This window comes from Thamnophis elegans, chromosome 2 (assembly GCF_009769535.1).
Source record: "Thamnophis elegans isolate rThaEle1 chromosome 2, rThaEle1.pri, whole genome shotgun sequence".
NCBI lineage: Eukaryota > Metazoa > Chordata > Lepidosauria > Squamata > Colubridae > Thamnophis > Thamnophis elegans.
Window position 1 is genome coordinate 163,266,008 of NC_045542.1, and position 72,089 is coordinate 163,338,096.

At 39.6% G+C, this 72,089-nt stretch overlaps 1 protein-coding gene across 1 annotated transcript; it reads left to right on the forward strand.

Annotated features, from left to right (window-relative positions):
- The first annotated feature begins 11,559 nt into the window (after positions 1 to 11,559).
- Positions 11,560 to 27,437, forward strand: LOC116502527 (vomeronasal type-2 receptor 26-like). Its single transcript, XM_032208407.1, has 3 exons — positions 11,560 to 11,634; positions 19,277 to 19,334; positions 26,533 to 27,437. The coding sequence occupies exons 1-3, from the start codon at positions 11,560 to 11,562 to the stop codon at positions 27,435 to 27,437; spliced, it is 1,038 nt and encodes a 345-aa protein (XP_032064298.1).
- The last annotated feature ends 44,652 nt before the right edge of the window (positions 27,438 to 72,089 follow it).

Consider the following 72,089-nt stretch of genomic DNA (forward strand, 5'->3'; position numbering starts at 1 on the left):
TGTCCTGGCTGAGGACACTGTTCCCTAAAATGGAAAATCCATGGTCTATGATGTTTTTAAGCAGCCCAGCTCAGGTCACAGCTGAACATGCCTCTCTTTAACCTCACTGGAATAAGACAATTTAGGAAGGCGGTCCAATACTTTCAGCTCACTTAAAATCATTATGACTAGCCTCATGTGAGCTTATTTACATCTATTTAATTTTATTCATTTATTAAATACATTTGCTACCCATTTTGCTATGATAGTGGGTTGAAAACTGAAGTTCTGAAGCGTGACTTTGATGCAAAGAAAATCAATCCCCAATATCAGAATCAATAAGGGACAATTTTGAGGGAAATATTACTTAGATTTGAGGATTGCCTTGCAAGAGTGGACTTCTGAAAATCCTTTGAATGGAATTATATATCTTGATTATTAGCTACCTTAAAACACACTGGGAGGTTCCAAAACAAAGTAATAATGAATATAGGTGTGTATTTCCCTGTGAGTTTGAATGTATGTTCATTGCAATGTGAGGTTACCAATGAGTTTGGGTCTCCTTGTCTTTCCACTCACTTCTGTTCTGGCAGTCTGGTAGTTAGCTTGGTGCAAAATGCAGCAGGTTTTCTGCAGACCCAGATGTGCTCATCTATCACCTCCCCTGCGGGAGCTACATTGGCTGCCGATCTGCTTCCAGGTGCAATTCAAGGTGCTGGTTGTCATCTTGAAAGCCCTTCATCGCTTGGGACCAGGTTATTTGAAGGACCATCTCTTGCCACTCATATCTACCCAACCATCATAACAGGGAGGCAGTGAATGCTGTGGGTTCCATCCCCAAGGGAGTTACACGTAGTGGGAGGCAGAAGAAGGGCCTTCTCCATGGTGGCTTCCTCTCTCTGGAACAACATTCCTCTGAAGATTAGAATGGCCCTCACTCTAGTACTCTTCCAGAAGGTGCTAAAAACCCAGTTCTGCCAGTGGGCCTGGAGAACCTAGAGTGGGATGGAGTCCATTAAATGGTTCATGTGATCTGCTGTCCCTGGGGCAGAGGGTGATTTTATTTTATTATGTTAATTTATTTGATTCTTTTAATTAGTTTTATTGTTTTAAATGAGATTTTATAGTCTGTAAGCCACCTGCAAATAGGCAGCAATCTAAATTAAACAAACAAACAAATCACATATTCCAACAGAGAGAAGTTCCCTGAAGAAATATTTTTCCCCCTTTGTATCATAACTGGGAGGTAGTTTTGGACTATTTTCAAAGGGAAGCAACTTTGCAATGTTTAAGTTCTCCAGAAGAAATCTTTCTAGATTCTACTGATCTGAAATTTCTTTTTTCATCACAATTTTATTCTATTTTAATAAATATAGTGGAATGAAAATTTGAACTTTTACAATAAAGTTTACTCAAAAAATTAATATGAATGGATATCGTGTTTTAAAACACCTATATGAAGAATGGAGGAATTTAATGTATGTTAATTCGGCTATGAGGAGGAACTCACTAGTTGTCACTTAGTGCTTAAAACTTTTCTCAGTTTCATCCTTCCAGACTTTATTAAGTAGAAGGTGTTTTGTTTTGTTTTTTTGCAATCTGATATGTCAGAAGAAAAAAGGGAAGAACTAAATGAGGCATCTGCCTGCAATTGTATCTCCTGCAACCATTTGGAAGTAGTCAGATATTTCATATTTGCCTATATGAAGCCAAGAGACTACTTGGCTAATGTTCATTTCTACTACTCCCATCTTACATGAATGGTGAGTTTAACATATTTTTCTTCTTTTTCTTCTTAGCCTTTGCCTCAGTCCAACTGTGTAGAAAAATGTCATCCTGGATTTGTCAAGCAGGCTCGAGAAGGAGAGGCAGTTTGCTGCTATGACTGCGTCCTTGTCCAGAGGGGACCATCTCCTCTCAGGAAGGTGAGTGAAACCATAGGGCAGTATTGGCAAGCCTTTTCATGCTGGAAACCAGAAGACCAACTGGTCTTTGCGTATGCAGGAGTACTGGAACCTGGAAGAGCAGTTGGCGATGATGCATGTGCCCAAGACGGGGCTCTGCATGCCTCCTCTAGCACATGTGGCATAGGTTCGCCATCACAGCCATAGGGAAAGCCTCTCATCCAGAGCACTTTGATCAATAGGCAGGTCAACAACACCTGTAAGTTTGATTGTTTTGTTCTTAATTTTCATAGTGTCCAATTTCAGAGGGATAAGAAAAAGATCTTGAAGGATGAGGTGGGAAGAAGGATAGGAAGGATAGGAAAGCTCTCTTTTTATTTACCAGTTTGGATGTGTCCTTCCATATTTATCTTTTTTAGAAACACCTGAACTCTTCGTGTTGAAGAATGGTTTTAGATCAGTGGGTTTTGTTTATCAAAACCAGCTTTACCTTACAGACCAAAAGATACTTCAATCAATCATTCAATTACTCAGTTAGTCTTTATGAATCTTTATAAAGATAAATCCTTATAAACTGAGATATCCAATTGGGAGGAACAATGGAGGGAGAGAAGTTTGATTCAAGAACAAATAAAAGCCAAACACAGGACTCACCGTAAAACCATTAAGTGGATATTTCCTACTCACCTTTTCTTATCTTTCCAAAAAAAATTGTTGTTAGATACAAACAGTTATAACACCAACAAAAAAAAAGGAATATAGTCCTGGTTCAAAAAAGAAAAAAAAGTCTAACATACAGTGTTGGGATGAAAAGGAACAGAAAGTTGGGAGGGTAGGAGAACTAATAAAGATCAATCTACTTAATACCCACTGATATCAATGTTGAATTCATTCTCTCTTTAAAGTTCTTTCCAAATCTAGAGAGTATGGAAATATATTGCTTCATCTTCTCCTTTTTTCAGGGTAAAAAGCCTTTGTAGATAAGAGACCCAGTTCCACTTCTTGAATTACATCATGAATTTATTTATCAATTTATATGTCAGTCTAGTTCACACAAAATGATTCTTGGTGGTATACAATTAAACCAAAAATTAAAAATTAAATCAACGAGATAATAAATACTAAGAAAGCAAGAGAGGAGTACATCAAGATGCTACCTACCAAGTAACCAGCACACCGGGCCCTGTTACCAGGAGACCCCCCAGGACTGCTGAAAGAATCAAATGTTAAGGCATTTCTAGAAGGTCTCCTAGTTTGGAGATATTCTCAATTTCAGGGTAGTTAATGATTTCTCTTTCCTGGAGTGGGCTGTACCAACTGTCCTGAAGAGGGCATTGTTGCAACCATTCTTAAGACGCTTTCCATGAACCCAACCATTTTTATTTTATTATTTTATTTTATTAGTTTAATTTAGTTTAGTTTAGTTTAGTTTATTAGCTTACTTTACTTTACTTTATTATCTTATCTTATCTTATTTTATTTTGTCAAGCATGTATTAGACAACATGTATGTATGTATGGTTGTATGGTTGTATGGTTGTATGTGTGTATGTGTGTATGTGTGTATGTGTGTATGTGTGTATGTGTGTATGTGTGTATGTGTGTATGTGTGTATGTGTGTATGTGTGTATGTGTGTATGTGTGTATTTGTGTATTTGTGTATTTGTGTATTTGTGTATGTGTGTATGTGTGTATGTGTGTATGTATGTATGTACATATAAACATGATTTTGGATACATGAAATGGATACAAATGAAGAGAAACATTAGGACAGGGATGGTAGGCATGTTGGTGCACTTATCCATGCTTAAGAATGGGGTGAGATCAACAGTAGACAGTCTAGGGTTGAAGTTGTGGGGGTTTGGGGAAGAAACCACAGAGTCAGGTAGAGCATTCCAGGCATTGACCACTCTGTTGCAGAAGTCGTATTTTCTACAATAGAGTTAGGAGAGTTAAGTTTGTATCTATTGTGTGCTCATGTAAACAACAACTTTTATCCTGTGTCCTATATTTTTAGAGCCGTTTATTGAGAGCATGGTTGATGTGTCAATCCTCAGAAACTATGTTTAAACATTCTTGGAAGAAACATGTCTATCATCCAACAAGAATTAAAATATTAAATGAAATAAAAATGATAATAAATAAATAAACAAGAAAAAAAACCTCAAAAGGTAAAGTCGATGGAGCACTAGGTCTCTTTCTGCTGTTAGTTTTTGTTTTCTATGTTTCTATCCCATATTCATGGAGTTGTTCTTGAAAAATACCTAGAATTTACAAATGTTCCGGAATACAATGGCATTCATAGCACTATGCTTCCCTATGATATTCCATAGTAACCCCTAGTGTGCAAGCCTCACAGGCTCCCAGTTACTTACCAAATGCAATGAAGTTCACCTTTCAAAGCCTACATGAGATAAAACCACGGTATCTGCAGGGCTTCCTCTCCTTGCGGATATCTGCTTGTTCCACTAGAGCAGATATAATTGGGCATGCAAAAGGTCTGTTCCCTAAAACAATGCCACTTTGTGGGTCCTCAGAAGCCTGCCTTTTCTGGTGCAGCTCCTGCCCTATTAGACCCACTCCCCTCTGAACTTCAATAGGCCCCCGTCTTCCTAAACATCTGGAGACAAGCTACTTCTCCCAGGCATTTGGGATAAGGTAAAGTCAGTGCAAGATCAGAATCTTTGGATTACTTCAGAGAAGGTAGGTTGTGGCACCAGATATTTCTTGTTTTAATTTTATTTAGTTCTTGTTTTTATAATTGTATTTATTGGGTTGTTTGTTTGTTTGTTGTTGTTGTTGTTTTGCTGGAGTGTAAGTACTGAGACTTTCCTGCCTCTGAGAATCACTTCTCATTTCTAAATAATTTCTTGAAACATTTCTGTAGAAATATTTTTATAAAAGAAATATTACTTTGTTTTCTCAGATAGTGAACAATGCACTACATGTCCAGATGATCAATATCCAACTAAGAACCGCATCCAATGTATCCCCAAAAGAATAACATTCCTGTCCTATGATGAAAATCTGGGCACCATCCTCATCTCTTTTGCCCTACTCTTGTTCCTAACCACAGGATTCATTTTAATCATATTCATTAAATATCAAGACACTGCAATTGTCAAAGCCAACAACCAGGACCTCTCTTTCATCCTCCTGGTCTCCCTGATGCTTTGCTTTTTGTCCTCCTTTTTCTTCATTGGTCAACCAAGGAAAGCCACCTGTCTTCTCCGACAAATGAAGTTCAGCATTGTCTTCTCAGTAGCCGTGTCTTCTGTGTTGGCCAAAACAATCACAGTGGTGGTTGCATTCCTGGCCTCAAAACCAGGGAACAGGATGAGAAGATGGTTGGGAAGGAGTTTGGCCAACTCTGTCATCCTTTCTTGTTCTGCTGGCCAAGTTCTCATCTGTGCCATGCGGCTGGGAGTTTCTCCCCCATTCCCTGACTCTGACCTCCACTCGCAGCCTGGAGAGATCATCCTTCAATGCAACGAAGGCTCTGTCATCATGTTTTATATTGTCCTTAGCTACATGGGTTTCCTAGCTGCCATCTGCTTCACAATGGCTTTCCTGGCCAGGAATCTGCCTGGGGCCTTCAATGAAGCCAAGCTGATTACCTTCAGCATGTTGATCTTCTGCAGTGTCTGGGTCTCCTTCCTGCCCACCTACCTGAGCACCAAGGGGAAATCCATGGTGGCTGTTCAGGTCTTTTCCATATTGGCCTCCAGTGCTGGACTGCTGGTCTGCATCTTCTTCCCCAAGTGCTACATTATCATCCTGAGACCAGATCTAAACACTAAGCAACATATGATGACAAAATCTGGGAAATGACTGTGAAATTATTTCTTAGGGTCATAGCATTTAATTATTCATTATTATTGTGTTTCCATTTGTTTGACAATTTAGGCTTATTAAAACTGAAGAAAATAAATATGTGAAGTTTGTTAGTCAAACAAAAATTCAAGAGAATCACTAAATAATAAAATAAATGAATTAATAATTAATTTTTATGTTTTTTAAACTGTCAGTAGTCCTCCTTTACCTCAGCACACAGGTCAGCCAATATTTGGATTAAGCCAATCCAAAGAGAAAAGGCACAAAAGACAGAAATATTTCATTACCAAATGAGGCAACATCTTAAGTGCAGTAAATTCATTAGCCTAGCAGCTATAAGATTTGATGAAATAAATAAAACATTTAAAAAGTGCTCTTCTAAGTTGACAGAACTATTTTATAAGTATTTTTATTGTATTTTAACTAGAAATTCATTTTTGACTATGTTCAAAGGAGAGCAGCTTTATAATGTTTCATGCATTCCAGAACAAAACTTTCCTAAACCCATTGGTCAGCAGTTTCTTTCTTCATCACAGTTATACATATCTTAATAAATCGAATAGAGCAATTTAAAACAATTGATCCCTTTTAATAGTTTCAACAACACAGAGATGAACAGAGCTAAATGCAAGTGTTTCGAATTGACTCATCAGTACCTACATCACAATAACTCGGTTAAAATCTGCCTCAAATATAAGATCTGGCAAGAGCATTAATTAAGCGTCTAACATATGCAGGAAAACAACCAATGGCAAGCCTTATGCCCATGGGAGGCATAGATTAACGTAAAGCTTTTTCTGCACGCACAAGGGAGGCTTCAAACAGTTAATGACAACTGTTTTTTTTTTATTTTTGCCCATCAAGACAGACTATTAATGACTTTGTGGATCATCAGAACAGCTGTCATCCTAACCTGAAAGTCACCATTGAGTATGAAGTAGATGACCTGTTGCCCTTCCTGGATCAGAGATGGTATTCTACCAGTTCAGACCAGTTCACCCGATCCAGTAGCAGAAATTGTGGCTGGCCCCACCCACCTACCTCGGCTCTACAGTGTCCCATTGAGGCCCCGTTTTTCACCAAAATTGCATTCACAGAAGTCTGTGCGCATGCACGGTGGTGTCATGTGGGCGCGCAACATGCATACGCTCACATTTGTGAACTGGTAGGGAAGATAAGTGAATATTACCCCTGTCCTGGATATACTGATCATATGAAGGAGTGATGGGTCCATTAAAAAAATGGTATATAGGAAGTCAACATGGTCCGGCCAATATCTGAATTTCACAAGCTTTACCCCAATTAAGTATAAATGTGCAGTGGTACCGACACTATTTACATGAGCATATCAAATTTGCACTGAGGAATGTTTAAAGAAGAACTGGAATTGTTAACCCAAACACTCTGCTCAAATGGGTATCCAAGGTGTTTTATTGACAGGCACAAAGTAAGAGAACCAAAGCCAGGAGTTCCAACTGCCAGTAAAAATAAGGTATTTATTGAGCTGCACTTAAAGGATGATCCATTAGCACGTCTGACGACTTGATGTTTAAACACCTTAATCAAAGCAACATTCAATACGGCTGAGCTTCACATATTACATCAAACCCAGAGGCTACCCCTGCCTCTAAGTAAGGAAGCACAACATATCAGCGCCAAAACTCATTGTATTTACCAATTGGTTTGTAATTGTGGAGACAATTACATTGATTTTAAGAATAAAGGAGCATCTTCTGAAATGGGTCCAGACCACCTTGAGAAATCCAACAACAGAAAATTATGGCCATAAAATGTCTTCTTTGGCCATTGCGAGCCACTTACTATCTCCAGGTCACCATGTGGATAAAAACTCTGCTTTTAAGGTTTTACTGCGCCAGAGGAACTCTTGTTTCCTGCGGTTTGCTGAGTGGGTTGCCACTAACTGATGAAACCTCCCTTGTGCATGCATAAACAGCTTTACGTCAATTTATGCTTCCTGTGGGCATACAGCTTGCCATTGGTTTCTTTCCTGAGTGTGTTATAGGCTTAATTAATGCTCTTGCTAGATCTTATATCTGAGGTTGAGTTTTTAACCATGTTATTGGAATGCAGGTACTGATGAGTCAATATGAAATACTTGCAGCTACCTCTGTTCGACTTTTGGTTGTATTGCTTCAATCAAATGGAATATATATTTATTCCAAAATTTAGTATGGATATATCACCAAAATTTAAAATTGTCGATATAGGAAGAATGGAGGCCATGAGCAGGAACCCACTAGTCTTCATTTAATGTTAAATATTTTCTCAATTCCATCCTTCCAGACTTCATGAAATAGAAAAATACTCAATTGTGTTTTCTCGGTCAGTTCAACAAAAAAATAATTATGATTTCATGAGAACAGAATAGAATGGAATGGAATAGAATAGAACAGAACAGAATAGCAGAGTTGGAGGGGACCTTGGAGGTCTTCTAGTCCAACCTCCTGCTTAGATAGGAAACCCTTTGTGTTTTCCTGTGGACTGACTCATTAGATTATAAATAATAAGGTGGATAGAAAGGTTGTTGTTTTTTCTTGACACTGTTGTTTTTCCATATTCATGTAAGACACTGAGATTCTTTATATTTTGAAGTTAGTTTATTAAGTAAATATTGAGCTGTGAGGTCTGCAGCTATGCATAGCATTGGTGTGCCCTGATTTCTTGCCACATACATACAATAACTGGTTTAGAGGGATCCAATAGCTCTTCTTCTTATTCTGTGGATGTTGCGTTTCTGTGAGGTCTTTTTGTTCTTGGAGTATGTGGGTCAGTTTTGAGCGAGATTAAATTTATTTTCTGGAGGGACTGGGACCTTTACACACATACACGCCTTGGCCTAGAATATAGAACTGGGGATTTGAGTGAGAAGGAAGAACTGAAAGAAACAAAGATTTACATGGAGTGTCAGCAGTAATATTGGGAGTTTAGCTGACACAAATTCCTTGGGCAGATGTGATCAGAGAACTCCTCTTTCAATTGAGATTTGGGGCAAAAATAACCACCATGTTTTACAGGCTGATTGTTGTTGTTATTGTTAGTCATGCAGTCATGTCCGACCCATCGCAAACCCATGGACAATGTTCCTCTAGGCCTTCCTACCCTCTATCATCCCCCAGAGTCTATTTAATCTCATGCTGATTGCTTCAGTGACTCCATCCAGCCACCACATTTTCTGTCATCCCCTTCTTCTTTTGCCCATAATCATTTCCGGCATTAGGCTCTTCTCCAGTGAGTCCTTCCTTTTCATTAGGTGGCCAAAGTACTTGAGTTTCATCTTCAGGATCTGGCCTTATAAAGAGCAGTCAGGGTTGATCTCCTCTAGGACTGACTGCTTTGAATGCTTTGCAGTCCAAGGGACTCACAGGAGTCTTCTCCAGCACCATAGTTCAAAGGCCTCAATTCTTTGGCGCTCAGCCTTTCTTATGGTCCAACTTTCACCAGCCGTACATAGCAACTTGGGAAACCATAAACTTTACTATACACCCTTTTGTTGACAGAGTGATGTCTCTGCTTTTTAGGATGCTGTCTAGATTTGCCATAGCTTTCCTCCCCAGGAGCAAGCGTCTTTTAATTTCTTGGCTGCAGTCCTCATCTGCAGTGATCTTGGAGCCCAGGAAAATAAAATAGGTGGGGAAGAAACTCCATTTCTTCCCCACCTATTTGCCAGGAATTGACAGTGCCGGAGGCCATGATCTTACAGCCTGATTACCAGCTGCAAAAGAGACAAAGAGATTGGACAGCCATTTGTCTGCTTTATCAGGTGGAGTGGACTAGAAGACACACAAACACACAGACACACACACAAACACACCAAGATACCTTTCAACTCTGTTATTCTGCTTAATGCTGGGACTAAAAGAGACCTTGTCTGACTTGAAGAATGGTGGAGGAAGGGAAGAGGAATGGCAGCAAAAGCAGGCTGTGCAAAATCAAAGCCTTAAAGGACTTTGTGCAAACCTATTTCTGCTAGGCATAAGCACCCAGATTGTGGACAATGTGGCAAGGTAGATGAGATGCTCAGACAAATAAAGCCACGATCTTACCAAATAGCCTGCTTAACAGGCCAAGATATTGATGAAACCCCAGAATATCTATTTGATGGGAAGGAGTCTTTTGAGGAATTAAGCATGGCTTCAGGTTGACACAGATTGGAACTGAAGGTATTCTGACTTAGGCTTCCCAAGAGCATAAAGCAAACTCTTTGTCCTGACAAAAACCAGTTTTATTAATCTACTGTGAATTCTGCTCATTCACATCCAGCAAAGTGTTTCCCAGGAGGATTTACAGTCATAGACCTTATCTGGTGTAGAGAGCTGCCAGGCCGATACCTGCAAAACTTGGCAAGGAGTCTCTGAGAGTCACAAGCAAACAATTTCTCTCCTGCAAACTCCCCTCCCCTTTTGCTCCTCTTTTATTTCCTCTGGGAGGGGCCATTCAACATTCACCTGTGGCCTTACTCCAAATCGACCCCTGTTCTTTAGCTGTTCCTTTGCTTGGCAACACTGGACATGTGCACACTGGCAACAGGCTCCAGTTGTTCATCTGCCTCACTGATGTCTTATTCTGAAGGCAGCTGCTAACTGGCATATGGTTCTGGCCTCCTCTCTGCTCCGAGACCCACAACAGAAGGGGGAGGGGTAGTGATAGATGGGGTTTTGTAGCCAACAGAAAATAACTCTCTGGAGACATTCCAATGGCTGGCTGACCAGAGGAGGAGGAAAGATGTAACCAGGCAACCAGCCAGTAATGAGGTTGGACAATATGATTTATTGCTTTGAGAAAACAGGAAACGTTTGCTTTTAAGGTGGTGGAAAGCATGGGAATATTCAGAACTGGCTTCCTACCAGTTAGTGCCAAGATGATATCTCCAAGTTGTTCTTTGAGGAATCAACCTGCCTCAGAATCCTGTTTTGAAATGGCTGCATTACTTGGAACCTTGACAGGAGGTGAGCATGTGCAAATGTGGCAAAAAGATTTGAGGGAAAATACGAAGAAATGTGGCATGGAGCTTTTACTAGGAGCTTGAAGGAGCAGGTGAAGGAGTCAGAAAGAAATCATCAATGAAGGAAGGAAAGGACTCATTAAATTTGCAGATGACACTAAACTAGCAGGAATCGCTAACACCACAGAAGACAAGCTCAGGCTCCAAAAAGTACTTGAAAGACTTGTGCAATGGCCCCTATCCAACAAAATGAAATTTAATGTGGAGAAAAGCAAGGTTTTAATGAAAGTTTCAATTCTGACTGTAAAGGGGGAAGAGGAAACTGAGATTTCAGTTCCAGAGAAAATTGTTCCCTACTTTTATCATTAGATGTTCCTTAGTGTTTAGATCTGGCCTCAGGGTGATAATGTAGCACTTGTGGAAGAAGATGCAGACCAGCAATCCAGCACTGGAGGCCAAGATGGAGAAGAACTGAACAGCCACCATGGATTTCCCCTTGGTGCTCAGGTAGATGGGCAGGAAGGAGATCCAGACACTGCAGAAGACCAGCATACTGAAGGTGATCAGCTTGGCTTCATTGAAGACCCCAGGGAGGTTCCTGGCCAGGAAAGCCACTGTGAAGCAGATGGCAGCTAGGAAACCCATGTAGCTAAGGACAATATAAAACATGATGACAGAGCCTTCGTTGCATTGCAGGATGATTTCTCCAGGCTGGGAGTGGAGGTCAGAGTCAGGGAATGGGGGAGAAACTCTCAACCATGTGGCACAGATGAAAATTTGTACACTGGAACAAGAAAGGATGATGGAGTTGGCCAAGCTCTTCCTCAACCATCTCTTTATTCTATTTCCTGGTTTTGAGGCCAGAAAGGCCAGAACCACCATGACTGTTTTGGCCAAAACAGAAGATATGACTACTGTGAAGACAATGCTGAACATTGTTTGTCGGAGAAGGCAGGTGACTTTTCTTGGTTTTCCAATGAAGAAAACGGAAAATAGGAAGCAAAGCATCAGGAAGACCAGTAGGATGTAGGAGAGGTCCCGGTTGTTGGCTTTGACAATGAGAGTTTCTAAGTATTTAAGCAATATGATTAAAATCAAGGCTGTAGTTAAGAACAAGAGTAGGGCAAAGGAGACCAGGATGATACCCAGATGTTCTTCATAAGACAGAAAAGTTATTCTTTTGGTGATACATTGAACTCAGTTCTTGGTTGGATGTTGATCTTCTGGACACTTGGTGCACTTTTCAGTATCTGAGGAATAGAAAGCAATATACATTTTTTCATAAACTTTCACATTTCAAGAAAGATCTGCGCGTGTGCGAAGAGGAGAAGAATGGTGGCCAGGCCTTCTCCGTCCTGAGACGATCTGACAGAAGAACGCTGGGAGCCCCTGAAGTCGGCTTCTTATCGCCCCCGCTGAGGCCCCCCGGGATGTATTTTGGGTTATAGTCATATCAAGACTATAACTAAGAAAACCATAGTAAATGGTAAATAAAAGCCTGTATACATATATAAACTATTTATCTTCCTGCCCAGCCTAAGAAGCTTATAGCCCAGGGGAAAAACCAATATACAGTATATTACTATAAAACAACAACACAAGAAAATGCACAAGAAAAATACCTGGCACCACAACTACCCTTCCCTGAGGCAACCCAATACATTCACACCCTGCACTGATTTCAAATTATCCAAATGGCTGTACATGCACATTTAACATGAATATTCTTATTGAAGCTAGATACTCGCCTTCCTGAGTGGAGATGGTCCCCTCGGGACAAGGAACACAATTGTAACAGCAAACTGGCTCTCCTTCCCGAACCTGCTTGACAAATCCATGTTTACAATTTTCCACGCATTTGGACTGAGGTAAAGACAAAGAAGAAAAACAAAGAGTGCCAAGGAAAATGTGTTAGGACTAACCATCTATGGAAAATGGAGGTCAAAAGGACTTCCGGTTATACTTCCAGAACCTTCAGAAGCCTGATTTGCCAGCTCTGTAGTCAGCTCCAACCTCTCTCTGTTGGAGTTCCAAATTTGAATCACAGCCACCCTGAATGGGTGGTGAAGTACAGTGGGACTGCCTGGCAGGTAGAGGAGAGCTGCATCTCCCCTCTCTGACTTGGAAAGTGCCCCCTATCTGAAGACAAGGAGCAGTGGCAGCCAAAATGGCTGCCATGAAGCCGGAGCAGCATGAATACCCAAGATTGGAGTGGAGAAAGTGAATGCAGTGCGATCTGGATGAGAACATAAGTTTTATTGGACCTTGACCCCAGAAATCCAGGAAATATATTTAAAGTTATTTGTTGAAGCACAAAAGAAAAATACTAGAGAATTGAAGGAAGAAAAAAATTGTTTTTTAAACGATAAAAAATCCTTGGTTTTAAAAGTTAAAAGACATGATATTGAGAGCATTTTAAAACACTGCAATTAAAGTCTTGCATTTCTTTTTATGAATACATAATAGTCACATCCATGTGACTATTCCATCTTTGGAATCTCATCACTCTCCATGGATCATGGAGGATTTGAGGGAAATGCAATGAATTGTAATTGTAATTGTAATTTAATAAATTTATATGCCACCCAATCCCGTAGGACTCCAGGCAGCTTACAAAAACAAGATAAAAAGTTAAAAAGAGAAAAAGAGAAACAAATTTAAAAGCAATGCACCATACACTCAATCTAGGTGGGGCTGGACCTCGTTCAGCAAAGAAATTAGCTAGACTGTTAAGCACATCTATCAATTACATGGGATTCCTCGCAGAATTATATCAGAGAGGTGTCCAATTCATGGCTAAGTGCTGGCAGGAGTTTATAAAAGTGATTGGGTCATCCCAAGAGTTAAGTTCTGGTTTTCATCTGAACATGAATGGGCCAGCGAAATACATGAACACAATGACTGGCCAATATTTGAGATGTTATGTAAATTACCAGCAATCAAATTGGGCAGAGCTGTTACCATTCACTGAAGTCACTTACAACAATGCAGTGGATAATAGCATGAGACCATGCTTAATTCTTTGTAAGAATTAAGTCCAGCATGTCTGTTCCTCTAGTTCCCTCTTGTACCTTTTGGTCAACAAAGTTGTCAGATTTGCACCCAAGGAATTTTTCCCAAGTTCTTTTTGAGTGTGTTAAAATCAGAAGAAGGTGGCTCTTCCCAAACCAGCACTGCCTTTCGATATTGAGCAGAACTTCAAAAGGCTAATTTGGCTGATGTGAGGTCCAATGGTATAATTGGACATCATCAACATGTAAAACAGTGTCACCAGTCAATAATCCATGAAGCTGGTTAAGATGGATACTATGTTAGATCATGAGAGATCATTTAGCACAAGTATGGAGGCACCACCTCTGCCCAAGCTGTGTCTTAGGTGACTGATAAGCACAACCAAGACATCAGGAACAGGAAGGCCAAAGCAACACCCTGGCCATCCACAAAACCAGAAGAAAGGCCACCATGTACTTCAAAATTAGTTTTTGGATGTTTATGGCAAGTAATCAGGTCACAACATCCACCACACTGTGGGCATCACCATCATTTCAGCTGCAGACGACACAGTCCATTGTTTACTACAAAACTAAGAAACTTCAAAATATAAAAGATCTTAGTGTCTTATGTGAATATGGAAAGGCAATAGAGGGAGTGTAAAAACACATAACTTCTGCCATCGTTTTCCCACTATTTGTCCACTTTCCCATTATTTATTTCATTATTTATCCACTTTACCACTATTTAGCTAATGGTAAAGACTGGGTGTCTTTTTCCTGTCTCTTAGTCAGCTCTCATCTCAAAATTGATATTCCTAGAATCAACAGGAAATAAAATTTCACTTCAGTCAAAAAGCAATCAGCTCCCATTTAGGTTTACTATACGGACACACAATATTTAAAACAAATACACAAAAGTGCCCTACTCATACTTTTAGGCGGGGTACTGATTGAATCCTTGTGGTTAGAAGACAGGCACTGCTAGAGTTAAGTGTCACTAACCTAGAATAGCATCAAACCGCAAAGCTCTGAGTGACCTTCCCCAGCAGTCTCTGGGGACAAGAGACCACATTGAAAAACAGCAGAAGACAATTTCCTGAGTGTTGAACTTTCTTCCTCCACTTTCCACTTTCTGGACATGTCCTGACAAGAAGCACCACAACGACTACAGAACATTGGCCCGAGGGGAGTCTCTGTGATTTTTAACTAACATGCTTTTTTCTAGCTACCTCTTTCCACATGGAGCTCTGGGAAAACTTCAGGGTCCCCAGAGGAATCGTTGCTTTTCCCTATAATTATCCCCAGCCCAGCCATTGAGACTTCTTCAATGAGTGCTTTTGATGTACATGTCAGACTGAGACAACATAGAAGAAATCTTGCACCAGAAAAAGACAAATGTCTCATGCTCTGTGTTGCACAAAATTTGTGATAGGCAGGGGCTCTGCTCTTGAACGTACTTTTCTCTTCTTTCCAGGCAGAGCTTTGTTGACCTCTGTCTGAATCAGGAAAACCACTAGCATTTCTATCCTCTGAGAGTGCTTTTCTTCTTCTTGTTCCTGTTCTTGTTGATAAATGGGAGGAGGATTGATGCAACTCCATGAATTATGCTACTCCTGATTCTGCTTCTGGTGCTGCTGTTCTCCCAGCCAGTCTCTGGGAAACTTAGAATGAAGTGCCCATGGAGTTTTGAGCACCACAACCAAAATAAACTAGGGAGCTATTATAGGCCAGGAGATCATGTCGTTAGTATAGTCACCACTTCAACATCATTATCAGAAGTAATGTTGTCTTTCAACATGACTCCTTCAAATCAGTTTCCTGTGTAAGTCATTTAGCATGATAGAGTTGCATTCCCTCCATTTGCAGTTTTAACAACTGCATATGGAGTTTGTCTTCTTTCCTTTTATGTTACTTACTCCTACATTACAAAACCTGTCTATTTTTTTTAACGTTTTGATGATATATTTATGACCATTAAACCCAGCCCACCTTCTCAGCATTCACAAAATTAAATGGTAGTCGGTGAATATAGACTTGCTTCTATTTTGAATGAATATTGTCATTTAAGTATAATGTGGTAGGTTAAAAAAAAGAGAAATATTTTTTTTAAAAATGTTGCTGTTGATGGTAATGATGATAATGTCAGATGCAAGTAACAAAGAACATCCATTGAGCTTAAAGCACAAAAGAGATAATTTTTGCTACATCTACAAGAATCTAGTCAATTAATGGTCAGTGCTAAATTGGAACTAGATAAGGGTCAATGGGATTCATGGGGGGAGGATGGACGTGGGTCTTTTGAAATAAAACTTCTAGCTCTCCTTGCCATTCTCCTACAGATAACTTGAATAGCTTTTTTAATGCTAGGCCTGAATACTATTACCAAAGACTTCTAAGATTTGTTTTTGCTATTGAAATGATAAACAAGAACTCTCAACTGCTGCAAAATCTCACACTTGGCTACAACATCTGTGACAACTATTTGAGCGCCATTGGCACTTCAGATGCCTTGATGGACATGCTCTCTACCGGAGAAGCCAATGTTCCCAACTACAGCTGTGGAAGGAAGGATAAACTTTTGGCTGTCCTTGATGGATCTGACAATGACTTCTCCATCCAGATGTCAGCATTAGTAGGTCCCTACAAAGTCCCACAGGTGTGTGTGTGTGTATGTGTGTGTGTGCATTTGTTTGTTTGTTATCTAGCTGATAGAGGGTTTATAGCAGTGGTGGGTTCTGGATCTCGTTGCAACTGGTACGGGTACAATGAGGCCCAGCATCCTCCATATGAATGCACATGGCACGTGCATGTATATTACCATCCAGCGAAACTTCTGCGAGCCTCCGTGATGCTCCAGCTGCTCAGTGAAGCATTGCCCAAGCACTGTACAAGCCATGTGCATGCACAGAAGCGCCGAAGAGTTTAAAGACAGGTAAGGAGTGTGTGTGGGCGGATGGCCCCTCCGGAGCAATATACCAGAATGGTATCCAGTGCTCTGGGCAGGATCCGGTACGCCCGTACCGGGGCATACCGCCTGCAACCCACCACTGGTTTGTAGTGGTGATGAGTGAGCAATTAATCCATTCATAGCTTCTGTATAGAATTCAAGGATGGCTTTTTGCCGTGACCATTGTAAGACTCATGGTTTGGCCTTGGGATTCTTAGTGAGGAAGGGGCCAAATTCAGAGCAGTCCCTTCCTCTTATGAGACCATCCTCATTACTTTGCTGTAATTGGCAGCACAGCTGTGAAGTTTAAGCGTTCCACTGGGTACTATCAAAGGGCTTTCTGTTAAAAGGACTGTGCAGCAGTGATGGGAAGCTTGCATTTTATCCATGCCTTTTTCATAATAAGATTTTCAATGGTGAGCAAATATCAAGTTTGTGAAGATAATGCCAGTGGATTACCTTAACTATATTTGACAAACAACTTGAGTATACATAACTATCACTAGCATTAATTAACCATTTTATTAAATAAAATTACAAGCATATTAGCCAACATATATTTTACCCTAATCTGTCCATCATACAATTCATCATAAGGGCTTGGTGAGCAATAGAGCCCCCAGAGAGGATTTTATCATCTGAATTATTCAATCAATATCCCAACTATTCTCTGGTTCATTCACAAATATAAATCATAGCTGCCATATTCCAGTTGGGTGGAAGATGGTAATGGTAGTTTCAATACATAAAAATGGAATAAAGGGGAACCTATGAATGAAAGCCCATTAGTCTAATAGATAGTGTGGCTAAATTAAATGCATGTTTCTTATTGAATAGGATTGGCAGTGCGCAGATGAAAAGTGCATCCTTGCAGAAGTACAGGCTGCTTTAGACAAAGTCAATCCACTATTGACAAATATTTTGCCCTTAACCATTAACCTCCAAAAATGTACCAGTCAGAGGAAACAATGGTTTGCTGCCTTTAGAGATCTTAGTTCAGGATCTGACACAGTGAACAGAAATATTATGGAGGAAATTGATTTCCCTTAAACTGGAACCTGGACTTTTGGCCCAGATCAAAACCCTTTTGACAAGCATTTGTCTGAGAGTGAGATTTGGGCTCAGTGGAGCCATGACAAATAGGATCAATATTTACCAAGGGGTAAGAAATGGGTGCATACTTCAACCATGGTTCTTCAGTGTAAATATTGATTGCTTACCAGGAGTGATGAAGGATCATGAAGTACATTTGCCTAAATCACTAATTCATACTCCTTGTTGTATGCTAATAATAAGATATTATCACCCTACTTGCAAATTGGTTTGTGTAGATTGTTAAGAAGACTTGGCTCTTACTTTCATAATAATTCATTGATATTAATAAATCAAAGACAAAAATTATCATCTGTGGAAAATGGCATCCTAGTCATAGGTGACTTTTCAAACAATTTTCCTTATCTGGAGTAGTTTTCTCTGCAACAGGATGTTGGCCCAATCATAATCAAAGTATCTTACTTAGAGCAAGGTCATGACTCAATGCATTGCTTAAACAAAAAAAAATCATAGCTCTCCATCTTCCTTAGCTCCAATCGTTAAAGTCTATAAGCCAAGCTTGAAGCTGAATTGAAACATTTCAGTTCAGATCTGCATACCTGAGTCTGATTGCAGTAAATTGTAAATAATAATATGATTTATGTCCTTTGTTTTTCTTCTTTATTGCTTTAGATGTTTTTTTTAATTCAATTATATTCACTCTTCTCAATATTCTGCATTTTGAATTATTTAGTTTAATGTGGTCTAATGCTTAATAATAAACTATTTTAATTTGTTCACAAGAATTAAGATAGATTTATTAATACGCAAAATTTTGGATTTGATCTTACCCCAAATATGACACAGCAATCTTCTTTGCTTTTTCAGATCAGTTCTGTGTTTGTTCCAGAAGCTCTGGGTGATAAAAATCAGTTCCCCTTTTTCCACCCAATGCTCCCCAGAGAAGGGATCGAGTATCCAGCAATTGTCCAAGTGCTTCTCCATTTCAGATGGACCTTGATTGGTGTCTTTGCTATAGACTCAGAAAATGGAGAGAATTTCATGAGGACTTTTATTCCTATGCTTGTCAGGAATGGAATTTGTGTTGTCATAGCAACAAAGTTCTCAAAACCTTCAATTATAGCAGAACTCAGGGATGGCCTCACTAAGTGGAGACAAGTCAATGTCTTTGTTAACTTCATGGAACGCCAATCCCAACTAACCCAAATTATTCCTTTCTATTTAACAGTTGAAGGTATTCCAGGACCCATTGAAGGGAAAGTCTGGGTCACTGCAGTCGTGGCGGCAATGATAGTGACAAGGAATAAGGTTTACAAACACAACCATAGTATTTGGTACTTCAGCCTTCAGCAGAAAAAAAACCTAAAAGATGTTGCCTATGAACCCATTATCTTTCTAGAGCACCAATTTCCAAATGAATATTTTCACTGTTCCTTTTCAAAGAATGTCTTTTCTGTCAAAGAGCGGAGAAGATGCATGCAGAAAGCTCCAGTGAGGATCCATGGAGAAAGGAGCAAGACACATATCCTAAATGACAGGTTTCCTTACACTGTCATTCAGACTCTGGCTCATATCTTGAATGCTGCCTATTCCTCCAAATATAGAAAGAGAAGCAAGGAGGGCAAAAAGATATTGGTGGCTCCAAAACTCCAGCCATGGCAGGTATGAGCTCCCAACAAAGATTCCATGAGAAGGAATCCAAAGCAGGAGGAGGGGAACCTTCTCAAACTCTTTGAGCTACAAAATGCCAATAGGATTGGTCAATCTAATCACTCAAGAGATAATGTTTCAAACAATGGACATATTTGATAGATGTGTTCTGACATAAAAAAAATCCTACTAAATATAAAAGGCTTGTGTGCATCTTTAAATAAAGTCATGTACAGTATGTATTGATTTGAGATTAATAGAATAGAATTTGAAATTCATACATCACTGAGACCATCTATCTCGTCTCTTCTTAGGGGACTGGAGACTAAAACATAGGAAGAACGGTTGAAGGAACTGGGTATGTCTAGTTAAAGAGAAAGAAGGACTAGGGAAGACATGATAGCAGTCTTCCAATATCTCAGGGGTTGCCACAAAGAAGAGGGAGTCAAACTAGTTTCCAAGGCACTTGAGGGTAGAAAAGAAGCAATGGGTGGAAATTAATCAGGGAGAGAAGCAAAGTAGAACTGAGAAGAAATTTCCTGACAGTTAGAACAATTAATCAGTGGGACAACTTGCCTCAAGAAGTTGTGAATGCCTCAACATTGGAAGTCTTTAAGAAGATGTTGGACAGCCATTTATCTGAAATGGTATAGGGTTTCCTTCCTAGGCAGGGGGTTGGACTAGAAGATCTCCAAGGTCCCTTCCAACTCTGCTATTGTATTATTCTTCTCTGCAGGAATCCCATCTAAAGCATCTCTGTCTGATGTCTTCTCTGTCTTTGCATTAAGGCAACCAATAAAGGGAGACTGAACTTCTTTGATTTCCTTACTCAGCTCTAAAACTGTTCCTCCTATTAGGATGCTTTTCCTCTCATTTAGCCAGAATCTCCTCTCTTGTGATTGATTAATTTTCCCCATGTGCTACCCTCCAGAATAACAGGGAACATCTCTAGATCCTTTGTGCTAAATGTTTAGCAATAGCTATAGCATCTAGACTGATATTATTACTATACTATACTATACTATACTATACTATACTATACTATACTATACTATACTATACTATACTATACTATACTATACTATACTATACTACTATACTACACTACACTACACTACACTACACTACACTACACTACACTACACTACACTACACTACACTACACTACACTATACTAATATATTACTGCTTTACAGCATTCTCGGGGTGGTTTACAATATCAGCATTATTTGCATACTGACCCCAACCATTTTATAGCTCTGAAGGATGGAAGGCTGAACCCAACCTTGAGCTGGGTCAGGATTGAACTCCAGGCTGTGGGCATAGTTTTCCTGAAACACTGCATTCTAACTGCTGCTCCACCAGGGCTCAAATTTTCAGTGACCGGAAGAGAGTTTTTATCTCCTTTCTCCAACTCAGAGATAGTTTCAGCTGGAAAAGATCTTCCCAGATTCTTTTTTATTGTCAGCTCCAATATAAACTGGAAATGAGATATTTTTTCCACTGGATTTTACTTATGTATCTCTTTGTAAAGAAAACTATAAATAGTTTGGAAGCTTGTGATTTTTAAACAAAGTCTAAATTCCTTTGTCTAAGACTCCATGCAACTCTTGCATAACAAAATTGGATTGGATTGGATTGGATTTATTTCATTTATATGCCACCATTTTCCCCGAAGGGGACTCAGGGCGGCTCACAATTCAGTCAGGGAAAGGGATACAGACAGGGGATAAAAAGACAAACATAACAGTACACAATTTAAAACACACAAAAACCATACCATTCAAGTAGGGGGGCAGAAGCTCTTTAGCCCCAGGCCTGTCGGAATAGCCAGGTTTTAAGGGCTTTGCGGAAGGCCTGGAGAGTGGTGAGGGTTTGAATCTCCACGGGGAGGGGAGTTCGTTCCAGAGGGTCAGAGCAGCCACAGAGAAGGTTCTCCTCCGGGTAGTCGCCAGTCGGCATTGGCCGGCAGATGGAATTCGGAGGAGGCCTAATCTGTGGGATCTGATCGGTCTATTGGAGGTAATTGGCAGCAGGTGCTCTCTCAAGTACCCAGGTCCAATACCATGAAGGGCTTTATAAGTGACGACTAGCACCTTGAAGCATATCCGAAGACCAATAGGTAGCCAGTGCAGCTCGCGGAGGATAGGTGTTACGTGGGTGAACCGAGGTGCACCCACGATCACTTGCGCAGCTGCATTCTGGACAAGCTGAAGTCTCCGAATGCTCTTCAAGGGCTGCCCCATGTAGAGCACGTTGCAGTAGTCCAGTCTAGAGGTCACAAGGGCACGAGTGACTGTTGTGAGGGCCTCCCGGTTCAGGTAGGGATGCAACTGGTGCAACAAGCGAACCTGGGCAAATGCCCCCCTGGTCACAGCCGACAGGTGGTGTTTGAAAGTCAGCTGTGGGTCCAGGAGGACTCCCAAATTGCAAACCCTGTCTGAGGGGCGTACTGTTTGACCCTCCAGTCTGAGAGATGGAAAACCTGGCCAATTAGTAGGAGGGAAACACACCAGCCACTCGGTCTTATCCGGATTGAGTACAAGCTTGTTACTCATGAAAATCATGATTTATTAATCCGACCTACCTCTTTTAATGAAAATGTAGACAAATAAATTATCAAAGAATTTAATGAAGTTTTTAACCACTGAACTATCATAGCATCAAACCTGCACTTAGAAAGGTCATCACATCAGAAAATAATTTATTAACACTTTGAAGAAATCAAGTTATATCACCAGCATTCCCAGAATCTATATCTTTCAGTTAAGGGATAATCCAAATAACATAGTCCATAATCATACAAACAGCCTGGTACTCAAAGTGTGCTAGCAGTTGCAAAACATACAATAGCTCACGACACTTTCTAACAGCCAGCTTCCAAAACACTCAGATCAGATCAGCCCAGCATCTAACAAACAGAGATCTAACAGTCATTCTGGCTCCCTCTTATGTCCGATTGAGGAAAACAGCAACCAATCACATTTTACAGTATGATTTAAAGAAAAAGGTATAGCATTGTTACATGATTTATATATTGCCAACCCAACCGTTAGATTATATTCCTAATAGAGAACATTTTCTATAGTTAACAGGTTTTGTTAATTATTTATTTGGTGAAAATATATTTGAGAAATTTTGCCTTTCAAAGATTGTAGTAAGATATGGTGTCCTTCTTCAGCATATTTGCAAGTTAAAAACCTGTATAAGAAACATTCATGTGGAAAAACAGCTTCTGGGGTAAAAAACTAAGATTTCTACTTTTAGAATTCTGAGATGCTTCCATTTCAGTTCCATCCCTTTCTGAAGAAGAATGCGTATTTCAATCTTTCTCAAGACAAACTGTACTTGGACCAGAATGGAGACATAGTATCAGATCTGGACATCTTAAGCTGGATAATTCTCCCCAAGGAGGACACCATCCCAATAAAACTGGGGAGTTTTGAAAGACAGAGATTGAATATCAGTAAAGATGCTCTTTTACTGTTTAAGTTGCTTAACAAGGTTGGTGAAATGCTGGTGTCTTTTCTCTATTTTCCAAACCCTTAGGACCCATGTTGTGTTGAGTAGGCCTAGTTACTAATGTGGATGACTTTCACTGAGAATTAAGTGTGAAGTGCAGAACCCTCATAGCAGGAGTGTCAAAGTTGATTTCATTGAGGTCCGCATCAGGGTTGTGTTTGACCTCAGGAGGCCAGGGTGGGCATGATCAGCTTGACATCACTTGCGTCAGGGGCGTCTGCAGTGGCTTGAACAATCTGCCAGTGAAAAAAGGGCTTCTGATCTCCATTTTCAGCTGCAATGGCCTCCTGCAACCCTCTACAAGCAAAAACAGAGCTCAAGAGGGTCACACACGGCTCTCACGAGCTCCATTTTCTCTGGAAGAGGTTCCGTGGGCCGTTCCTTCACTGTTTCTAGAGCGGCCCTGCAGGCCAGATCTAAGCACCCCGTGGGCCACATCCGGCCCACAGGCCTTGAGTTTGACACCCCTGCCTTATAGATTTCTCAGGTGGCTTGAGAGTCATCAGTACTACTGATCATAGATGTTCTTCCTACACTATAATAAGAAACACTGCGTTAGGCTGATTAATGGGATGTTCAGTGACTATATTTTAAGAAATGGATCATGACCCTTCTGTATACTCTCTGCAATCTGGTATCTTCATGAAATGTGTGAGAGTCCCTCAATTGCTGTGGATTTTAGTTCTGATAGATTCATTTGTTTCTTGGCTACACTTAGCAAAGGAGAAAAGAATTATGTAAACCAACATTCAAATTCAAGATTGGAATGAATCCAGTTAAAATGAATAACGACTAGATGGAGGTCCTAATGGACCCAGCGAGAAACAAGCTTTGGCATTAGGATTCACCGAGGCCTGCTTGGGGCCAGTGTCTGCTGAAAGGGAAGGTCGATAGTCTGTGATGTTTTTAAATAGACCAGACCTGGTCAGAATTATCCATGGATCACTTTCACCCCACTGGGATAGGGCAATAGGCCTTCTGCTCCTAGGAAGGAAGTCCAAGGCACTGAATTCATAATCATAAAGACTGATCTGTTATGAGATGCCTTGACCCAGAAAACTGAAAAACTGAATCAAAGAAAAGCCCTTCCTGATATATGAAATAATAGCAATAGCAGTAGACTTATATACCGCTTCATAGGCCTTTCAGGCCTCTCTAAGCAGTTTACAGAGAGTCAGCATATTGCCCCCAACAATCTGGGTCCTCATTTTACCCACCTCGGAAGGATGGAAGGCTGAGTCAACCCTGAGCCGGTGAGATTTGAACCGCTGACCTGCTGATCTAGCAGTAGCCTGCAGTGCTGCATTTAACCACTGCTCCACCTTGGCTCAATAATGAGATATATTTTGAAAGGAAATGCTACTTAGACTTTTCCTTTCGATTGTAAGAGGGCACTTCATTTGAAAAGAGAAAGAACCTTTTCTTGGTTACTTAGCTGGGACATAGAAATATCCCATTCCAATACAGTGTTCCTAATTATGTCCCATGCACTGCAGCTAAAAATTCCTGTTTAAGGGATATGAGGACCCAGATTGTTGGGGGCAATATGCTGACTCTCTGTAAACCGCTTAGAGAGGGCTGAAAGCCCTATGAAGCGGTATATAAGTCTACTGCTATTGCTATTGCTATTGCTATATGTACTCATGACCTCATCTCCATTTCAATTCATTACAATTCTACATATAGTGACTTTGATCTTTTTTCACAAGCATAGCAGCCAAATATATTGAATAAATAAATACATAAATAAATGAATACTCATGTTGACCAAATTTGTCAATGGATGATGAGTCCTAACACATTTTTGTGTGCCTTCTTTTCCTTCTTAGTCTCTGCCTCAATCCAAATGTGTGGAAAATTGTCCTCCTGGATTTGTCAAGAGGGCTCGCGAAAGAGAGCCAGTTTGCTGCTATGACTGTGTTCTTTGCCCAGAGGGGACCATCTCTACTCAGGAAGGTGGGTAACCCTGGAGGACAAGATATTGGATTCAACCACAGCAATGTGACCTTGTCTTGGACTTGGGGTTTGGGAGTGGGATTAGGGTTTAGGGTTTTATTAACACTTATAGGCCGCCCTTTTCCCTGAGGGGACTCAGGGCGGCTTACATAAAATCAAGGGAAGGGATATACAAACAATAACACATACAAAACATAGAGTAAAATAATAAGCAACATTCATTCATCATTCATTATCTTTGTCCCCAGGCCTGACGGGCTAGCCAGGTCTTAAGGACTGTGCGGAAGGCCTGGATGGTGGTGAGGATACGAATCTCCACGGGGAGATCGTTCCAAAGGGAGACATTGATTTGCTATATATGGGTCTGCTCCTGAAGACCACTTAGAACAGTGATGGCGAACCTTTTTCGGCTTGCATGCCAAAAGCGGGGAGAGTGCAGGGGGTCATGCTCAGGCGTGCCACACACCCATAATGCTATGTGCATGACCCCAACACGCATGGGTGCACAACCAGCGCTGCTCCCCATTTTTGGTGTTCTTATTTCGCCCTCCCCAGGCTCCAAAGGCTTTATAAGAGCCTGGGGAGAGTGAAAACAGCTCCCCCTGGTGCTTTCCTGAAGCCTCCGAAGCACAAAAAACCTATTCTATGGGCAAACCAGAAGTTCAGGAACTGACTTCTGTGTTGTTCGTTAGGGCCCGTTTTAGCCCTCCGGATCATTCAAGGAAGATTCCTGGAGGTGTCTGAATGCTCCAGGGGGAGGGGGCACCAAAATGGTCCTATGAGCAAACCGGAAGTCTGTTCCCGAACTTCTGGTTTACCCATAGGGCCAGATTTTCGTGTTCAAGGAAGCCTCCGGAGGCCGAAAAATGGCCTCAAAAGAAGGCTGAAGTCAGCTGTCTAGTGCACGCATGCATGTTGGACAGTTGACAGGGCAACGCCTCTCGTGACCTGACAAATGGCTCTGTGTACCACCTGTGGCAAGCGTGCCATAGGTTTGCCATCACGTATTTAGAACATACAAATGATCCAGACTGCAATGTCTGGAATGTTATTGGTTTTCCCTATATTCAACCCTATTATGTGAGCTGCACAGGCTCATAGTGTTTTTTCCAAGTACAATTCAAATCACTTTAAAGCTGCATTTTGCACAGAATCAAGATCTCAGTCAGATTTCCTGTCCCTGAGGTTATCTGCTTGTCCCACTAGAACAAATACGGTAGGCATGTTCCAAATCCTTTCATAAAATAAGGCTACCTTGTTTTATGAAGACATGTTCTTGGAAGCCTAACTTTTCTGTTGCATTTCCTGCAGTATTAATCAAGTACCTCCTTGAATTCCAAAGGGCCCAGACTCCTCTAAAATTCAGGAGACCTGGTTCTTCTCTTCACCTTTGGGATAAGGTGAGGTTAGTGTAGGATAAGAATATGCTGGTTGCATTAGTGAAGGATTGTTGTGCAATCCTAATGCAAACCCATACAAATTGTATTTTGGGTTTATTTTTTCTGCTTGTTGTTGGTACAGTTATATATATTGGGTGGTCTTTTTGCTGGACTTTTAGCTGCCCTAAGAGAGGTATAAGATAATCAGTCAGACAAATGTTTTATATATGTATGCAGGACCCTATTGACCATTTAGTATGGCACTTTCTTGTCTCTTCTGTCATCCAAAGAAAGTATTTATTGAAATGCAGAGGGAGACAATATAAAAGAAATATTATTTTCTTTTTTCTCAGATACAGAAAAGTGCATCAAATGCCCAGATGATCAATATCCAACAGAGAACAGGGTTCAATGTATCCCGAAAAGGATAACCTTCCTGTCCTATGAAGAACATCTGGGTATCATCCTGGTCTCTTTTGCCCTACTCTTGTTCTTAACTACAGGATTCATTTTAATCATATTCATTGAATACCTAGAAACTCCCATTGTCAAAGCCAACAACCGGGACCTCTCCTTCATCATCCTGGTCTCCCTTCTGCTTTGCTTTTTGTCCTCTTTTTTCTTCATTGGTCAACCAAGGAAAGTCACCTGTCTTCTCCGACAAACGGTGTTCAGCGTTGTCTTCTCAGTAGCTGTATCTTCTGTGTTGTCCAAAACAATCACAGTGGTGTTGGCTTTCCTGGCCACAAAACCAGGGAACAAAGTGAGAAGATGGTTGGGGAAGAGCTTGGCCAACTTCATCATCCTTTCTTGTTCTGCTGTCCAAATTATCATCTGCTGCATTTGGCTAGCAGTTTCACCCCCATTCCCTGACTCTGACCTCTACTCACAGCCTGGAAAGATCATCCTTCAATGCAATGAAGGCTCTGTCGTCATGTTTTATGTCGTCCTTGGCTATATGTGTTTCCTAGCTGCCATTTGCTTTATTGTAGCTTTCCTGGCTAGGAACCTCTCTGGGGCCTTCAATGAAGCCAAGTTGATCACCTTCAGCATGCTGGTCTTCTGCAGCGTCTGGGTCTCCTTCCTGCCCACCTACCTGAGCACCAAAGGGAAATACATGGTAGCTGTTCAGATCTTCTCCATCTTGGCCTCCAGTGCTGGACTGCTGGGCTGCATCTTCATCCCCAAGTGCTACATTATCATCCTGAGGCCAGACCTGAACACTAAGGAACATCTGATGATAAGAGTTCGGAAATAACATTAACATTGTTTCTTAGATTCATGATATTTATTTTTTCATTGCAGTTCTTATTTGCTTATACACTTCCTTTGCATCAATTTGAGAAATACAATGATTTAAAATCAAGAAAGAAACTTACAAAGAGTGCAAAACTAATGAAATTAAATTCCAACATAATAATCGATCAGTAAAATAAACAAATTAATAATCATAATCATAATAGGTGGGATGAATATGGATTTCTTAGTCTGTGTGAATGTGATCTCTGTCTATGAAATAAAAAATAATAATATTGTAAGACTACTGAAATTATATTCCAAATGGTAAAATAAATGAATGAATAATTAAACTTGTTTTCAGCCAGGGAAAACAAGATTCACCAAACAGTGGGGAATCCATTGTTGAACACAGGGGTGTCAAACTGGCAGCCCACGGGCCAGATGCATCACACGCAGACCACATCCACCTCAGCTCCACAAATGATAAAATTGTTGTGAAACATTACATGATGGCAATGTGACAGGGTGAGTTTGATATCCATGGTCTAAACTGAGATAAATATTGAGATCTAAATCTCTTTCAACACTGCTCTCTCCTCTCTATGACTAACTCTTGAAAGTTGATGAGGGTAATAGAGTTGATTGTTAAGAACATGCAGATGATACCCCCCCTCCACTGGCAACACTCTGGATTACCTTCCCCAGTTATTTCTGCACTTGTTTGGTGACATCATGATCTTTGGAAGACTTCTGGATTCCATGATTTTAGTGTTGAGTCATCAATCTCTCAAACACCCTTTCTGGACATGCCCCAAAAGGAATCACTTGATCCAGGAAAGAGGGAAGAAACTACATTGGTTTCTTATCCAAATAAATGACATGATCTGCTGGCCTCTAAATGGGAAGGTTTCAGAAGTCTGCTATATGAATGGGAAAATATTCTATAATGGAAAATGGCAGAAGGTCATGTTTAAGTCTTTACTATCCAGACTTAGCTAGGGAGTGGCAGGGTGAGCCCACCTTTTCTGGAAGCTACCTATAGACCAAGATTGTTTGCATCACCCTAATGCAGGGGAAATGGTGGGAGCTGAAGCTCAAACAGGAGAGGAAAAAAAATTGGTGGTCCGTTATCTGATTTTCCCTCCCTCCCTTCAATAAATAACTCTAAGTGGAAGGTAGAAAAGAAAGATAAAATGTAGATTATAGAATAATATGGTTGGAAGCAGTGGTGAAATTCATTTTTTTTACTATTGGTCCTGTGGGCGTGGCTTGGTGGGTGTGGAAGGGGAAAGATACTGCAAAATCTCCATTCGCACCCCACTCTGCGGCCAGACAGAGGTGGTATTTGCTGGTTGTCTAATGTACTCAAAATTTCTACTATTGGTTCTCCAGAACCTGTGAGAACCTGCTGAATTTCACGCCTGGTTGGAAGGGATCTTGAAGGTCTTCTAGTCCAAAACCCTGTTCCAGTAGGAGATCCTACCGCATTTCAAATAAATGGTTGTCCAGTCTTTTTTTGAAAGCCTCCAGTGATGGAGCACCCACAACTTCTAAGGTAAAGGTTTTCAATTACTTGGTTGTTTCATCTACCACTTTATTCATAGCTGAAGCTCTATTTGGAATAAAGCTTCTTCTGAGTACTGAGGTGGTTTATCCAAGACTTCTCTCTGTGTTGGTTTTACCTCAAGGCTTTCCCTCAGTGCCAAAATCTATTCAGGATCTTTGAGATTTGGCAAAAGGTGACTAAGTAAACCAGATAGGTTTTGCTACTTACAAGGCTAAGAATTTAACTGAAAAGAATCTGAAATATCCATATTTAAAATACTTTGGGCCAGTATTTGTGCTTCACTCAGTTCACGCTCTGTATTCAACTTCTTCAGTGAGAGAAACCTTCTTCTGGTTTTTTTTCCCTACCGAGACAAATTACTTCAATGTGGAACATAGAATCATAGGAAAAATAAATAAATGAACTTCCATCATTGTGAAGGTGGGTAGCCCATCCATTGAGATTTCAGCTAAACCTGACACAGAAATCTCCAAAATCAATCATTCAGGAAGGGAAATTTATAAAATACAGGTCTGAAGACATGACTGAATTCTGGCACGAAGAACCTGAGTTGTCTGAAATTCATTTTGGGACAGGGTGAAGTTGAAGCAGGTTCTGCAACATTTAGCAACTTCCTTTGCTGAACCTTCACATGTCTAAAAGAGTCAAAAGAATTATCATGGAAGACATTGTTCCTGATTGCCAAGTAGCCAGCTGCAGGGCCTTCCTGCCTCAAGACAAATAAATTCAACTAAACAAGAAAGGAAAAGGCACCACTTTTGTAGCAATATGCAACAAAACTTCAATATCTTCTATTCCACCAGTGGACACAAATCATTGTCTTTGTTTACTCTGTGGAAATTGATTTCCTCATAATGGGAATAATCATTACACAGAAGATAATTGAAACCTACCTGCACACAAAAGCCACAATTGGAAAGATCACTTCAACCTTGTGTGATTTTATTTTGCATTTACAGAATATATCATAGATTTCTTCCGTCCATCTATGGCTTTCTTTCCTTTTTGATCTAGACTGACAGAAATGCCAAATAGGGTGATTTTTTATCTAGTTACTATTCTACCGTATACTTTATGTAGAAAATGCTTCCATTGTCCCTGTTGCAACCATAGCTTGTCCGTGAAAAGCTGGACAAGATTCCTTGAGAAAGTAGACCTAGAAGCTCTGCCCCAAGGGAAGATTGAAGGGATCCTGTCTCTCAACAGCTACATCACTTATCGCTCCATCTAGACTGTGTCCAGGGCCTTAAAGGCTGCATATTCATCAATCCAAGAGGAAAGTGAAGGATGACAAAGATTGGTTGGTTATTCAGTAGTTGCAACCACGGCGAGTATTTCCTCTGTATAACCCTTTGGTGTCCTTCTTTCCTATTTTTTCAAATGTAAATGCATCTATGAAGATCATTATTTTCTTCAGAGATTTAGCATTCTTGACAATGGGGTTATGTAATTTTCTGTAGTAGAACATTTTTCTTTCCATCAAATATTTATTTCCCATTTTTTTTCCCAGAATTTCATTAAACTTCTAATATAATCCATTATCTTCTTCTCTCTTCTCTCTGTTCGCCTTATTAGAAATTTCTCTGTAATGTCATCTTTTTAAATGTTATTCTTCTTAACATTGTCATATCATTCATCTTGAGCTTTCCCCTCATTAATTTAGTGTTATTGAGCTTGGCTCAAGTCAAATCCTTCACCCTGAAATTCAAGATATGAATTTTAATTCATTCAGAATTCATAAAGATTCCAAGCTTCTTTACTTTATTAATGCAGGCTTCTCCTTTATAACATGAAGTTTTTTTCCTTATAAGCATTTCTTACTAATGTCATGGATTTTATTAGTATTTTCTATTTTGAACTCCAAGACAAATTTGATAGTACCTAAAATCAAGTTCTTCAATATAACAAGGTATTCCTCCCCCCAATGTTTCCATGCCTCTGCTTTTTAAATTAAGTCTACCCTACAGATTATGCCTTGGAGATATTGGCCCAGTAATTAGGATGAAAAAAGAGAGGAGAATTTGGAGTGAGCAGCACATATTCAAGATCTGGACTAGGAAAATTTTGAGAATCAAAATTCCTCTGTTTCATATTTCTACATTTCTTCTTCTTCTAAGGTGCTCCTTTGTATTCAGGTCTGGCCTCAGAATGATAATGTGGCACTTGGGGATGAAAATGCAGCCCAGCAGATCAGCACTGGAGGACAAGATAGAGAATACCTGAACAGCCACCATGTATTTTCCCTTGGTGCTGAGGTAGGTGGGCACAAAAGTCACCCGGAAGCTTCAAAAGACCAGCATGCTGAAGGTGATCAGCTTGGCTTCATTGAAGGCACCAGGCAGATTCTGGGCCAAGAAAGCCACTGTGAAGCAGAAGGCGGAGAGAAAGCCCAGATAGCTGAGGGTGATGTAGAACATGTGAGCAGAGCTTTCGTTGCATTGCAGGATGATCACTCCAGGCTGGGAATGGAGGTCAGAGTGGGGGAATGGTTAAGCAGTTCCAGACCAGATGGAGCAGATGATAATTTGGATAGCAGCAGAAGAAAGGATGATGGAGTTGGCCCAGGTCTTCTTCAACCACCTTTTCAGTTGATTTCCTGGTTTTCTGGCCAGGAAAGCAAGCACAACCATCATTGTTTTGGCCAAAAGAGAAGAAATAGCAACTGAGAAGGTGATGCTGAAAACCATTTGTCGGAGAAGGCAGGTGGTTTTCCTTGGTTGACCAATAAAGAAAAGAGGAGTCAAGAAGCAAGCAGAAGGGAGACCAAAAGGATGTAAGAGAGGTCATGGTTGATGGCTTTGGCAATGGGAGTTTCTCTGTATTTAATGAATATGATTAAAACAAGGTCTGTGGTTAGGAATAAGAGTAGGGTAAAAGAGATGAGGATGAAGCCCAAATATTCTTCATATGACGAGAAGGTTATTACTTTGAGGATACGTTGAACTTGGTTCTCATTTGGATATTGATCATCTGAACACTTGGTGCATTTTTCTATCTGAGAAAATAAAAATGCAATACTTCCTTAAAATTCTGTCCTTTACATTGCAAAGAATACCTTCTTGGGACATCAGCTGATATCAACAGCATTTTCCTAGATCTTTCTTAATATCTCCTGAGAAAGAAGATAGGAAGAACATCATTTTCTAAACCATATAGAGCTACGGTCTATGAAACTGCGGAAAATCCTAGGACTAATATGCTTTCCTGTGTAATCTGCAAAATTGTCATTGTAACCCACATTAATAAAGGTAAATAAAAAATTATAAATAATTGGTTCATCTTACAAGGCACACTTTTTGTGTCCTTCTGGATCCTTTCTGGGATCCATGCTCTGAACCTCACTGGACTCCAAGGGTGTCTGCTGAAATGTAATTTACTGGCAGAGAAAATTTGTCCTGCAAATAATCTGGAATGACTACTAGAACCTGTGGTGACATCGGCGTAATGAGAAGGATCAATAATTGTCCACACCACCTCATTGTGAACCACTTATACCTTCCAGTGATCCCAAAGGGAAGGCCCAGGTGGAAAGCATACCAATAATCCTCCCAAGAAATGGACTTAAGACAATTCTCTGAGTTTCAAAGTACTCAAATATTCCTAGAAAGATGAATGTGGAAAGACGGATCAAAACTAAAAAACAGAAGATATATTTTGTCTGGCAGTAGCAACACTCCACACACACACATCAAGATTTATAGAAAGATGGCAGCTCCGACCACACTTTAAGCCGAAAACACCAGCCTGAGGATGGCGAGTGAGACCTTGCTGAAACGTTGCCAAGACAATCTCAATCTTATATGGGAAAAGACCTGAATACAACAAGACCAGCATATATACCACAGCCCTCTACAAGTGGTTTAAAGTTCAGCACATTGGTCCAAACAATCTGGGTCCTCATTTTAGTGACTTTGGAAGGATGGAAGGATGAATTAACCTTGAGTTACTGAGAATCGAACTCCTGAAGTAAACAGTGAGCTGGCCTGCAGTACTGCATTCTAGTCACTGCACCACCATGGCTCTTAATAATATGGTTAGGTGTTATTTACAGACAAAAATAAATTGGATAATAGAAGTCCTGCAGTGAGATAATCCTTGAATATCCAACCTATACAAAGTCCTCTTGAGGAGCTTTATTGCTCTTCAAAATGATTAATTTGATCATGAAGACATTAGGATAAAAACAGTTAAGATATTGGGTGTTTTTTATTTCATTTTTTTGTAAAGTGGATACTTAATGTTAGGGGTCATAATGTGTCTATGATACATACATACATACATACATACATACACACACACACACACACACATACTCTCACACACATACTCTCTCTCTCTCTCTCTCTCTCACACACACACACACACAGATATTATCATCTATAGTCAAAATAATACAATGGGAATATTATCACAAATCTGAGATTTGTTAACCAATGAAAATATTATTTGATCTAAATTCAGTTTCACATGTGAATCTTCTATCTTGGTGCATCTTCCTTTTTTTTGTAAAGACCATTTGATTGGACACAGAACATTTCTAACATTTACAAATTTGCAGCCCTCAAACCAATGGGGATGGTGTCACAAGAGGATACAGTTTCTTTGCCCCTTGCCCCTTCCCCCTTCCCCCTTCCCCACTGCAGATCCCATCCCTAGCCATGGCAGCTGCAGTGGCCTTCGTGAAAAGCAGACAAGACATGGTTGCATCTATCACTCTCTCTCACCCACCTGCCACATTCACTTCACCAAATAGAGAAAAACATGTTACCAAACCTGTGGGATTTTATAGGTGCCTACTAATGTTGACATCTGAATAGAAATGTCATTGTCAGCTCCATCTAGAAGAGCCAGAATGTTGTCCTTCTTTCCACATTTGTAGTTGGGTACATTGGCTTCTCCAGTAGAAAGCATGTCCACCAATGCATCTGAAGTGTGATAGGTGCTCAAATAGTTGTCATGGATGTTGTAGCCAAGTGTGAGATTATGCAAAAGCCGGAGATTCTTGTTCACCACTTGAATGGCTAAAATGATGAATACGATTCTTTTTTTTTTTGTAATCAAAGATTCTTTTATTACATTTTCATTTTCCTTTATACAATCACTTAAATACTGTGCAGTTAAAAAAAAGAAGCAATAAACAACTCATAACACTTCTATCCTACATACACCCTTCCTTCTACCCCTCCAACTTTCATTTCTCCCTTCCAACAATGCCCTCTTCTACTTCCCCTCCCCCTCAGCCATTCCTTTCTCCCCTTCCCACCATCTCACCCTCCTTACATTCCCTTCTCACTCCCTCTTAATTCCCCCCTCTTCTTTCCCTCTACACCTCGCTTCGGTGTATTTCTAGTATTCATTGGTCTATTTGTTTTGTACTAAAACAAAAGAAAAATAAAAGGAAAAGAAAGAAGAAAAGAAAAAAAGAAAAAAAAGCAACAGTATCCAAGTGCATTCATTGTTCTGAAAATTGAGTCTATACTTCCACCCTCCCCCCCACCCACCCCCTGAACCCCCCTCCCTGACCCCCTTCCGACTTCCCAGGTCCCATTCCCGGCATCGTTCTTTATCAAGCAAAGTCTGGAGTATATTGAAACCAAATAGATTAGAAGTTACAAAATAATAAAAAATAAAAAAAAATAAAGAACAAAAAAGAAAAGAATAATAAAAAGGGAAAAAAGGGGGGGACCCCCCCCCCCAAGAAAGAGAAGTCAATATACTCTCTAACATTAAACTCAGCTTCTCATTATTTTTAAAATCTTAAACAATGTCTTTACCTGCTTCCGCATATAAATTCTATACCTCCCATCCTGCCTTTACCCGTGTCCGCATATATATTTTATCCTCATCCATTGCTCCTCTCATATTTACTCCACCCTCGTGTTGACTCTCCAGATAATCTTTCTTAACCTTGTATTCAAATAACAATTTATACAAAAATCAGCTTACATTCTTGATCAAGATAATCTAATTGAACTTTCACTACCCTTCCATCTACCCCACGCACCCGACTCCATTCATCCCAAACCACAATCCAAGAAAACTATGATCTCCGCTCTCCTCGCCCCAAAGAATAGATCATGCGCAGTTTAAATTAAGATTCAAACAAGTCTTATATAAGTCCCATACAATATATGTCCAAATTCAGCACCACTTCTTTCAGTCTCAATATCTCTTCATCGGTATACAGCTTTGTCATTTTATACCAGACAGGAGTCCTGAAATTTTATTCAAATTAAAAATTTAAGAAGTATTTTAAAGGCATAGCTGGATCTTTATTCTTTACTCTTCTGCCCTTCCGGAAAGGGAAAGCAACACCCTCCGCCTTGTAGCCACGTGTCCCGCTGCTTATCTTCTCCTTCTCCTTGTCTTTCTCCAAGTCCGGGTGAATCAGGAAGTCCCGCCTTCAGAGTTTTGTAGTAAAAATCTCGGGCTTCGCAAACAGAATTGAGACGATATTTTTGGTTCTCAAATGTGACTGTGATACCAGATGGCACTTCCCATTTATATTGTATCTGAGAATCTCTGAGTTTTTCAGTTAAGAAAGTGTAGTCTCTCCTTGCTCTTAATATTTGAGATGGTATTTCTTTAAAAACAATCAAGTCCTGTCCATCGATTCGCAGCCTGTTATTGTAGAACTTCTGTATTATCGCATTTCTGGATTCTCTTGTGGTGAAATATATAATTATGTCCCTCGGAAGCTGTCGTTGTTTTGCTACACACGAGTTCTGGCGATAAATTTTTTGAATCTGCCAATCAAAGTTAAATCCCGGACTTCCCACCGAACGTCTGAAAGCCTCAAAAAAGGTCTGTTTCAAATTCTCCTGTTCCTTTTCACGCAATCCTCTGACTCTTATTGCAAACGCAGTCTTATTGTAATTTATCATAACGAGTTGTTTTTGAGCATTTTCAACTTCCTGTTGTAACGTTTGAATTTTAGATGTCAAATTAGAATTAGCTTTTTCCAAAAGTTCCAATTTGTCCTCCATTTCAGCAACATAGCCTGTCATAACAGTCATAACTCCGATCATATCTTCCCTTGTTTGAGCAATCTTGGCATCCAGTTTATCATATAAGTCCGATAAAAGTTGTTTAATTTCCTGTCTGAACTCTTTAAGGGTTTCAAAAAGAAATTCTTGCGTTAAGAGATCTCCAGTAGAGGGCGTGGGAGGCAAGGGCAGCGATTTTGTAACAATTTCTTGAGATATATTATTAAGGAAACGCTTAGACTGCTTCGATTTGGGAGCCATTATAAAAAACGCACAAACAAACAAGCAAACAAACAAAGTCTCTGCTCCCCTCGGTTTTAAATGGGATACTATTTATAGACTTTTAACAGTTAATAAGGAGAAGTCTTCAGGAGAATAGAACTGATTGAGTGTGTCATATATCAAACGCAGAAGCTATAAAATCGCCATCTTGTAACGCAGCTGGATAAGAAAGCCTTTTACAAAATTGAAGCTGGTATTTTGAATAGTAATAAGAAAAAAATTTACAACTTCAAGTTAATATTTGGTTTTGAAGCCATTTCAAAATTTATCTGCCTGCAGTTAATAAAACTCTATTGCCTGAATATGCAGCTTTAAGTAAAGAGGCTGAGTTCCCCTTTTATTTTGAAGTTAAGGCTTGGCAAAACTTTCAGTGAGTAAACATTGTAACAAGACCGTTCAGCAGATTCATCACCATTTAACTTCCAGATAAGCAAAGTTAATGAAGGAGTAACATTCTTGTAGAAATAAAGCTAATTAAAAAGCTTCTGCTGGCCTATTGTGAAACCAAAACATGTGATAAGCAATCTCTTTTGTTTTGAATTCTTGTGAATTCTTGTGAGGATTAACAAAAAGTGTTCATTATTACCGGAGAAACCAGCCTGCTCGGCGCCATTTTAAAAGCCTCTAAGTAAATAATTTTTCGGAGGAGAAAAAGAAAAGAAACTAAAATGTTGATAAACAATTATTGTGCACGGAAATGGATTCAGCTCGTGATAAGATTAAATCAAACAAAACTTTGAACTGAGTGGGGGAGACCTACTTTGTCCTGCACAAGGCAGTTTGAAGTTCCCAGCACGGACAGCCGTTCTGCCTTGGGCTAGCCCCCCTTTCCCTGCAAGCACAAAAGCTGCAAAAATCGAAGAGCATTTGCCAGCAAAACAGTTTCTTCTTTCCTTCTTGCCTGAAGGATAAGAAAACCTGATAAGACGTCAGATGGAAGATCCTCTAAACAGGTACGTAGCCAGGAATTCGGAGGCAGCTGATTTTTTGCTGCCACCACCAGCAGGCTCCTCCCAGGAAGTCGATTCTTGACTGATCAGAAGAAAAAATGTTCATGTTATTATTATCATCATATCCACAGCAACAACAAAAGACATATATCTTTACTCCTGTTTGCATTTAAAACTCTTGAATCGTACACCAATAATGATCCAAAACTAGAGACAAACTATAGTCACCCATCACCATTTAGTTGCAATATGTGATAAGAAGATGGAATGAAGCTAGTCCTCCACCAGAATTAATATATATTATTTAATTAGTTAATTAATTAATTGTAGTAGGGCTGAGTTGTATTTGTCCAACAAACTAGTACAACCACAATAAAAAGTACATAGATGTATTAATTATTCAGCAGGCAATTCTAAAACAAATCATTGACTTATAAATAGCATGCATGTGGTCTGGCCGAAGCAATTACAACCCTTTCAATAACTACGTTAAATAAAAGTATTCAAGGGATCAGCTGAAGAAGAGGGGAAGATCCTCTGGATTTCTGTGTCTCTCTTTCTCGGGTTCTGTTAGAGTTTCTTTTGCCCCATCCCTGGATTTGCGTCTCTTGCGCAAGATAAATCAAAGAGGAGAGCCCTGTAAAGCAAAATGGCCCAAGAGCTTGCAGACATCATGCAACTTAAGAAGAAGTGGAAGAAGATGAAAGGAAAAGTGTATTAGAAATTCAAAGTAAGGGAATGCAACTCCATCACACTGAATGATTTACTTATGAGAAGAAATGTAGCATGACCCATTGAATTGTAACAGCTGAAGAAAATATTTTATTGCAGTGACAACCACACTTATGAGATGGTCTCCTGGCTAGTAAATATTCAGTACATTTCCTCCATCTTGCTGTTTCAAATTTGTGGGGCATTTGGTTCTGATCCTCTCAGAGTTTCGTTCACATTGGCTGACCCAGTTGCCATGCCTATACATTGGCTGACCTTGTTACCATGTCCTATTCCAGCCAGTCCCCAATGGCTGAGCTGTTGCTATGTCCTATTCTAGTTCATGAATATTCTCACAAAGTGTATTCTGAAAGTTCTTGAATATACTTGAAAGGTTTAAAACATGCAGCCAGTAAAACCCAGGGTGGGGCCACCCCCGTATTATTCCAAGAAAAGAAAAATGGCAGGAACACAGTCATATGGACCGTGGTTGACTTATTTTCTGAACAAGCCCATTTCTTAGACTTCAATGGTCTCCCCCCAGCAAAGAAATTTACTAGACTGTTAAGCACATCTATCAATTAAATGGGGTTCCTCGCAGAATTATATCAGATAGGTGTCCAATTCATGGCTAAGTTCTGGCAGGAGTTTATAAAAGTGATTGGGTCATCCCAAGGGTTAAGTTCTGGTTTTCATCTGAGCAAGAACGTGGCAGCGAAATGCATGAACACAATGACTGACGAATATTTGAGATGTTATGTAAATTACCAGCAATCAAATTGGGCAGAGCTGTTACCATTCACTGAAGTCACTTACAACAATGCAGTGCATAGTAGCACGAGACCAACTCTTTTTCAGATGAGCAATGAGATGGAATTTGTCCCTATGCTGGACTAGCGCACAGAACCCCCCTCATCCATGTCAGTAAGTGCATGGATGAACTCATTAAAAGGTTCCTGGGAAAACGGTGTGCTTTAACGGAAGCTGCAAAAATCAACAAAACTCAAGTTGACAAACATCGCTCCCAGCAACCACAATTCAGAGTGGGGGATAAAGTTTACCTTTCTACAAAATATTGGAAGCTTCAGTGGCCTTCTAGAAAGTTAGGACCAAAGTTCTTAGGTTCTTTTGAAATTACTAAAATAATAAATCCAGTTAGAGTGAAACTTAAACTCCCTCGCCTGCTAAGGAAAATACATCCAGTTTTTCTCGGCAGCTTGTTAAAACCAACTGTCAGTTCTTCCCTTAAGCCAGTAGATCAGACCCCACCAAAACCTGTACTGATTGCGGGTTATGAGCACTATGAGGTTAAATGAATGTTAGATTCCTGAAAGCATAGGGGGCAATCACAGTATTTAATACATTGGAAAGGATATCCAATTTCAGATGCAACCTGGGTACAAAGCTGGAAAGTGGATGCAGATAGGTTGATTAAACATTTCCATGAGAAGAATCCCCATAAGCCAAATTGGGTTCCTGGAGGTGGCAGGGGAGGTTAGAGTTTAATTAATCCTTTATGGTTGTGTCTTTGCAAGAAGTTCTTTTCACTTGAAGGGGGGGGAGCCTGTCGACCCTGAAGATGGCATAAGTGTAGTCATATTTTATTGTACGCTTTGTATGTTTTTAAATTAGCTTTTAGATTTGTAAGTAAATGAATTTAATAATATGGATTTATTCATATTATGAGTTTAATAAGGCTAGCCACTTTCTAACTGTTGAAAAAGGGGTTGCAAAGATAAAGTGGGAATGTTATGTCTAAGTGGCATTTGTTTTCTGTGGGAGCAGAGAAGATGCCTGCAGCTGGATGAAGGAGGAGTTTGGAGTCACTGGATGGTTGGACTGAGGACTGATTGGAGATTGTGACTTGGGGGAAAGTTACATATTTTTGCTTTTATTGGGTGTAATTCCGGATTCTGACCAGTGTTGGGATTACACCAAGCCCTTGCCAAATTAATGTGTGCCTAATAAATAGACTTTGAAAAGAAGGTAGATACCTTGGATTTTATTTTTGGGATATGTTACTAAGAGGCTTGACATTCTGGCTATCTGCTGATATTTGTCCCTCTTTCTCTTTGTGGTACTTCTCCTTCTTGTCCTTCAGTTTATCAGAGAGATCTTTGTGCAGTCATGCTGGTTTCTTCTTGGATTTCTTGTTTTTCTTTTTCAGTGGTATTGTGATGGATTGGGCTTTTACGATCATATTTTTCAGAGTTTCCCAAGCTTCTTGAGTTGTTTTCCTCTTTAGGATTTTCATCCAAGGAATCTTTCTCAAAACCTCTCTGAATTGGTTAAAATCAGCTTTTTAAAATCTTAAACTCTGGTATCATTATGTTCTATTACTTGTGTTTGTGCTATGTTGAATTCTAGCATGACATGGTCACTGTCACCCAAGGTTCCTGCAGTTTCAACTCCCTCTATCACTTCTTCTGTGCTTGTAAGAATTAAGTCCAGTATGTCTGTCCATCTAGTTGTCAGATTTGCATCCAAGGAATTTTTCCCAAGTTCTTTCTGAGTGTGTTAAAATCAGAAGAAGATGGCTCTTCCCATACCAGCACTGCCTCTAGATATTGAGCAGAACTTCAAATGGCTAATTTGGCTGATGTGAGGTCCAAAGGTATAATTGGACATCATCAACATGTAAAACAGTGTCACAGTCACTAGTCCATGAAGCTGGTTCAGATGGATACTATGTTAGATCATGAGAGATCATTTAGAACAAGGATGGAGGCACCACCTCTGTCCAAGCTGTATCATATGTGACTGATAAGCACAACCAAGGATGTCACAGAACTCATTTCCACCTGAAATCTGACTGACATCAGGAGCAGGAAAGCCAGAGCAACACCCTGGCCATCCACACAACCAGAGGAAAGGCCACCATGTCCTTCAAAATTAGTTTTTGGATGGTTATGGCAAGTAATCAGGTCGCAACATCCACCACACTGTGGGCATCACCACCATTTCAGCTGCAGACCACACAGTCCATTGTTTACTTCAAAACTAAGAAAATTCAAAATATAAAAGATCTTAGTGCCTTATGTGAATATGGAAAGGCAATAGAGGGAGTGCAAAAACACATAACTTCTGTCCTCTCTTTCCCACTATTTGTCCACTTTACCACTATTTACCAAATGCTAAAAACTGGCTGTCTTTTTCCTGTCTCTTAGTCAGCTCTCATCTCAAAATTGATATTCCTAGAATCAACAGGGAATAAAATTTCACTTCAGTCATAAAGAATCAGCTCCCATTTAGGATTACTATATGGACACACAATATTTAAAACAAATCCACAAAAGTGTCCTACTCATACTTTTAGGCAGGGTATGATTGAATCCTTGTGATTAGAAGACAGGGACCGCTAGAGTTAAGTGTCACTAACTTAGAGTGGCACCAAACCACAGAGCTCTGAGTGACCTTCCCCAGCAGTCACTGGGGACAAGAGACCACATTGAAAAACAGCAGAAGACAATTTCCTGAGTGTTGAACTTTCTTCTTCTACTTTCCACTTTCTGGACATGTACTGACAAGAAGCACCACAATGACTACAGAACATTGGCCCCAGGGGAATCTCTGTGATTTTTAACTAACATGCTTTTTTCTTGCTACCTATCTCCACATGGAGCCTTGGGAACATTTCAGGGTCCCCAGAGGAGTTGTTGCTTTTCCCTATAATTATCCCCAGCCCAGCCATTGAGACTTCTTCAATGAGTGCCTTTGATGTACATATCAGACTGAAACAACATAGAAGAGATCTTGCACCAGACAAAGACAAATGTCTCATGCTCTGTATGGCACAAAATTTGTGATAGGCAGGGGCTCTGCTCTTGAATGTACTTTTCTCTTCTTTCCAGGTAGAGCTTGGTTGACCTCTGTCTGAATTAGGAAAACCACTAGCATTTCTATCCTGTGAGATTGCTTTTCTTGTTCTTGTTCTTGTTCCTGTTCTTGTTGATAAATGGGAGGAGGATTGATGCAACTCCATGAATTATGGCACTCCTGATTCTGCTTCTGGTGCTGCTGTTATCCCAGCCAGTCTCTGGGAAACTTAGAATGAAGTGCCCATGGAGTTTTGAGCACCACAACCAAAATAAACTAGGGAGCTATTATAAGCCTGGAGATCATGTCCTTAGTATAGTCACCACTTCAACATCAATATCACAAGTAATGTTTTCTTTCAACATGAATCCTTCAAATCAGTTTCGTGTGTAAGTCATTTAGCATGATAAAGTTGCATTCCCTCCATTTGCAGTTTTAACAATTGTCTTCTTTCCTTTTATATAACTTACTCCTACATTACAAAACCTGTCTAATATTTTAAATGTTTTGATGATATGTTTATGACCATTAAACCCAGCCCATGTTCTCAGCATTCACAAAATTAAATGGTAATAGGTGAATATAGACTTGCTTCTGTTTTGAATGAATATTGTTATTAAAGTATAATGGGGTTGGGTAAAAAAAGAGAATTTTTGTTTAAAAAAATGTTGCTGTTGATGGTAATGATGATAATGTCAGGTGCAAGTAACAAAGAACATCCATTGAGTTTAAAGCACAGTAGAGATAATTGTTGCTACATGTACAAGAATCTAGTCAATTAATGGTCAGTGCTAAATTGGAACTAGATAAGGGTCAATGGGATTCATGGGGGGAAGGTGGATGTCGGTCTTTTGAAATAATACTTCTAGCTCTGCTTGCCATTCTCCTACAGATAACTTGAATAGCTTTTTTAATGCTAGGGTTGAATACAATTACAAAAGACTTCTAAGATTTGTTTTTGCTATTGAAATGATAAACAAGAACTCTCAACTGCTGCAAAATCTCACACTTGGCTACAACATCTGTGACAACTATTTGAGTGCCATTGGCACTTCAGATGCCTTGATGGACATGCTCTCTACTGGAGAAGCCAATGTTCCCAACTACAGCTGTGGAAGGAAGGATAAACTTTTGGCTCTCCTTGATGAATCTGCCAATGACTTCTCCATCCAGATGTCAGCATTAGTAGGTCCCTACAAAGTCCCACAGGTGTGTGTGTGTGTGTGTGTATGTGTCTGTGTGTATTTGTTTGTTTGTTTGTTTTTTATCTAACTGATAGAGGGTTTGTAGTAGTGGTGGGTTCCGGATCTCGTTGCAACTGGTACGGTTACAATGGGGCCCAGCATCCTCCATATGAATGCGCATGTTACGTGCATGTATATTACCATCCAGCGACACTTCCGCGAGCCTCTGTGATGCTCCAGCTGCTCAGTGAAGTGTCGCCCAGGCACTGTACATGCCATGTGCATGCACAGAAGCCCCGAAGAGTTTAAACACAGGTAAAGAGCGTGGGTGGACAGATGGCCCCTCCAGAGTAATATACCAAAATGATATCTGGTGCTCTGGGCAGGTTCCGGTACGCCAATACCGGGGCATCCTGCCTGCAACCCATCACTGGTTTGTAGTGGTGATGAGTGAGGCATTCATAGCTTCCGTATTGAATTCAAGGATGGCTTTTCACCATGACCATTGTAAGACTCATGGTTTGGCCTTGGGATTCTTACTGAGGAAGGGGCCAAATTCAGAGCTGTCCCTTCCTCTTATGAGACCATCCTCATTACTTTGCTGTAATTGGCAGCACAGCTGTGAAGTGTAAGAGTTCCACTGTGTCCTATCAAAGGCCTTTCTGTTAAAAGGACCATGCAGCAGTGATGGGAAGCTTGCATTTTATCCATGCCTTTTTCATAATAAGATTTTCAATAGTGAGCAAATACCAAGTTTGTGAAGATAATGCCAGTGGATTACCTTAACTATATTTGACAAACAACTTGACTATACATAGCTATCATTAACATTCATTAACATTTTATTAAATAAAATTACAAGCATATTAGCCAACATATATTTTACCCTAATTTGTCCATCATACAATTTATCATAAGGGCTTGGTGAGCAATAGAGTCCCCAGAGAGGATTTTATCACCTGAATTATTCAATCAATATCCCAACTATTCACTGGTTCATTCACAAATATAAATCATAGCTGTTATATTCCAGTTGGGTGGATGATGGTAATGGTAGTTTCAATACATAAAAATGGAATGAAGAGGAACCTGTTAATGAAAGCCCATTAGTCTAATAGATAGTGTGACGTACAAGCTGCCTTTAGACAAAGTCAATCCACTATTGACAAATATTTGGTCCTCAACCATCAACCTCCAAAAATGTATCAGTCAGGGAAAACAATGCTTTGCTCCCTTTATAGATCTCAGTTCAGGATCTGACACAGTGAACAGAAATATTATGGAGGAAATTGATTTCCCTTAAACTGGAACCTGGACTTTCGGCCCAGATCAAAACCCTTTTGACAAGCATTTGTCTGAGAGTGAGATTTGGGCACAGTGGAGCCATGACAAATAGGATCAATATTTACCAAGGGGTAAGAAATGGGTGCATACTTCAACCATGGTTCTTCAGTCTAAATATTGATGGCTTACCTGGACTAATGAAGGATCATGAAGTACATATGCCTAAGGCACTAAATTCATACTCTAACACCTTGTTGTATGCTAATAATAAGATATTATCCCCTACTTGCAAATTGGTTTGTGTAGATTGTTAAGAAGACTTCGCTCCTACTTTCATAATAATTCTATGATATTAATAAATCAAAGGCAAAATTATCATCTGTGAAAATGGCATCCTAGTCATAGGTGACTTTTCAAACAACTTTCCTTATCTGGAGTAGTTTTCTCTGCGACAGGATGTTGGCCCAATCATCATCAAAGTATCTTACTTAGAGCAAGGTCATGACTCAATGCATTGCTTAAACTAAAAAAAAAAATCATAGCTCTCCATCTTCCTTAGCTCCAATCATTAAAGTCTATAAGTCAAGCTTGAAGTTGGATTGAAACATTTTAGTTCAGATCTGCATACCTGAGTCTGATTGCAGTAAATTGTAAATAATAATATGATTTATGTCCTTTGTTTTTATATACCCCAAATATGATACAGCAATCTTCATTGCTTTTTCAGATCAGTTCTGTATTTGTTCCAGAAGCTCTGGGTGATAAAAATCAGTTCCCCTTTTTCCACCCAATGCTCCCCAGAGAAGGGATCGAGTATTCAGCAATTGTCCAAGTGCTTCTCCATTTCAGATGGACCTTGATTGGTGTCATTGCTGTAAACACAGAAAATGGAGAGATTTTCAGGAGGACTTTTATTCCTATGCTTGTCAGGAATGGAATTTGTGTTGTCATAGCAACAAAGTTCTCAAAAACTGAATTTATACAAGAACTCAGGGATGGCCTCACTAAGTGGACACAAGTCAATGTCTTTGTTAACTACATGGAACGCCAATCCCAACGGAACCAAATTATCCCTTTCTATTTAGCAGTTGAAGGTATTCCAGGACCCATTGAAGGGAAAGTCTGGGTCACTGCAGTCGTGGGGAAAATGATAGTGACAAGGCACAAGGTTTACAAACACAACCATAGTATTTGGTACTTCAGCCTTCAGGAGAAAAAACCCCCCAAAATTGATGCCTATGAGCCCTTTATCTTTCTAGAGTACCAATTTCCAAATGAGTATTTTCACTGTTCCTTTTCAAAGAATGTATTTTCTGTCAAAGAGCGGAGAAGATGCACGCAGAAAGCACCAGTGGGGATCCATGGAGAAAGGAGCAAGACACAAATCCTAAATGACAGGTTTCTTTACAATGTCATTCAGACTCTGGGTCATATCTTGAATGCTGCCTATTCCTCCAAATATAAAAAGAGAAGCAAGGAGGGCAAAGAGATGTTGGTGGCTCCAAAACTTCAGCCGTGGCAGGTATGAGCTCCTAACAAAGATTCCATGAGAAGGATTCCAAAGCAGAAGGAGGGGAACCTTCTCAACCTCTTTGAGCTACAAAATGCCAATAGGATTGGTCAATCTAATCACTCAAAAGATAATGTTTCAAAACAATGGGCATATTTGATAGATATGTTCTGACATGAAAAAAAATCCTACTAAATATAAAAGGCATGTGTGCATCTTTAAATAAAGTCATGTACAGTATGTATTGATTTGAGATTAATAGGATAGAATTTGAAATTCATACATCCCTGAGACCATCTATCCCAACTCTTCTTAGGGGACTGGAGACGAAAACATATGAAGAACGGTTGCAGGAACTTGGTATGTCTAGTGTAAGAGAAAGAAGGACTAGGGGAGACATGATAGCAGTGTTCCAATATCTCAGGGTTTGCCACAAAGAAGAGGGAGTCAAACTATATTCCAAGGCACCTGAGGGTAGAACAAGAAGCAATGGGTGGAAACTAATCAAGGAGAGAAGCAACTTAGAACTGAGGAGAAATTTCATGACAGTTGTAACAATTAATCAGTGGAACAGCTTGCCTCCAGAAGTTGTGAATGCCCCAACACTGGAAGTTTTTAAGAAGATGTTGGATAGTCATTTGTCTGAAATGGTATAGGGTTTCCTGCCTAGGCAGGGGGTTGGACTAGAAGATCTCCAAGGTCCCTTCCAACTCTGCTATTGTATTATTCTTCTCTGCAGGAATCCCATCTAAAGCATCTCTGTCTGATGTCTTCTCTGTCTTTGCATTAAGGCAACCAGTAAAGGGAGACTGAACTTCTTTGATTACCTTACTCAGCTCTAAAACCGCTCCTCCCATTAGGAAGCTTTTCCTCTTATTTAGCCAGAATCTCCTCTCTTGTAATTGAGTTAATTTTCCCCATGTGCCACCCTCCAGAATAACAGGGAACATTCCCCCCCCCATTTCCCATATATAATATATATATTATTACTATGCTATGCTATGCTATGCTATGCTATGCTATGCTATGCTATGCTATGCTATGCTATGCTATGCTATGCTATGCTATGCTATGCTATGCTATACTAATATATTAGTGCTTTACAGCATTCTCGGGGTGGTTTACAATGTCAGCATTATTTGCATACTGACCCCAACCATTTTATACCTATGAAGGATGGAAGACTGAACCCAACCTTGAGCTGGGTCAGGATTGAACTCCAGGCTGTGGGCATAGTTTGCCTGAAACACTGCATTCTAACTGCTGCTCCACCAGGGCTCAAATTTTCAGTGACTGGCAGAGAGCTTTTATCTCCCTTCTCCCACTCAGAGATAGTTTCAGCTGGAAAAGGTCTTCCCAGATTCTGTTTTATTTTCAGCTCCAATATAAACTAGAAATGAGATATTTTTCCCACTGGATTTTACTTATGTATCTCTCCGTAAAGGAAACTATAAATAGTTTGGAAGCTTGTGATTTTTAAACAAAGTCCAAGTTGATTTGTCTAAGTCTCCATACAACTCTTGCATAACAAAATCATGATTTATTTGGTTTGGTTTCGTTTATTGGATTTATGTGCCGTCCTTCTCCCAAGGATTCAGGGCAGCGTACAACATTAAAAAAACACATATTACAAAAGTTAAAAAAAAATTAGATAGAATATCCAAAAAAACAAACCGAATTAAGATTAACAATAACATTTTTTTTAAAAAAAAATCGATTAAAATTAACAATAATCCTTAATTTATTTTGTTTTGTTCAAGCCAGGCTGGCTTGCTGGAAAAGCCAACTTTTTAGGGCGCGTGGGAAGAACCAAAGGTCCGACCTACCTTTTTTAATGAAAATGTAGACAAATAGATTATCAAAGAATTTAAGGAAGTTTTTAGCCACTGAAGTATCATAGCATCCAACCCTGACTTAGAAAGGTCATCACATCAGAGAATAATTTATTAATACTTTGAAGAAATCAAGTTCATCAGCATTCCCACAATCTATTAAGTGAGATATGTGGAAATGACTCTTGGGGCACCACGGGAGGAAAGCTACTTACAGAATGAACAGCTGGGGAAAAGTTTGCAGTTGTATAATGGTAAAAAAAACATGAGAAAGGATACCCATCTTATTTTTCAAACTCTTAAAGAGGTGGTGGGAGATTTGTAGTTTCAGACTTGGAAAATTTTTGTTAATATAACCTTTCAATAAAGTAGACCGAAAGAAGATTCTGTTAATGTAGCCTTAAAATAAAGTAATAACATTATCTGGTTGTCTTTCATACCTGGGAAAATATTAGCCTGGAAATCCCAAATATGTTTTTCAAGAGACAACTGGACTTTCTGGTATTTCTTTGAAAACGTTTCACTTCTCATCCAAGAAGTTGCTTCAGTTTTATGGATGAGAAGTGAAATGTCTTCAAAGAAAAAACAAGAAGTCCAGTTGCCTCTTGAAAAAAGCACCTTTGAGACAGCCATGAACGGGATGGCTAAGAATCTCCATAGAGGTTAGCCTGGAAAATCACTTCTTTAGAGATTTATGCTTTCCGCGAATCACTGTGTCTTGAAGGAGTGAATCATTTTCTGTTGGTTATTTTTTTTCCCAGTTATAGTATAGTATAGCCTTTATTGTCATTGTACAAAATAAATAAAAACAAAATTAGTTATCTGTTGCTGGAGAACATTTTCTATAGTTAACATGTTTTGTTAATTATTTATTTGGTCAACATATATTTGAGAAATTTTGCCAAAACACTTTTAAAGATTGTAGTAAGATATGGTGTCCTTCTTCAGCATATTTGCAAGTTAAAAAACTGTAAAAGAAACATTCATGTGCAAAAACAGCTTTTGGGGTAAGAAACTAAGATTTCTACTTTTAGAATTCTGAGATGCTTCCATTTCAGTTCCATCCCTTTCTGAAGAAGAATGTGTATTTCAATGTTTCTCAAAACAAACTGTACTTGGACCAAAATGGAGACATAGTATCAGATCTGGACATCTTAAGCTGGATAATTCTCCCCAAGGAGGATCCCATCCAAGCACAACTGGGGAGTTTTGAAAGACAGAGATTGAATATCAATAAAGATGCTCTTTTACAGTTAAGGTTGCTTAACAAGGTTGGTGAAATGCTGGTGTCTTTTCTCGATTTTCCAAACCCTTAGGACCCATGGTATGTTGACTAGACCTAGTTACTAACGTGGATGATTTTCACTGAGAATTCAGTGTGAAGTGTAGAACCCTCATAGCAGGGGTGTCAAACTTTATTTCATTGAGGTCTGCAACAGGGTTGTGTTTGACCTCAGGGTGCCAGGGTGGGCATGATCAGCTTGACATCACTCGTGTCAGGGGCGCCTGTAGTGGCTTGAACACTCTGCCAGTGAAAAAGGGCTCCTGATCTCAATTTTCAGCTGCAATGGCCTCCTGCAACCCTCTACAAGCAAAAACAGAGCTCGAAAGGGTCACGCACAGCTCTCACGAACTCCACTTTCTCTGGCAGAGGCTTCCTGGGCCATTCCTTCAATGTTTCTAGAGCAGCCCTGCAGGACAGATCTAAGCACCCTGTGGGCCGGATCTGGCCCATAGGCCTTGAGTTTGACACCCCTGCCTTATAGATTTCTCAGGTGGCTTGAGAGTCATCAGTACTCCTGATCATGGATGTTCTTCCTACACTATAATAAGAAACACTGCTTTAGGCTGATTAATGGGATGTTCAGTGACTATATTTTAAGAAATGGATCATGACTCTTCTGTATCCTCTCTGCAATCTGGGATCTTCATGAAATGTGTGAGAGTCCCTCAATTGCTGAGGATTGTAGTTCTGATAGATTCATTTGTTTCTTGGCTACATTTAGCAAAGGAGAAAAGAATTATGTAAACCAGCATTCAAATTCAAGATTGGAATGAATCCAATCAAAATGAATAACGACTAGATGGAGGTCCTGATGGACCCAGCGAGAAACAACCTTTGGCATTAGGATTCACCATGGCCTGCTTGCAGCCAGTGTCTGCTGAAAGGGAAGGTCCATAGTCTGTGTTGTTTTTAAATATACCAGACCTGGTCAGAATTATCCATGGATCACTTTCACCCCACTGGGATAGGGCAATAGGCCTTCTGCTCCTAGGAAGGAAGTCCAAGGCACTGAATTCATAATCATAAAGACTGATCTGTTATGAGATGCCTTGACCCAGAAAACTGAAGAACTGAACCAAAGAGAAGCCCTTCCTGATATTTGAAATAATGAGATATATTTTGAAAGGAAAAGCTACTTAGACTTTTCCTTTGTATTGTAAGAGAACACTTCATTTGAAAAGAGAAAGAACCTTTTCTTGGATACTTAGCTGGGACATAGAAATATCCCATGTCAATACAGTGTTCCTAATTACAACCCACGCACTGCAGCTAAAAATTCCTGTTTAAGGGATATGTACTCATGACCTCATCTCCATCTCAATTCATTACAATTCTACATATAGTGACCTTTGATCTTTCTTCACTAGCATAGCAGCCAAATACATGGAATAAATAAATACATAAATAAATGAATGCTGTCTCCTTGAAGATTGACAGCCCTACTTACTTTGTAAGGAAATTTTCCTTCTATCTCAATTGGAACGTGGTTTTGAACTATTTCTCTAAATTGGAATGGTTTTCCAATATTTTATATAATCCAGAAAAAAATCTTTCAGATCCTACTGGTAAGAGATTTCTTTCTTCCTTATAGTTTTGTTCTATTTTAATAAATCAATAATTAAGGTTTTTAGAACAAAGTTAATTTTCTACTTAAATTTTAATTCAGTTCTAAAATTGAATATCACTAGATCATCATACTTTAAGATCATGGCCATAGGATGAATGGAGGAATGCATGTCAATATAGAAAGGAGGAGGAACCCACTGGTTGTCACTCAAAATCATGAGTGATTAATCGTCACTCGCTTTAATATTTTTTCAATTCCATTCCTTTAGATTTGATTAAGCAGAATGGTACTTTCTTACAATCTGATTTGCCAGAAGCAAAAGGGAAGAACTAAATGTAGAGTCTGTCAGTAGTTGTGTTGGAACTTATTAGAGATTTCATTTTACGTAACCGAAGCTCAGAGAAAACTTGGCTAATACTAATGTTGACCAAATCTGTCAATCGATGATGAGTCCTAACACATTTCTGTGTGCCTTGTTTTCCCTCTTAGTCTCTGCCTCAATCCAAATGTGTGGAAAATTGTCGTCCTGGATTTGTCAAGAGGGCTCGAGAAAGGGAGCCAGTTTGCTGCTATGACTGTGTTCCTTGCCCAGAGGGGACCATCTCTACTCAGGAAGGTGGGTAACCCTGGAGGACAAGATATTGGATTCATACAGAGCACTGTGACCTTGTCTTGGATTTGGGGATTGGGAGTTTGAGACATTGATTTGCAGTGGGTTTCCTTACTTATTCTCACACTTTACCACTGTTACATTTATACATGTGTTCATTTCTCCATTTTTATTATTGTAAGTTGCCTACAGTACACCCACAGCAAGATAGGTAGCAAATAAACTTAACAAACAAATAAATACATCTGCATGCCATTTGTGGCCAGTCAGGTGGTGCTGTTCTTGTGCTGAAGAGCACCTGGAAGTTGTATGTATCTGGATGGGAAGAATCTGACTTCATCTCAACCCAGGAAAGTTAGAGTGTATTTCTGTTTTTGGCCCCCAAGGGACAAGTAAAAAGGCATCCCTGACTCTGAATGGGATGTCACTCCCTGGATGGCAGTGGTTCCCAATATGAGGATCCTCCTAGATTCATGGCTACAGTGGATGCCATCCCGAAAGGGACATTCACAGATATTATTCTTATGCCCTTACCTGACCTGCCGTATTCATTTCCTGTTTGAATTATTGCAGTTGTTATACATGGGTCCACTCTTGAAGACCACTTAGAACAGTGATGGCGAACCTTTTTTGGCTCAAATGCCAAAGAGGGGGGACAGCAGGGGGTCATGCACAAGTGTGCCACACACCCAAAATGCTATGTGCATGACCCCAGAGCGCATGGGTGCACAACTAGCACTCCTCCCTATTTTTGGTGTTCTTGTTTCGCCCTCCCCAGGCTCCCAAGGCTTTATAGGAGCCAGGGGAGAGTGAAAACAGCTCCACCCGGAGCTTTCCCAAAGCCTTTGCAGCACGAAAAACTAATCCTACGGGCAAACCGGAAGTTCAGGAACAGACTTCTGGGTTGTTTGTTATGGACTCTTTTAGGCCTCTTGATCATTCAGGGTAGATTCCTGGAGGTCCCTGAATGCTCCCCGGGGGAGGGGGAGCCAAAACTGGCTCTACGAGCAAACCGGAAGTCTGTTCCCGAACTTCCAGTTTGCCCATAGGGCCGGTTTTTCGTGCTCTGGAGGCTTTAAGGAAGCCTCCGGAAGCCAGAAAATGGCCTGAAAAGAAGGCTGAAGTTAGTTGTCTAGTGCACGCATGTGTGTTGGACAGTTGACAGGGCCACACCTCGTCTGACCTGACAAATGGCTCAGCATGTTTTCATAGTGTTTTTCCAAGTACAATTCAAATCACTTTAAAGCTGCATCTTGCACAGAATCAAGATCTCAGTCAGACTTCCTGTCCCTGAGGTTATCTGCTTGTCCCACTAGAGCAAGTATAGGAGGCATGTTCCAATCCTTTCATAAAACAAAGCTACCTTGTTTTATGAAGACATGTTCTTGGAAGCCTAACTTTTTTGTTGCATTTCCTGCAGTATTAATCAATTACTTCCTTGAATTCCAAAGGGCCAGACTCCTCTAAAATTCAGGAGATCTGGTTTTTCTCTTCACCATTGGGATAAGGGGAAGTTAGTGTAGGATAAGAATATGCTGGATTGCATTAGTGAAGGATTGTTGTGCATCAACAAATTGTATTTTGGGGTTATTTTTTCTGCTTGTAGTTGGTACAGTGGTATGTATATATTGGGTAGTCCTTTTGCTGGACTTTTAGCTGCCCTAAGAGAGGTATAAGATAATCAGTCAGACAAATGTTTTATATATGTATGCAGGCTCCTATTGACCATTTAGTATGGCACTTTCTTGTCTCTCCTGTCATCCAAAGAAAGTATTTATTGAAATGCAGAGGGAGACAATATAAAAGAAATATTACTTTCTTTTTCTCAGATATTGAAAAGTGCATCAAATGCCCAGATGATCAATATCCAACTGAGAACAGGGTCCAATGTATCCCGAAAAGGATAACCTTCCTGTCCTATGAAGAACATCTGGGTATCATCCTGGTCTCCTTTGCCCTACTCTTTTTCTTAACTACAGGATTCATTTTAATCATATTCATTAAATACCTAGAAACTCCCATTGTCAAAGCCAACAACAGGGACCTCTCCTTCATCATCCTGGTCTCCCTTCTGCTTGCTTTTTGTCCTCCTTTTCTTCATTGGTCAACCAAGGAAAGCCACCTGTTTTCTCCGACAAACGGTGTTCAGCATTGTCTTCTCAGTAGCTGTATCTTCTGTGTTGTCCAAAACAATCACAGTGGTGTTGGCTTTCCTGGCCACAAAACCAGGGAACAAAGTGAGAAGATTGTTGGGGAAGAGCTTGGCCAACTCCATCATCCTTTATTGTTCTGCTGTCCAAATTATCATCTGCTGCATTTGGCTAGCAGGTTTCACCCCCATTCCCTGACTCTGACCTCCACTCGCAGCCTGGAGAGATCATCCTTCAATGCAATGAAGGCTCTGTCATCATGTTTTATGTCGTCCTTGGCTATATGTGTTTCCTAGCTGCCATTTGCTTTATTGTAGCTTTCCTGGCTAGGAACCTCCCCGGGGCCTTCAATGAAGCCAAGTTGATCACCTTCAGCATGCTGGTCTTCTGCAGTGTCTGGGTCTCCTTCCTGCCCACCTACCTGAGCACCAAAGGGAAATACATGGTAGCTGTTCAGATCTTCTCCATCTTAGCCTCCAGTGCTGGACTGCTGGGCTGCATCTTCATCCCCAAGTGCTACCATTATCATCCTGAGGCCAGACCTGAACACTAAGGAACATCTGACGATAAAAGTTCGGAAATAACGTTAACATTGTTTCTTAGATTCATGATATTTATTTTTTCATTGCAGTTATTATTTCTTATACATTTCCTTTGCATCAATTTGGCAAATACAATGATTTAAAATCAAGAAAAATACTTACAAAGAGTGCAAAACTAATGAAATAAATTCCAACATAATAATCAATCAGTAAAATAAACAAATTAATAATCATAATAGGTGGGATGATTACGGAATTCTATGTGAATATGATCTCTGTCTATGAAATAAATAATAATAATATTGTACGACTACTGAAATTATATTCCAAATGGTAAATAAATGAATGAATAATTAACTTGTTTTCAGCCAGGGAAAACAAGATTCTCCAAATAGTGGGGGAAGGAATCCATTGTTGAACACAGGGGTGTCAAACTGCAGCACAAGGGCCAGATGCATCACACGCAGACCACACCCACCTCAGCTCCACAAATGATAAAATTGTTGTGAAACATTACATGATGGCTATGTGACAGGGTGAGTTTGATATACATGGTCTAAACTGAGATAAATACTGAGACCTAAATCTCTTTCAACACTGCTCTCTCCTCTCTATGACTAATTCTTGAAAGTTGATGAGGGCAATAGAGTTGATTGTTAAGAACATGCAGATGATACCCCCCCCTCCAGTGGCAACACTCTGGATGACCTTCCCCAGTTATTTCTGCACTTGTTTGGTGACATCATGATCTTTGGAACACTTCTGGATTCCATGATTTTAGTGTTGAGTCATAAATCTCTCAACGGCCTTTCTGGACATGCCCCAAAAGGAATCACTTGATCCAGGAAAGAGGGAAAGAAACTACATTGGTTTCTTATCCAAATAAATGACATGATCTGCTGGCCTCTAAATGGAAAGGTTTCCAAAGTCTGCTATGTGAATGGGAAAATATTCTATAATGGAAAATGGCAGAAGGTCATGTTTAAGTCTTTACTATCCAGACTTAGCTAGGGAGCGGCAGGGTGAGCCCACCTTCTCTGGAAGCTACCTATAGACCAAGATTGTTTGCATCATCCTAATGCAGGGGAAATGGTGGGAGCTGAAGCTCAAACAGGAGAGGAAGAACAATTGGTGGTCCATTACCTGATCTTCCCACCCTCCCTTAAATAAATAACTCTAAGTGAAAGGTAGAAAAGAAAGATAAAATGTAGAATATAGAATAACAGGGTTGGAAGCAGTGCTGAAATTCATTTTTTTTATTATTGGTTCTGTGGGTGTGGCAGGGGAAAGATACTGCAAAATCTCCATTCCCACCCCACTTTTGGGGGAAGGATATTGAAAAATCTCTATTCGCACCTCACTTCTGGGGCCAGCCAGAGGTCGTATTTGCTGGTTCTCCAAAATACTGAAATTTCTAGTATTGGTTCTCCAGAATCTGTGGGAACCTGCTGAATTTCACCCCTGGTTGGAAGGCATCTTGAAGGTCTTCTAGTCCAAAACCCTGTTCCAGTAGGAGACCCTACCGCATTTCAAAGAAATAGTTGTCCAGTCTTTTTTTGTGAAAGCCTCCAGTGATGGAGCACCCACCACTTCTAAGGACAAGCTGTTCAATTGGTTGATTGCTTCCTCTGCCACTTTACTCATAGCTGGATCTCTGTTTGGAATAAAGCTTGTCTGAGTACTGAGGTGATTTATCCAAGACAACTCTCTGTCTTGGTTTTGCCTCAAAGCTTCCCCTCAGTGCTAAGATCTATTCAGAATCTTTGAGATTTGGCAAAGGTGACTAAGTAAACCAGATAGGTTTTGCTACTTACAAGGCTAAGAATTTAACTGAAAAGAATCTGAAATATCCATATTTAAAATACTCTGGGCCAGGTATTTGTGTTTCACTCAGTTCACTCTCTGTATCACCTTCCTTAGTGAGAGAAACCTTCTTCTGTTTTTTTTTTCTACCGAGACAAATTACTTCAATGTGGAACATAGAATCATAGGAAAAATAAATAAATAAAATTCCATCTTTGTGAAGGTGGGTAGCCCATCCATTGAGGTTTCAGCTAAACCTGACACAGAAATCTCCAAATACAGGTCTGACCACAGAAGACATGACTGAATTATGGTAAGAAGAACCTGAGTTGTCTGAAATTCATTTTGTGGACAGGGTGAAATTGAAGCAGGTTCTGCAACATTTAGCACTTCCTTTGCTGAACCTTCACATGTCTAAAAGAGTAAAAATAATTCTCATGAAAGATATTGTTCCTGATTGCCAAGTAGCCAGCTGCAGGGCCTTCCGCCTCAAGACAAATAAATTATACTAAACAAGAAAGGAAAAGGCACCACTTTTATACCAATAGGCAACAAAATCTCAATATCTTCTATTCCACCAGTGGACACAAATCATTGTCTTTGTTTACTCTGTGGAAATTGATTTCCCCATAATGGGATAATCATTACACAGTAGATATTTGAAACCTACCTGCATACAAAAGCCACAATTGGAAAGATCTGGATCACTGCAACTTTGTGGGATTTTACTTTGCATTTACAGGATATATCATAGATTTTTTTCTATCCCTCTATGGCTTTTTTCCTTTTTGATCTAGACTGACAGAAATGCCAAATAGGGTGATTTTTATCTAGTTACTATTCTACCGTAGACTTTATGTACAAAATGCTTCCATTGTCCTTATTGCCAACCATGAAACGCTGGACAAGATGCCTAGAGAAAGTAGACCTAGAAGCTCTGCCCCAAGAGAAGATTGAATGGATCCTGTCTCTCGACGGCTACATCAATTATCGCTCCATCTAGACTGTGTCCAGGGCCTTAAAGGCTGCATATTCATCAATCCAAGAGGAAAGTGAAGGATGACAAAGATTGGTTGGTTATTCAGTAGTTGCAACCATGGTGAGTATTTCCTCTGTAGAACCCTGTGGTGTCCTTCTTTCCTATTTTTTTCAAATGTAAATGCATCTATGAAGATCATTATTTTCTTCAGAGCTTTAGGATTCTTGACAATGGGGTTATGTAATTTTCTGTAGTAGAACATTTTTCTTTCCATCAAATATTTATTTCCCATCTTTTTTTCCCAGAGTTTCATTAAACTTCTAATATAATCCATTATCTTCTTCTCTCTTCTCTCTGTTCACCTTATTAGAAATTTCTCTGTAATGTCACCTTTTTAAATGTTATTCTTCTTAACATTGTCATATCATATCATTCATCTTGAGCTTTCCCCTCATTAATTTAGTGTTATTGCTCAAGTCAAATCCTTCATCCTGAAATTCAAGATATGAATTTTAATTCATTCAGAGTTAGAATGAATTCATAAAGATTCCAACGTTCTTACTTTATTAATATAGGCTTCTCCTTTATAACATGAACTTTTTTTTTCCTTATAAGCATCTCTTACTAATGTCATGGAATTTATTAGTATTTCTATTTTGAACTTCAAGTCAAATTTGAAAAGTACCTAAAATCAAGTTCTCCAATATAACAAGTTATTCCTCTCCCCAATTTTTCCCTGCTTCTACTTTTTAAACTAAGTCTACCTTACAGATTATGTCTTGGAGATATTGGCCCAGTAATTAGGATGAAAAAGAGAGGAGAATTTGGAGTGAGCAGCAGAAGAATTTTTTTTTTTAAATTGACAACTTTGAGTATCTTAAGAAAAATATTTTTCACCCATCTATACAAAGATGGAAAGAAAATTTAGATGAGGCTGTGAATCCTGGAAAAGAAATCACATTTATTAAGGGAGAGTTCAGATCAACTGTGATGCTGAAGTCAAGCTATTGGATGAGGAGTAGGAGACCCAGTTCAAATCCACCATAGAAATTCATGGGCAACTTCATGATACTTACTCAACCCTTTTCCTCAGTGGTAGAGTGGAGGAAAGAAAAGAATGTGGAAACTATGCCCACTACTTTGATCTTCTCAATTTGGGATATAAATCTATGTAATAAAAAAAGAAAATGAGTGAAGATCTAATGTCCAAGGAACATAAACATCATTTTGATTCTCTGAAAAAAAGAAGGGGAAAGGATGGGGTTTCAAGGTAAGTTTGTCAACATTGTCAACCATAACAATCTTCTGCTTATTTCTCCTCTCCAATACACATATAAACATATATTTTTAAATTCCTCTTCATCAAATGAATCACTAGGTGACTCAGGAAACTTCGATGATGTGTATGCAAGAAAAGATTGCCTGGGCTGCTCATAGTTTTTAGATGGTACCTTCTTACAAGCCAAAGCTTAAATTTAAGGAATATTTCCTTTTAAATTGTTCCCTCTTTTTTTTCCAGATATTAGGAAAGGCCTTTCTTTTGAGTCAAAATTAATTTTTAATGCTTCAGTTTTCTGGGTCAGGGCATTACCTTCTTAGCAGTCCAATCATTTTGATTCCATGTCAACAAAAATTCTTGGAGCAGTGGTGGGTTGCAAATTTTTTCACTACCGGTTCGGGCCCGCTCCTGTGCGCACTTGTGCATGTATGTGATGGTTCTGTGCATGCACAATAGCATCCAGGTGGGTGGGCGGAGCCTCCTGACACCACTACTACCAGTTCAGCTGAACCGGGCCAAACTGGGAGCAATGCACCACTGTCTTGGACCTCCTTTATAGGAGGAGAAAGTCTTGCACAATCCCAATGGAGTGAAAGTTTGGAATGAAAACTCTGGCCAGGTATGGGTTTCTTAAAAAAACTTCAATGGGGTTGTTTTATTCATAAAACACCAATTTAAATTCAAGCTACTTATAGCAGATGAATATGGTAGATTGTAGTAGTGGAAATTGAATTCAATGGAATAAAATCAATAGTGGTTGGCGTGCAAATTGCTTGAGGCAGAGTTCATTTGACATGGTTACCTTTATAGAGCACTGGAAGCCAAGATGGAGAAGATATGCACAACTCCATAGATTTTCCTTTGGTGCTTAGATAGGTGGCAGGAAGGAGACCCAGAGACTGCAAAAGACCAGCATACTGAATGTGATTAGCTTGGCTTCGTTTAAAAGCCCCAAGCAGGTTCTAGCCAGAAAGCTATGGTGAAGCAAATGACAGCTAGGAAATAGAGCCGAGCACATCATAAAACATTGTGACACACTCCTTGTTTACTGAAGGATGATCTCTCCAGGTTGGGGAGTGGCGATCAGTGTCAGGGAATGGGGGAGAAAAATCCCAGTCAAATGACACAGATGACAATTTGGATATCAGAACCAGAAAGGATGATGGAGTTGGCCAAGCTCTTCCCCAACCACTTTCTCATTCTGTTTCCTGGATTTGAGGCTAGGAATGCCAACACCACTGTGATTGTTTTGGCCATCACAGAAAACACAGCTACTGAGAGACAATGCTGAGCACCAGTGTAGTATGCTGTAGTGGTTATTAAGTTGGCTGAGAAATATATCCCAAGGTGGGCTGATTGAGTGGTCGAACAAACATGAACAATTGGATTTGTCACAGTATTCTGCTTTGGATTCTGTATTCATCAACATTTTTATTAATGACTTTGATGAAAGGAAAAAGGGAAGGTATCTTAGAACTTGGAATGGCATTCTAATATGGTATTAAAGAAGACCAAAGGGGGCATTGATGCTTTGGACTATAACTGTGTCCATAAATTTGACTAAATCAAGATGGATTAAAATATTTTTAAGTGCATATCTGGAACAGGAGTGAAATGTGTCTGAAGGACTGACATTGCATTTTGAAATAAGCATCTCTAAAAGAAAAGGGCCATGATAGCAGAAAGGCCAGAGTCTTAAATTAGATATCTAATGCCAAAAAATTAGGCCAAGCCAGGAATTCTCTCTATTTAGGGCCTCTGGTTTTGGGTAGGACATAACTTTGTATTAATCCTTGTATTTCCCATTTACAGGATTGTTTCTGGTGTGACAATTGATTAAACTCCCTGGAAGAGAAAAGAGGGGAGGAGAAATCCCTAATGGCTCCATAATTATAGGGGAGAAGTGGATACATGCTATAGCAGCTTTGCTATAGAGGTGAGCCTGTAAACAAGAACTGGCTTTCATGTTTTCACAGCCTTGGATACTACTCAATGAGGGTTAAAATGATTTTTCTAGCTGAAAGGAATCAATGCTGAGATTTGGTGATAAAAGAACAAGCAACACTGGTTAGCTAAATCCATGTTTGCTGGAGTCCTAAAGAGTTCCATGCAGATTTAGATTCTGAATCATGGGAGTCTAGTTTGTTGGCTTGCCTGGGACACATTGAGTGAAGAGGAATTGACATGGGCTGCATATAAAATATGTAATATGGTTAATGTATATAAATAAACTCCCTGTCTTTTTAAAATATTTTATTATATCTTGTGAGGCCACCATTACCAGTCTCAGGCTGGGTCTCCTGTACCTTTTCTGGCTTTAGGGCAGATTTGGCTTTTGATAGGAGGTCAAGGACCCACCACAAAATGGGGATACAATGGTGTGGCCAGTCCCCAAAGAGCAACTACAGCAGACCTAGGAAATCAATGTCTGGTTATCAGACATTTGCAGCATGTTAAAAACTCCCACAAAAATGACCATATTGCTACATAGACCCCATGTAGGGAATATATGGGGAAATCACTTTCACTGGAGAGCCAGAGTGATGGAAACAAACAAACCCCCTCCCATTTCTCCTTAAGTGCATTGTGACATCAGATATGCTCCAAAGGGTTGGAGCTTGCAGCTTGAACTTGTGAAGCTGTAAGGATCATTCTGGCAGAAGCCGTGAGTTTCTGCAGATGTTCCTTACACAATTCCACAGCTTTGTTGCAATAATAGAACCAAGGAAACACAACAAAGACATTTCACTGGGAAAAGCCAGACAATCATTCCTTGTGCTAAAATGCAAATTTGATATTTATTAATAAAGAAATACTGGAGAATTAAATCTGGGGAGATAAATGTATATAAACAAACGTAAAAAACATGTAGATGTTACTGTGTACGTATGTATCAGGGGTGGGTTCCTGCCAGTTCTAACCTCTTCTATAGAAGAGGTTCACAAATCTACAGAGCCATTTAGAAACCAGTTCCAGCTCCCTCCCCCTGCCCGTCCGCATCTCATCAAGATGAAGAGCGAGAGGAGGAATTCTGGGAGTTGAAGTCCACAAATCTTAACGCTGTCAAGTTTGAACACCCTTGGTTTTTTTTTCCTAAAGGGTTGGGGTGCAAGGGTCTAGTAACTTGACTGCGTGCTTCAAATGCCAGCGTTTCTGAGACATTTTGATTACTAAGCAACACCGTTGTTAAGTGAGTTTCACCACATTTTACAAGTTGCCCATGCCCAAGCAGTCACATGACTGCCAAGCCACTACCACTCGGTCACATGGCTGGCAAGCCACTCCCACAAAGTAGGCCACATCTACAGAAGAGGTCTAAAAAATTTGAAACCTACCACTGGTACATATGTATATATATGCCTGCTGAAAACACAAAATTAGACAATGAAAACTTATATCATATTATTCATACATAAGTCCTAGTTTTGCATAGTGCCAAAGCTATCAACAAGAATGTAGCAAGGGACTAGCTCACTTTCACTGTTTGTGTGACAGTGTAGTCATGTGTGAAATTCGTGATTTGTGACTGATAGCTGCAGTCACATTGTCTCCATGATATCCCAGAACTGTTTTATCATCACGATGATTGTAGGATTATGGCTAAAGATGGGGAGGTAGGGAAAATAGGGAAAGGGCAAGGATCAAAGCAGCCATATCTTCCCACGACAGCATCCCCATAACTATGGGGGCTTCTGCTGCATTCTTAAGAGTGTGCAATAAATTGGGATAAAATGGGACAATCAAATGGAAACAATATATGGCACTTTGTTTTTATACATGCAAAGAACAGCAAAACTTTTTTATACACCAAGATGAAAGGACTCACAAACACAAACGATGGAAGAATGCCAATGCCACACCTAATGCCAGTTGTGTTCCAGAATTGGACTGCTTTGCCAACTCTTCATCACAGTTGACCTATGAAAGGACTCTGAATAACTTTTGGAGTCATTTTATTTTATTTGCTAAACAAACAGAAAAAAAATGAAATCCTTGCAAACTCATTATGTTCTTCATCCTCCCCTCTGCATATGGAACCAAGGAATAACTTCAGGATCCTCAGAGGAGAAGATGCTTCTCACTATAATTATCACCACCCCAGACATTGACTCATTTTTTGCTACTTCTCCAGTGATTTCTTTGGATGTCAACAAAGACTGAAACAACATGGAAGGATATTGCATCAGGAAAGGATGAAATAAAAAATACTTAAAAGGATAGCTTCCTCAGGTGACATTCTGTATAGCAGAGATTTTGGGATAGGCAGGATCTGTGCTCTGGAATGTACCTTTCTCTCCTTTCAAATGAAACATTTTTTTTCCTCTGTCTAAATGAGAGAAGTGAAAGTGGTTTGAATTTTTTGCTATAGTTTAGTAACAGGAAGAGGATTGATTCAGCTCTATAAATTATAGATTTCCTCCTTCTGCCTATGATGCTGCTGGTATCTCATCACATTTCTGGGATTAGTTTAAAATGAAGTGCCTGTTAAGTTCAAGAACCTGGATGAAAAAAAACCATGGAGCTTTTACAAGCCAGGGGACCATCTCATTAGTTAGTCATCACTGAAACAAAAATAACATCTATACCTACTTATCACCTACCTTTTCAACTTGGCTCCTTATACTCATTCTTACTCGTAAGTCATTCAATGTGGTGGAGTTGCATTCTCTCGATTGCAGTTCTAACACTCTTCTTCATTTTTCCTTATTTCACTTGTTGATATATTGTAGTACCTGTCTAATTTCTGGATCATTTTCATTGCTTCCCTCATTTGTCTTATTTTGTGAAAGAGGCCCAAAATTCCAAAGAGGGGCAGGAAAAAAGGCTGAAAGAAGTCCAATTATCTTTCTTTCTCCTCCAATCTGGAGTTCAGCACTTGAATAATGGTTTTGTTTATTGTACTTATGAATAGGTTGTAGGCCAGTTCCATATTTTTGTACAAGGCTGTTGATATTTAATACCTGATTCTATAAAATAGACTATTTTTAGAATGGCTTTTTTTGGACCACATGAAAAATCATAAGTGATTGAATAAGTTTTCAATCATCACTGATTGAATAATTTGAATCCTGATTACTGGGCAGATGAAAACTAGAACTGTTACAAATAATGATCTATGTGGAGAGATTCTCCATTTTATCCCCTTAATGCTCATACAATTAAACACTGATGGGTAGCTATCATTTACTTCTAGCTTGGATTGAATTGTTTAAGCGTCACTTGGCTTGCGGAGAGATAGAAGGATAAATTGAAACAAGTATTTTGCTGTTTCTATTGTTGTTGATAATAACCTGATTTTTTTTTTAACAGGAGAACACAGACAAATCATTTCAAACTGCTAATCCTGATTTTTGCCATTCAAGTGGTCAACAACAACTCCCCAGCTCCTACACAATCTCACTTAGGTTACAACATCCACGACAACTATATCAACCACACTTGCAACTTCTGATGCTGTGCTTGACATGCTGTCTACTGGAGAAGCCAATGTTCCCAACTACAGCTGTGGAAAGAAGGACAACCTTTTGGCTGTTGTGATGGAGCTGAAAGGGATATCTCCATCCAGATGTCATCCCTAGTAGGCCCTATAAATCCCTCAGGTATGTGTGTATGCTTGTCTATCTATAGTCAAGGATGAGCAATAGATCCAACTATATTTTGTCTATGGAACACAAGAGCTGCTTTTCCCCATGACCAATTGTTGTTGTTATCACGGTTAGTGATTGGGATTCACAATGAGGAGGGTGCCTGGATCAAAGCAAAAATATCCTCTTGTGACACATCCTCATTGCTTTGGGGATGTCTCCTGCACATTTGTGACCAATCAGAGGGTCTTCTGTAAAAGGGATAGTGCAGCTGTGATGGTAATTTAGATGGATAATCTTAACCAACAATGATATTTACAATGGTGAACAAATATGTGTTTTGTGAAAAAAAAATCCAAATGATTATCTTATCTATATTTGATAAAACATATGTGTTTTATTGACTTGTTGGGACTACACTTTATTAAAAAAAAACACGGCAAGTGCATTAGACAAACATATCAGCTGTTTTTCACTCTAACATATACATGATCAAATTCATCCTAAAATACCTGAAGAGAAATGGAACCCCAGAAGAAGGTGTTTTTTTTTTTACATAGTAAACAGAGAAATATTACGGGGAAAACTGATAGTATTTAAAATGGAGCCCAGACTTTTGGCCCTGATCAAAGTTCTTTTAAAACTCACTTGCATGAGCCTGCTCTTTGGGATGAATGAAGCCATAAGAAGTAGGATCTATACTCATCAAGGGGAAAACCAAGTTTCAACCATTGTAAGCCTGTTTAATATAATGAGTTAATAGGACGAATGAATGATTCTGAAGTGCACACGTCTAAAGAATGAAATACCTATTATGTCACCATCTTTTATTCTGATTTTACCAATATTATTCTTTAATTATTACACCTTATTATTATAACAGTAGGAACTAACTCTTGGTTGGTGTATGTCTGTATGTCATGTTTCCTTGAAAATAAGACAGGGTCTTATTTTCTTTTTGACCCCTGAAATAAGCACTTGGCCTTATTTTCGGGGGAGATCTTATTATTTTTTAGGTGCAGGAGATGCTGAGCATGGTCACCTCATGGCTGCTAATGTGTTGCAGGAGGGCTTATTTTAGCACATGCACTCAAAACCTCTATTGGGCTTATTATCTGGGGAGGTCTTATTTTCAGGGAAACAGGGTATATGTCATATATATTATACAGAGAGAGAGAGAGAGAGAGAGAAAAGGGGGGGACTTGTTAATGTTTTGCATTTTATATCCTGTTTCTTGATATTGTCTACTAATGATCAACCATAAACTATTCTGTTTATGAGAACCAAGTTGTATTGATTCAAAGCTAATATTCTGGAGGTGATCTGACTCTAAATATAACATTGCATTCTTCACTGTGTTTCAGGTCAGTGATGCAATTGTTTCGGGGGCTCTGAGTAATAAAGGCAATTCCCTTTTTTCCACTGGATGCTCCCCAAAGAAGGGATCGTCTACCCGCATATTGTCCAAGTTCTCCTCCATTTCAGATGGTTCTTGATTGGTCTATTTACTTCAGACACAGATAATGGAGAGAATTTCATGAGGACCTTTGACTCCAATGCTTGTCAGGAAGGGAGTTTGTGTTGTTATATCACAAACCAATTCTCTACAAACTGGACATACAGCATCCCTCAGAGTGCCCTCTCTAAGTGGAGACAAGTCAATGTCTTTGTGAACTACATAGAATATATGAATGTTTGGGGACAGAATTCATACTTTCCAATTAACATTGAAGGTATGCCAGGACCTATCGATGGAAAAGTCTGGATCGTGGCAACCATTGATTATCTGATATTAAAACATGAGAGTCTTACAAATATGTCCATAGTATTTGGACTTTTGCTTTTCAGGGAAAAAAAAGGGCCAGAGGATGATGCCCTTGAACACACTTCCTTTGTGAACCCTCAATATGAATATCGTTCTTTTCAGTGTCTTTTTCAAAACAGGTCTTTTCTATCAAAGGCGGAAAAGATGCATCCAAAAAGCGCCACTGAAGACTGGGAAGGAAGGAGGAGACTATGGATCCCTTTTCACCGCCATTTGAACAGTGTCATTAAGACTCTGGCCCAAAGCTTGAATGCTGCATATTCCTCCAGATCCAGGCGGAGAAGAAAGGAGGGCAAAGCAGCTTTAGAAGCCCAAAGCTGCAGCCATGGCAGGTAGGAGATCCTGACAAGGATCCATCAACTTAGCTCCTGTTGAATAGGAATCCAAAGAAGACCTAAGCATAGTACACAAAATTGTCTGCTACAATGTCCTACCTGTCAATGACTACTTTAGCTTCAACCACAATAATACATGGGCAAACAATAGATACAAACTCAAGGTAAAGCTCTCCAAACTTGATTGCAGAAAATATGACTTCAGCAACAGAGTGGTCAATGCCTGGAATGCTCTACCTGACTCCATTGTTACAGCCTCAAACCCCCGTAACTTTAACCTTAAGCTGTCTAACATGGACCTCACCCCTTTCCTACAAGGTCTGTAAGAGGGCGTGCATAAGCACACCAGCATGCCTACCATCCCTGTCCTATTGTCGCCATTCATTTGTACCCATTTCCTGTGTTCATGTCCATGTTGATCCTTATACCTGCTATCTCATACATTTTTGACAAACTAAATAAATAAGATGGAGGTGAATCATCTCATCCTCCTTGTACTACAAAAGGCCAACAGGTGTTGTCATCTAATCTGTCGGGGCATAATATTCCAATGAGCAGCCACCATAGTAGCTATATTTTGATATTAAACACAGCTATGCATTTTAAAATAAATTTTAGTATGTGTAGTTTTCTGATCGGCATCATAAAATTTTACATTTATATATTTGAAGAACACTATGAGGCCATCTAGCCTAACTGCAAGAAATTGAGTTATGCTTCTCTAACTGATGGCTTCTTCGTTTCCATTTGTTTTGATTTTCTTTGTTGTTTTTTAGCACCATTTGATAAATCATCAAGATGTGTGTTTCGATTTTTATATCTGGTTCATCTTGTATTTACAATTATATTAGTTTATTAAAATGTAAAATACAAAGGGAAATAAAAAGTAATGGAAAACTAGGGGAAGGAAAAGACAAGAGAATATGTAGGGTAGAAAGGAAAAAAGAAAACAAAAATGTTGACATAGCACTTTTTAGCACAGTAGAAGATAATATATTACGACCTTAACTTTTTATTTTACACACTAGTATGTAAAAGCTAGAGGGAGATCATGAGTTCAAGTCCCATCTTATCAATAAAAGCCAACTTGGGACTTTGATCCAGGCAGATATTCTCAGCCAGATTTCCCATTTGGCCTATCTGAGAGAAGATTAGCCTGCAACTTTCTTTTGGACAAATCCATGCTTACTGGTAATCACCCTGGTTTTTTTTCCAACAAGTTTATGAATAACGTCTTCATTTGTTTCTTCATTCAATTTATTTGTGGTCTATCATTAGTTCCCTTTTGGTCAAATCTGGTCAGTTATATCTTGTCAATATACCTTTTTTTCAATATATAATTGTCAAACTTATCACAACTTTTTTTCACTTCTGAAGATAGTAGTAACATTTGTTTTCCCAACTCACAATACTTGCAAATTAGACAAGAAAGAGTCAATTGTGAAAAGACCACCTGGAGTAAGAAAAACCAAGGTTTTTGCTTTTAAAATTCCTGATGTTTTTGTTCTAGTTCCATCATTTCTGGAGAAGAACGAGTTTTGTAATATTTCCCATCGGAAACTGTACTTGGACCAGAATGGAGATGTAGCAGCAGATCTGAATGCCATAGGTTGGGTGCTTCTTCCCAGGATGGTTCCCATCGACAAGCAAATGGGGAGTTTTGAAAGGCAGAGACTAATCATCAATCATGATACCATGTCATGGCTAAGGTTATGCAACAAGGTAGTAGAATATTGGTGTTCTTCCTTCATTACCAAAAGTCATAGTACCCATTTTAAGTTGGCTAAGCCTAATCATTAAGGTGATGATTTTCACAGAGACTTTAATGTGGGGTGTAGAAATTTCATTAAAGCATTAAACCATTCTTGGAAGACTTCCGTACTATTGACCAAAGTGTTCTAATGTGCTAGAACATTGAAGAATTTTAAGGCTGATTCAATAATATCAAACATGAATGTTTTTTTCAGGGCACAGGTCATAGCCCTTTGGTATAGCCACAGTGGTACTGATAGCCTCCACATCACTTGTTCCTTGTTCTCAAAAGCAAATAAGAAGGCAGTTATGGTAACAAGTACCTAAATTCAGATTTGGACTAAATCCAATGAAACTGAACCAAGACTGGATAGATGCCCTGTTGGTCACTATAGCAAATAAGCCTTGATCTTCTGACCATCCAAATTGGGACAGACAGTGTCTCCTGAAAGAGAAGATCCATAGTCAGTGATGCTTTTAAGAAGCTAAGACATGGCCAGAGTAATTCATTCTTCTCTTTTACCCCACTGAGATTTTGTCCCTTGGAAGGAATTCTAAGATTTTCAGTTTACTTGAATGCATAATAACTGCCAGAAAATGCCCTGACCCAGAAAACTGGAGAACTGGAAAATGACAATAATTGGCCTTGTATTCCAACTCTCCGGCTGGGGGGGTGAAATTATACGCCCCTCAGACAGGGTTCGCAATTTTGGAATCCTCCTGGATCCACAGCTGACTTTAGAGCATCATTTGTCAGCTGTGACCAGGGGGACATTTGCCCAGGTTTGCCTGGTGCACCAATTGCGTCCCTACCTGAACCGGGAGGCACTCAGAACAGTCACTCACGCCCTTGTGACCTCAAGACTGGACTACTGTAATGCGCTCTACATGGGGCAGCCCTTGAAGAGCATTCAGAGGACTGCGCTTGTCCAGAATGCAGCCGCGCGAGCGATTGTGGGTGCAACTCATTACACCCACGTCACACCTATCCTCCGCGAGCTGCACTGGCTGCCTATTGGACTTCGGATGTGCTTCATAGGTGCTAGTCATTACTTTTAAAGCCTACATTGTATCGGACCTGGGTACTTGAGAGACCACCTTCTGCCAATTACCTCCTCACGACTCGATTAGATCCCACAGATTAGGTCTCCTCCGGATTCCATCAACTAAGCAGTGTCGATTGTCGACCCCCTGGGGGAGGGACTTCTCTGTGGCTGCTCCGGCCCTCTGGAACGATCTCCTCGTGGAGATTCGGACCCTTACCACCTTCAGGCTTTCTGCAAAGCCGTTAAAACCTGGCTGTTCCGGCAGGCCTGGGGCTGATGAGTTCCCAGCCCCACTCGAATTGTTGCGGCTGTGACGAGTTTTTAAGCTGTTTGTATTTGTCTGTCTTTCTTTTTTTGTATTTTCCCCTTTCCCCTATTTAGTTTGTTAGCCGCCCGGAGTCCCCTCGGGGAATAGGACGGCATACAAGTTCAATAAACTACATAACTACAAACTACACTCATGGAAAGAAAGTTCTTCCTGATGTTGGAAGTAATGAGAGACAATTTGAAAGCAAACATAATTTAGATTCCTCCTCGACTTGTAAGACTCATTTCATCTTAAAATACCGTGAATGATATTATTTTTCATGATTTGTTAGCTACCATAAGTCTGTTTAGGCAGATATGAGGCTCCAAATTTAAGTAATAATATATGTGAGTTTGCCTTTCCATGGCAGTTGGTGTCATCTAGTTATACTTCTTCAACTGAAAGGACTTTGTCTTGGATATCTAGCTGGGCTTTCAAAATAACCTTTTCCACCAATGGGCTCATAATCATGTTCATCTTGTGCAACAAGAGATGCTTGACTTTTTGAGGCATGTGTTCTCATGACCTTGGTTCTATATCATCCAACTACAGTTCTAGAACATTTCATCATACATTTCTTTCTTCCTAACAGTTTTATTCTATTTTCATAAATCTAACAGACTAAATACCCACACAATCCAATAAGCACAACCAACACAAACTCTAAAAAGTATTACACTGCCATACATCAAGAATATATCAGAAATCACAATAGACTATTACAACCACATGGAATTAGCATAGCACACAAGCCAACTAAAACCCTCCAAAACATCCAAACTGAAAGTCCCAGAAACCCCAGAATGAAAAAAAACAGGAATCATCTACAACATACAATATAAGAACTGCAACCAACCACTATGTAGGATAAACAGGCAGAAGGCTGGCAGAACGCATCCATGAACACCAACTGGCAATCAGAGGCATGATGAAACTTCTTTAATTTCACAACCATAGTTTCAACTGGAAAATGTCTCAATCCTAGACCAGGTCAAATACAAAAATGCAAGGAATTCTAGAACTCTGGCATTTTGACAAATCAGCCACCAATAGACACATAGACACCAACAACATCTATAGACTATCAGGGTGGGTTCCAGCTTCTGTTATTGCTGGTTCGCTCAGGGCGCACTTTGCACTTTGTGCAGTAATAAAAAAATCCTTCTGTGCATGCAGAGAAGCAAAAAACAAGATGGATGTGCCTATGGCACCACTGATAGGACCAGTTTGGGAGGGTGGCCAGCTGAGTTACTTGGCCAAACCGGTAGGAACTACCTGTAGACTATGCAAAAAGAAACAGTCAACTAGCCCCAAAGAGGAAAAGACTGTAGCACCTCTCCACCAGTAATCAGCACTCATATCAGCATAGATTAACTCCAAGGTCAACTTCAAACCAAAAAATAAATAAGCAATACCCCAATCAAAAAACTGCCAAAGACCCATTAGTAAACCGCCCAGCCAAAGAATTCCTAAGACTTCCCCCATCCATACAAACAGGCAAGGCACCAGAACATAAAACTGATGAGCAAGCCCCATTCCTTATTAGCACTGATGATGTACCTAGTTAGGGTAATGGAACATCTGCCAGAAAACAAGCAAGCTCAGAGAGCATCAAGGGCCCCTTGTTTCAACCCTGAGCTATACATATTTTCTTTTATTAGAATAAATATTTAACAAATCTTTTAGATTACATTTATTCTAAAAGTTAACATGAATACAATATAATGCATTAAAATTATGCATATATAAAGAATGAAGAAATAAATTTTTATACAGAAGTGTAAAACTACTTGTCACAATATTAAATCTAATTGATCCATTCAGATTTTATTAATTAAAAAAAACCCACCTCGTTTATTGACGCGTGATGTGCGAGAAGAAAAGAGAGGAACTAAATGAAAAATCTGCGAGTAGTTCTATCTCTTACAACTATTGGAACTAGTCTGAGATTTCATGTTTTATCTAAGTGAAGCCCAATTTGACTATCTTCATTTTCCATGAATGATTTAGTCCTCACATGTTGTATTTTATTTGGCATTCCTTCTTTTTTCTTCTTAGTCTCTGCCTCAGTCCAAATGTGTGGGAAATTGTCATCCTGGGTTTCTCAAATGGGGCTAGAAAAGGAGAGCCAGTTGCTGCTATGACTGTGTTCCTTGTCCAGAAGGGACCGTCTCCAATCAAGAAGGTAGGTAATACCAAAGAAAAATGTAGGACCTATGAAAGAGTAGATTCATCCGGACCATTTCGAGAGGTGCACATTTAAAAGATACATTGAAACTCAATTTTTCTTGTTATTTTCAAACTGCACAATTCTTATTTCAAAGGAAGTACCAAAGTGGGATGATGAAAGAGCTAAGAAGACATAGGTCTATTACTACTGCAAGTGAAAATATGTTGTTTTTTCATTTGAATGTGTCTACACGTACCATTCTAAGAATGTCTGAATTCCTAGAAGCTAGAGTAATTGTCTTAGGTCCATCTTCTAGAAAGATTATTGCAATACTTTCTACATGGGCCCCCTTGTGAATCACTGGGAAAGTATAGATGGTTTATAGTCAGGTGATGTGAACAGTTATGGACACTCATTACACATATTACCATGATTCCCAATAACCAGTCCAGATTATTTGCAGGAGCAGTTTTCACTGCCAGCCAATTAGATTTCAAAAGATAGACAGCATGTGAGTCCAGTGTATTAAGAAGTGCATTCTAATAGGACCCAGAAAGTTAGTCTAGAAAGACTGATTGTTTACTTCTAATCTTATAGGTTGCTGTGGAGGATCGGCATATTTTGCTGTAAATCTTTCAGGGAATAAGACTTCCCCAATTTCATAGAAAAAAATGATATTCTTGCCTTCTTTTTCTAGAGATGTTAAAAATGTGTCATAAAAAATGCTGCTGGTTAACAGCTGTTATCCCAACAATTTATTCCTTTAAATATAAAAGGACACAACATTTAATAAATATTGCATTTTGGTTTTTTCAGATACAGAAAAATGCACCAAATGTCCAGATGATAAATATCCAAATGAGGACAGAGTCCAATGCATCCCCAGAGTTATCTCCTTTTTGTCTTATGAAGAACATCGGGGTATCATCCTGGTCTTTTTCCCTACTCCTGTTCCTAACCACAGGCCTTGTTTTAATGTATTCATTCAATACCTAGAAACTCCCATTGTCAAGCCAACAACCGAGACCTCTCCTTCATCACTGGTCTCCCTTCTGCTTTGCTTCTTGTGTCCTTTTCTCTTCATTGGTAGGCCAAGGAAAGCAACCTGCCTTCTACGACAAACAGTATTCAGCATCATTTTCTCAGTTGCTATTTCTTCTCTCTTGGCCAAAACCATCATGGTGGTGCTGGCTTTCCTGGCCACAAAACCAGGCAACCAAATGAAGAAATGGTTGGGGAAGGGCTTGGCCAATTCCATCATCCTTTCTTGTTCTATTGTCCAAATTATCATCTGTTCCATGGTTAGGAGTTTCT

What these genes read in the sequence shown, in the direction of transcription:
- LOC116502527 (XM_032208407.1), top strand. Translation starts at nt 11,560, where the DNA reads ATGACTGTTTTGGCCAAAACAGAAGATATGACTACTGTGAAGACAATG. An exon ending in TTGTTTGTCGGAGAAGGCAG is followed by an intron (nt 11,635 to 19,276) that starts GTGACTTTTCTT and finishes CTCCAAATATAG; the next exon opens with AAAGAGAAGCAAGGAGGGCA. An exon ending in CAAAACTCCAGCCATGGCAG is followed by an intron (nt 19,335 to 26,532) that starts GTATGAGCTCCC and finishes CTTTTTTCTCAG; the next exon opens with ATACAGAAAAGTGCATCAAA.